Source organism: Ornithodoros turicata, chromosome 3 (genome assembly GCF_037126465.1).
Source record: "Ornithodoros turicata isolate Travis chromosome 3, ASM3712646v1, whole genome shotgun sequence".
NCBI lineage: Eukaryota > Metazoa > Arthropoda > Arachnida > Ixodida > Argasidae > Ornithodoros > Ornithodoros turicata.
In genome coordinates, this window is record NC_088203.1 from 45,590,917 (window position 1) to 45,663,005 (window position 72,089).

The 72,089-nt window shown below is 46.0% G+C and overlaps 3 protein-coding genes and 1 non-coding gene across 5 annotated transcripts in view; 2 read left to right on the top strand and 2 right to left on the bottom strand.

Moving 5' to 3' along the window:
- The window catches only part of LOC135386986 (endoplasmic reticulum aminopeptidase 1-like), a 142,173-nt gene extending 133,793 nt beyond the window's left edge, over window positions 1–8,380 (top strand). The window contains exons 19-22 of the mRNA XM_064616440.1: window positions 1–108; window positions 166–303; window positions 8,016–8,079; window positions 8,143–8,380. The exon at window positions 1–108 is cut by the window's left edge and continues 69 nt beyond it. Of these exons, the coding sequence (XP_064472510.1) occupies window positions 1–108; window positions 166–303; window positions 8,016–8,079; window positions 8,143–8,286 (454 nt within the window). The 3' untranslated portion in view covers window positions 8,287–8,380. The remainder of the gene's footprint in view (window positions 109–165; window positions 304–8,015; window positions 8,080–8,142) is intronic.
- Window positions 8,381–22,731: 14,351 nt separating this feature from the next.
- Window positions 22,732–24,694, top strand: LOC135389418 (uncharacterized). Its single transcript, XM_064619468.1, has 3 exons — window positions 22,732–22,884; window positions 22,999–23,079; window positions 23,384–24,694. The coding sequence occupies exons 1-3, from the start codon at window positions 22,732–22,734 to the stop codon at window positions 24,692–24,694; spliced, it is 1,545 nt and encodes a 514-aa protein (XP_064475538.1).
- Window positions 24,690–27,538, bottom strand: LOC135386987 (uncharacterized). Of its 2 annotated transcripts, none has more exons than XM_064616441.1 (3): window positions 27,455–27,538; window positions 26,777–26,949; window positions 24,690–26,094 (listed from the first exon to the last, which is right to left on the bottom strand). In XM_064616441.1, the coding sequence occupies exon 3, from the start codon at window positions 25,967–25,969 to the stop codon at window positions 24,932–24,934; it is 1,038 nt and encodes a 345-aa protein (XP_064472511.1). In that variant the 5' UTR covers window positions 25,970–26,094; window positions 26,777–26,949; window positions 27,455–27,538; the 3' UTR covers window positions 24,690–24,931. The 2 variants fall into 2 exon arrangements, with proteins under 2 accessions (XP_064472511.1, XP_064472512.1); XM_064616442.1 differs by having other exon boundaries at window positions 27,455–27,532.
- A 6,368-nt stretch (window positions 27,539–33,906) lies between these two features.
- On the bottom strand, window positions 33,907–33,979 carry Trnat-cgu (transfer RNA threonine (anticodon CGU)). Its single transcript has one exon. It is a non-coding gene; the product is annotated as a tRNA-Thr (tRNA).
- Window positions 33,980–72,089: the final 38,110 nt, after the last annotated feature.

Consider the following 72,089-nt stretch of genomic DNA (forward strand, 5'->3'; position numbering starts at 1 on the left):
AACTTGGACGAGGATTAAGTCATGGGTTAATACAACTGCTCCAACAGGCCAGGAGCCGTGGCAGGTCTTTGGCCTCATGTGCTCAAATGACGACGATACACTGAAGAGGTAAGCACATTTTCACCTTGGTGTGACGCTATTATGACTACAGGCATCAAAATGTAGAAGCCTGGATTTTGTCATGGCAAACGTACCTGGGTGGCCACCCGCTCAGGCTGTCCCCAGGTGGCCAATGAAGTTCCGTAGAGCCCTTCTTGATTATTTCTTGAACCTGGACTTCGCTAAGGGGGTTGCAGCAGCAGGGTAAGTTGCACGCAGCCTCACTCGACTATTTCTTTATAGGAGCTATCCGATCCGGGAACGTGTGCATGATACCTTTACTGTGTTGTTTACAGTCCCCGTGAAAGTTTTTCGTTCGATAACAACGTACATATTAAATAAACGAGTTTTAAATGGGACTCCACAACGAAATCACCACAAGGATTGTCGTATTCCCGTAACCTTTAGGATGTCAGGAACGTGTGTACGAAATATCTCGTTCAACATCTTTTATACAAAGAATTTAATACGAAGCGAGCGCTTCGCCTCTGTCGAGCAAGATGGCACTGAAAGCAGCACACTGCTGACAACATCCGGCAAGGAATAATGCAGGTTTCCAAGCAGACGACAATGCTGAGTGACGTCATAGTATCCTCCTCCGGACGAACCACCGTAGTATGGAGCTCTTTTTTTCTGCTCTTAGCCTATCGGTTTCGGTTTGGTATTGTGGTCATTAATGAATTAATTAATTACACGCGCAAAATGAACGAGAATGTTGTAATCGGTAACGAGGGGGTTCGTGTTCGGTATGATGCTGACGTATATATATATATATATATTTTTTTTTTCGAATCCTCGCGAAGTCTCTCTTCAAAGGTTTCCACTACCACTGGAGCTAAGCGATGATAATAGAATAGTAGCTAAGCTAAGCCCCAGCGACAGTAGAATCATTAGAATAGAAACGGATGCGTAGCGCAGGCGATGTCCCCAAGCCCGTCCGCTTCGCGTTCGCGCAGCGATATACAATGACCGTTCAAGGCCGACGGGAACTTTTCCTCGAAGAAAATCACTGGGTAGAGGCCACATTGTCTGTACCAGCGCGCAAAACGTTGCGTGTGACGAAGAGTAAAAATTTCACCCACAGAATTCACTATCTGTATGTGAAACACAGCGTTAAGATGATTCTGAAGTTCACTCCGCGGATAACGGCATCCTAAGGCTGCAGTTCTTGCAACCATTTTTTGTAAACTTTCTTTTTTGTCGTATGCAATATTTTCTATAAAATACGCCTTTGTCTGGCAATTGTATGTTCCTCCTAGGTGGAGTGGAAGTAGCAAAGATCGCGATTGTTTACTTCTGCCGTCCGTGGCTGTGCTCCGTCTGGGGTTGTTGTATGAAGCGAACGTTATATTTTAAATTCAGAAGGGCAACCACTTTCTTGGAACGATGAGATGCCGGTCAGGAAAACCTAATAAAAATCGAAAATTTCCTGGCAACAAGTTCGTAACCACGAACAAGAGGGTCATTCCATGCAAAACGATCCAGAGGTGCCGCTGGGCTCCGCTAGAATTTTATGTGATTTTTTTGGCCGTTCCTTATCACTCGGAAAGCATCTGAACATCAGTAACTTCTAACGAAATTTAACTTTATTAAATGTAGAGCCCCTCAAAGATGCTGTGCTTGGTGAAAACTTATGTTGCCTTACGCAGACATTATAGCCAACGTATGGCACAGAGCACGTTAGAAAGTTCTTATTTCTAAGGTGACAGTTAATTTTACCGTATTTAAGCAACTTTCACCGTCGCACACGACAGGCTCGACGCTTGTGGCATGCACGAAATATGCAAAGTCTATGGAAAGTCTATGCAAAACATTCCTGAAGGAAAATTCCTGAAGGAATTTTTTGCAATAGGAAATTCTGGAATTACTTCCTCAAAATTCTTTGTCGAACAGCCCCCGTAAAATGCTTTAAGCCAAAAACATTCACTCCCGCGAGTGCAGTGTAAGCCGCTGTACAAACTCGGGAAGTTGTGAAAATTCGCCAAAATGCAAATTTTTTTTACCGTAAATTCCGTATTTTCGAGATAGAAGAGTGACCAAGGTGTCATTCGATGCACCATCTTCCTAGCAAGATGTACCAAAAATGTGTGAGGTAGTTTTTTGTTCAAGGTGACTTGGCAAACTTGTATGAGCGCTCGGCGCACTGTAGCGAAGGAACAACTGAGCGGGTGACTCACAGAACACTAGTTTGAAAGAAAACATTATGCAGTCGCATTATTGAACAAAAAATAACGATTGCAAACATATGTTTCTTTCCTTCGACACCCGACGGTTATGCAGTGAGCGCTCATCAATCTGGCCATCTTCTGCACCAATGTCAGCTATTCGCCTCGAGATCGAACAGCGTCGCCACCATGCGGATGCTCCGTGAACTGCCTTTAGTGGGGATTCGCGGCTTGAGCCGGTGCTTTCACTGTGGTCATCGCGCTCGAAAACGTGCTTGGAAGGCTCAATTTCTGGACATTTGAGCTTTTAAAATCGCTTCAAAATGAATGAAAATTACCTGGTGGAAAACTTTGTTGAACTTTTCTAGTTCTCTGCACCAGCGTGCTTAGCAGGGAAGAAAACTACAGAACGTGCATATGTTCCTGTATGCGGATTCCAATCGGCATGTGCTATATTATATTTGTAACTGCGGTTCTGTGTATCAAACAAAATGTACCAAGAGCTAAGGTCAATGTTGTAACAGTATTTTATTATAAGTATAAAACTATGTCACAGTTATTTATAGAATGGTTTCTGTGCTAGCTGTTCTAAGTTACTTCACAATGCTCAGTTAGGATATTTCTGCACGCGCTAGACACAAGTTGTATCGAATGTATTAATATATGGAATATATGAATGCATGAATATATATATTTATGACACGGGTGTTTTAAATGTGTGAATTTCAAGCTTTCATCTCATTTCATCTAACCGTATGACAGACTAGGCTTTTATTTTTCACATACGTAATCATTGGAACGCACGCATTCAAGGTAAAATGCTATCACCACCCCTGAACGTAATATGTAAAACACGCGTGTTTTTTGGGGTATGAAGCACGTGTGCAACAGCGTGTTTCAGAATATATACCTGCCGCTGGAACCAAAAACTTAGTTTATATGTAGTTATTACCTGACCGGTAGCACCCCAAAGTCAAGTCCACCACAAAGGTGTGGTCATCTCGTAACATATTTTAGCACCATTTAGTGAATGCCCGCCCAGGAGACGAGTAAAACCTCGAACCTCTCCCGTACTCGCTCGACGCAAAATTGCAAAAATTGTAGCGAGGGGCTTCAATACTTACTGGGCTGTTCTGCCCTTATGTTACATTCTTGCGCATTTGTACATTTAGATTCATTGTTATTGTTGATTAGTACATTGTACATTTAGATCAGTGGAGACAGGAATTTGGAGTGAGTCTTTTTTTAAAATCCTTGTTGTCTCTACGTAAGCTAAAAAGGTACCGGGAAAGACAGCAATACACAAGCGACGAATAAATATTCGAGCGAGAGCAGCAAAAGACAAACAAAATCACGTTTGTAACAAAGGAGGCAGTGTTTCCCTTCAAAAGCACACAGGATATTTTCTTTTCACAACTTCGCGACTTGAGCGTTTCGTAGTGCAGCAATATTTGTCAACTTTCACACCTTATCAGCGTTCTAAGTATCGCATTTCAACACATCCGCAATATATGTGAGGCACTGACAGCAGCATTTTATCCAGAAACACTGCGATATCTGCGTAGAAAAGCCAGAGCCTGCTGCGTCCGATCATGCCGTATCCCCACTACGGCATCCGTCGCAGCGCCACCTACAGTTCGATCTCGAGGCGAATAGGAAGCATCTCAGAAAGCAAATAAATGCCTGCCGTTGCGACTGTCTCCTCTCTGCACAGCAGTCGGGATCTATAAGATATTACTGCCCTCCGCTGTGAAATCCCTGACAGACTCGTGCAAGGAGCTACCGGATAAGAATGCAGTGCAACACACTTGATGCCGTATGCAGTGTGCTAACTTGTGTTGACATATCACGGTTCATTGCATTTACATGCGTCCGACTTCTGTATGCATACTGCTGCACTTCAAGAAAAAGGCCATGTCGTGTCAGTCACTGAGGTGAAAAACAAATGAATCTAACATCTGGATTCTAAACAAGATGCACGAATAAATTGTTATGCAGGACAAGCAGAACAGCAACCACCTGTAAATATGCATGTCTGGGCCACATTACGAGGCAAGGATCGATAGAATATTGTCAAAATTGGCAGCATGACACTAGCATGGTGACGCAGTTTCAGCTTGGAGCACTTTGATGACATGCATGAGGTTTTATACGAAAAGCTCAAAGCTGGGCAGTCGCATTATTGACGCAACCAAAGAACTCCACCAGGAACAGGAACTATTCTGCAGTAGCCTGCTGGTTTATGCGAAAACCTGTGAGCTAGATCACACTCGACAAACAGTCATGTTCGTGGTCAGATTAAACGCACATTTCTTTCTCGTTCCAAGTGCAACTGAGAAGTACTTCATCCCGATCGCCATCTCAGGCGAGGGGGAAAAATTAGGCTGCACGAAACAGAAACGTACGAAGAGTCGCTTAGTCATCCATTGTCGCTGTCCTGTCGGCTGCGAACTGCAGGATCAATTCCAAACAAGACAGCTGCTTTTCTTGTAATCCTTTATTTTAGTTCCCAACAGCGCGTATGCCAGCAAAATGGATTATTTGACCCTTTTAGTCGTTCCCGCTCCTTAACACTCGTTTGCCCGCCGTAATCACGCTTGTAAGCCGCGCCTCTCGACCCATTGCATCGTTCCAAAACCCAGTTACTCACTCGATCACATATGGTACAATCTGGTCATGTGACTACAACCTCCCGAGGATTTGTTTAGGACCGCACCCACTGCAAGTATGACCGCCACCAGAGAGCCATGTGTGTTATTTGTGTCACGTGGGCTACTCCGACCAGCGGCATCGCGGCTCATTTTTCCCCTAGTCTGGGGAACTTGGATCAAGGTGAAGAGCAGTGCGTGAGGGCGCTACGCTCCTGGTGAAACGCGTTTAACTTTGTTGGCGGTTCAACTACCCGTTTGTTGACCTTCGTTTAGCCTGTAGTTTGACGAACGTCGATGAAGGCGGCCTTAAGCATTTCAAATGTTTTTGTTTTTGTGTTTTTTTTTTTCACAAATCTGCATCTTTCTGTGCGCGGTAAACATACTTGTTTGAAAACTATTGGAGATAGCGTCTTTATATACCCCATGTGTATTACCGTATGACAGGAGCATGCATTGAACTAATAGCGTGTGTGTACACGATATTTGCATAAAAACACTTCACTTGCTTCTGAGCGACTCGAAATGGTTTGCATTTTCCATCCCATTAAACTTTCACCTAAAAATAACTATTTCATTCTGAAGTTTCCCTTGGTAGATGCATACAAGACACATGGGAAAACAACACGGCACAGTTGTTGTGCGGGAACAACAATTTCTACAACAAGATATGGTGTTTTCCGTGCTCCAGTTTTGCCCTGTACTAATCACAAAAATTCCCCATATTATATAATATTATATTCCCCGTGTCATATAGCGTGCAATATAAATTGCACTTTATACGACATAATAAATTCTCCGTCTGATGTGTTTTGAAGCTGCTACAGCCATAAAAAACAACGCTCAACAGACCAGGCTCCCAGACGAGAAGCTCAGCTTTTTTTTCTTTTTGAACTCGTATACAATGAAGACCACCCTGGAGGATAGACGTTCCATACAAATGAAGCCCCTCAGTAATGTATAGAGCAGTACCTATGACAACAGCCAACTTCTTTATACAGTAAAGGCATCAAAGAGCTCCCGCACTGGTGATAGCGGTGTCCAGATGCTTATAAAAAAGAAGAGAAACAAAAAGAAATGAAATGAAGTGGAAGAATCTGTCGTAGTTATGTGCTTCTTCGAATTATCCATTGTATTTAAAGCAATCAACGTCTCCGTCAACACTGAAGGACACTTATACTAAGTGAAAACTTGTTGGCTAGTACTTCGACTTTCCCTTGCCGATATTACGTCTCCTGCGACCGTGTCGCGTGGAAGATGGTGTTAAGCCTGGTCCGCACCATTGAGCTTCAGCACGTCCGTCCGTCAGCTTCTCTATGTGACGGACGCGCATGGGTTGTCAACTCACTGCTCTGCTCAACACTGCTTCCAGCCGATTACATAAAGTGAAGTAAAAGAAGAAAACAACGCGCGGCAGCACGTTTTCCAGGACAACGACCGGCATTTCTTCAATCGCTCTCTCCAAAAACAGAACTTGGTGAACCTATCCGTCCATCGCATTCGAAGGGGCCTGCATCGGTTCGCAGACGCAACGCTGACGGACGCGTTGACACACAATAGTTCAGACCAGGCTTTACGCTGCTGCCGGTACAAACATGTCTGATGCTAACGAGAAACAGCATTCCATAAGCCGATCAGTCCCTCCGCAGCCTGCAGACGCTATCCCTGCCGCCTGCCAGTCGGTCGCTGTAGGTCCTCTGGCCGCTCCCTAATTGAACTTGTCTTCGCCTGACGGCGCTCACTGATTGGGTCTAAGTTATGTGTCCTCCGATTTCCTGGGAGCGAATTCGGGCATACCACAACGTCCGTGGTCTGCTCTTGCCTTGCATTACATCAGGTTGCACGGAAACTACTCCCATAGTTCGCGTCGGATTTTCTGTGTCAGTCGTGAAGGCGGAATAAAACGAGGCTATAGTTTAATAACCGACTGCGGTGGATGTGACAGTCCCTTGAAAAGTGTTCACATAAAAAGGTCTGCAAATACGCCGTCATGGACTGCCCGATTCTCGTCCATCACCTGCAAAAGTACAATGTCTCGAATCCATGAGTGCCATCCGTTCCAGCACACGTGCTGACTTTCCCTGTCCTCGTAGAGAGATGCCTCGTTGAAATTCGTAAAACTAGAAAGTAGCGCACGAGCTAGTCCATACGGTGGCCCCAAACACGACGGCCGGCGACTTATGTCCCCGGCTGTTACAACCTGGAACGTGTTAACGCTTAAGTGCACTGCATTAAATACACAGTCAACTACACGCAATTGTCTGTCTGCAAGCATGCTTGAGCGAACTTGACTTGTTCTCTTGAGATTTCCTTGGGGTTTCTTGAGATTTCCTGCGCATGGACAAGGTGTTGAGTGCTATCTCCAAGCCAGCAGCATAAACCTCTGTTCTCTCCGTACTTATTTATGTGATAGTCAGTGACCTAGATGTTAGCGTTTAAGATGCTGTGTTCTTTGACTAAACTTCAGTTGAGAGTCTGCAGTCGTCCTCTCTACTTCAACCCTGTCCTTGTCTTCTTGCTGCTATTCGTCATCATGAACCTATAACGACTACCCCAGATTGTTCCTATTGTGCAGTATATTTCTCGTGCTCAGAACCACAAACGCCATCCCTTACGTACGCAAAGGCGTACGGTATACTAAGACTCGCTATTGACGTATGCTACGGAAACGCAGGCTATCCGCCAGATCGAATCGGACAAATGCGTTGTACATAAAAGTAGAACGCAAGCGAGCTAGTGGTAATATGAAGACGATGATATTCCATTCATTGTTGGTCATTCATCTCAAGTGATGTTATCATCTCCAGAAAAATGCGTGCCTACGAATTTCTAAGCTAGCGGTGCTCTGCTGCTCTCCTTCGAGGAGAGAATGGAATGGGAGTTTATTGCCGGTACACAACGGTCAGAACGCAAAACATCTGAACGAGCCGATGTGTGCGGAAGCATCAGCATCGGACCGAGAAATGGCCTCGGTCATTCTGTGGTTTTGCACTCTGATCTAGAGTCATCCGGTTTGCCGGTGCTGCCAGTAGTTACATGTGTTATCTGATGTCGATATTCTGTAGAACCCCGAAATGCTCACGAAAATTGCTCATTGCCGCAGGTTTGGTAACCGTACAGTGCACCTCGTCCAGGACTTCGTTGAAAATGATAATGACCTTAACAAGGTAAGGCTTTATGAGAAGCGAGTTAAATGGTGATGATTAATGACCCCCTGTGCCCTTGTGCAGTTGAAGCAACAGCTGCAGGTGCTTTATCCTTCGGGCGACGAAGCTTCTGCCCATATTGAAGCTGCGACTGCAAAGCTGCGGAAAAAACAGCGGGATCTCCCACACATTAAGCGGTGGTTAATGCGCCAGCTGCCACTACTGTAGTGAATATATTATGCACGAAAGGTCACGCGAAGGTCACGAGACAGTTCAGGTTGTTCAACATGTATAATATATCTATGAACGTATATACCAATGATTCCTGGAGTCATTACTGTTTCATATAATGGAACATGGACCAAACAATGCAAAACATCCAAAGAGAAATGCAAAGAATGCACGTGTTTTGAAGTTAATAACACAGTATTCACTAATATTGAGGCGTTCTTTGCATGCAGCGTTCGAGACCACACTGTAAATTAATAATCACCGGATGATAATCTGAGCAGAACCTGCTGTCTTCGTCCTAGTTCCCTTTACGCTATTCAACCATTCCACACGTGTTTGCTTGATTTATGTGTCTTACAACCCCACGGTGTGTCATCCTTTCCTGCGTCCTTCAATCCGAAGTTTTCTCGTAGCAATCCGATTGCGAAAACAACAAAAGGAACAACAACAAAAAAAAAAAAAAAACACATCAAAATAAGCATTATTCTTGTACTTTGTAGTCTTCCCGGAGTTAACACTAAACTCTCCTGGTGTTTGTACTGCGCACATCAAAATTGTCTGGGGAGACACCTGGGCCATTCCGGTTCTGTCGTGTTCCCCTGATCTGCACACCAGAGTGGCATGATGTTTTTGATGTCCCCATCAGAGTGGCCTACTACGACCCCAGAATGATTGTGATGCCTACTATGCTTGGTGTGCGCACCTGACTAACGTAGTGCCTTAGAGGGACTCTGAAATTTTCCGAACCCCATATCTTTTTTTTGCTCGAAACGGAACTTGCTCCATTATATAAAAAGAGCGCGCTTCAAGCTTCTCTTCTCATCTTTCTGTGTCTTGAACAACGGCTCGCACTGCTGTCACCAGTTACGTCACCGATGTTGCACAATGCCGAGCAATGCACGCCGGCCTTAGTGTGGTTGCGTCGTGCCTGTGGCACCGCCACCAAGGACGCACCGACGCAGGCAGCGTTCGGTGACACGAAATAATGAACTGCTTTTTGTGTGTGAATCGTTTGCCGCGTTGGCGCTGACAGGTGTAACATGTCGATTGTACTTCGTGGCCAAACGTAACTGTCTTCTGCTCGGCGGCCGATCACAACGTGCAACGCAAGCTCCCATCTCCAGGGCAACGAGGTTTTTGCTACCGAGAGACGCGAACCTCTAGCGATTCACCGCAACGTTGTATCGCCACCGCCGATGGAAAGTGCCTGCCAGTTTCCTCGAGTTGCATATTATATTTACGTTTTCGCAATTGTGCAACAAAGCAATCGCTTTGTGAATTGCGGCTGTGGTCTTTGCAACCTGCCCTCCTTTCCCCGGCACACAGTATTGAACACGTATCGGCTGGACATTGGCGATACGGGTCCAATATGGGACCCCCTTTGCTAGGATTTCCCCCATTTTGGCAAACTTGGCAACATGGGGTCCATATTGCCAAGTTTGAAACAATATGGGGAAGTCCTGGCAATATGAGCCCCGTATTGCCGGTGTACATCCCCCACTGACTGAAAGTGAAGAAAATATTACGTACCCGGGTGTTGGTATAATTGTACCAAATGCCCAAGCATCGCGGCAAGATTGGAAGTTGAAGCTTTTGAAATGCCCAATGCAATACGTCGTTATATCCAACAACTCCCCGCAGATGATACCAGATGATAAACATTGTTCGAAACTGAAAACATACATGGTAATCCCACTGTAGCATTCACTGTAACTCAAGAACTCAAGTTTCCACTTGCTCCAGGCAACCACCATCTTACTTCACGATGCCAATGCCAATGGGTCGAACCGACTGAAAGCGTGGTCGCTTGAGCGAAGCCACTCGTCCTACAACTAATGCGCGTGGACGGCACTGAGATCAAATGTGTCATTCGGGCTAAAATATCGTTTCCTCTAATGACAACGGAATTGCGGCACACGTCAAGTAAAAAAGTTCGATAGGAAGGGATCTCTTCTGTAATCCTGAATGCTTTCAAGTTACTGCAAGCAATGTAAGATGAGGCGTATTTCCGTCACCGTTACGAAAATGTTTCGCTCCTTTGTACTCTAGGAGGCAAATTTTTGGCACATACAGTGTTGCGATTCCAATGAAGACTTCTGAGGGCTGTTTGGCATTGGCGGTTCTGTGTTCTGTGGGGCAGTTCTAATCCATCAGACTCCAGTACAACACAAGCCGCTCCTAAGCAATCTGATTGGTCGCTCGTAGCTCCGCCCACTACACGTTCACATTGATTGGCCCATGCTAAGCCCACTGATCGTTGATTGGTTGGCATAGCTCCGCCCCTTTATGCTAATTAGTTGTCTTGGCTCCGCCAACTTCACTTTGATTGGTGCATGGTAAGCCTGCTGATCGCAGATTGGTGAGCGGAGCCCCGCCCCTTTATGTTTAGCTGGCTCCGCCCTCCGCTTCCATTCTCAACCAACTGATCCTGATTGCTCCTCCTTCTCCTAGACCTCTAAGCCCTCTGATTCGTCGAACCCAGTTCTGTCCCCCCATTATAAGCCTGCTGACCAACGATTGGCCCTTCACGTTGATTGACCCATTCTAAGCCTACACTCTTAGAAATGGATCTTCTATCGTGTCTTCCACAGACACCCGAAAACCGGTAATTTTGAGGTTTCTACGTAGGGACCACGCGAAAGCGCGGGGAATGACGTCGCATCACGTGGTTTCCCTCGTAGAAGCCACAAAAGTGGCGTCTGTTTTATGCTTCGCAGTTTCCTCCTTTCCCGGTCGTTTCCCCCTCCCCGCGTGCTCCTGCTTCCCCTCTCCCCCGGTGCAGGCTTGGCAGGCAGGCTTGCAGTCAACAGAATTTGTTTTAAAGGGGGGATTGAATACTTTATTTCGGCAAAGTTCTGAAATTGTGGCAGTGATACAGTGAATATTGACTAGACTTGCAAACTATGCAAAATACCCTGTTCACAGAGAAATGACTCAGAGAAAATAAAAATGAATAAGAACCACACATAGTCAAAATATCACAGATTGCGCAAAACGGCGCGGCTCCACGCCGCTGCTACGAAACTATTTGCAAGCTTGAAGCTCGCTACGAAGTTTCGCTGGGTTGCAGACCTGTTTGTTGCTCAGGGCATATGATCACCATATTTCAGCGGCTCTACATCTCTTTGTGGGGTCTGTTGATGTGGCAGTTGTCACCAGTTGTGCAGCGTTTCCTCCATGCTTCCCGTCCTGGCCTCGATTCGGAATTCTGCTTCAAGGCGCAACTGTGACAAAGTAAATGACGGCAAAGACGCATTACATAGTGGATAGGAACAACATTAAGTGTAATAAAAGTCACTATCGACAACAGTGAAAGGGTGCGAACTATAGCTTATACTAAAACGATGATAGGTGAGGCAGCGAGGAGGGAAAAATGGTGCATTGGTACCACAGCAGTACCAAGTATGTAGGAGGAGAGATCAAAGAGGTATCTTACTGAAAGCGGCTGAGATCAACACGCCAGTCAGGCCGAGCTATCCATGACGAACGAATAACTACAATCAACTCGTCTCGCATGCAAGGCGAACAACGCGGCCACTTGTATTACCTTGCACATGGTCGACAGGTGAGTGTCAGCATTGGACGCATGTTCCGGGTAATACTTGTGCCGTGTACCGGCTAATGTCTGTCAGTCTTCGGTATGAATCGCATGCACATTTCCTCCAGGCGGCCCGTTGAACACCAGTGAAGTCTTTGTTGGTGACGTCCATACCCACTGCGGCCAGCTGAGACAGAGAATGGTTACTCAAACCACGGTCGAAACGAGCCCCCGAAAGACAAACATCCAGCGCCATACACAAACGTTAGCGCTCGTGAAGTCCACGTTTAGAGGCAATTCTAACAAAGCTACAAACCGGCTACAGCTGATAACGCATTAGCGTCTCTCGAACTTCTCAAGCATCACCACATGACTTTCGTTGACGTTCTGTTACGACCACCATGGCACTTCCATTCGCACCTGCACCTTCCAAATGCTCGTTAGAAGCGTGGGGAAGTAACAGGTAGCCACTACAATAGTAGTGCTGCTAGCATAGTCATCGCAATAAAATTTATTAAATGGAGGTGTTTTACCTGTCAAAGAATCCCAGAATCAGCAAAGTCACAAAACGCTGGCGGCAAGGCATCGGAGAAGAGGTGTGACCAGTGCCGCGCCACCAAGGGGATGAAACTCGCGAGTTCGTTTGCGGACTAAAGTGAGGCGCTGCGAGCCTTTCGCGTCATCAAACGTCATGAAACGTCAAAATCTTTACGTCGAAGCGCGAGTTCTCTACAGAGAGCATCCCATTGGCTCCTGCGGCCGCTCCCCCGGTATGCGAGCGCTCATTGGTCGGTTTGAAATTATAACCTTTTCGTGGCGCTTTTCACCGCCGTGTCTGGGGTGCCGGAGCAGCTCGCCGTAAAGTTTCGAAATATGGTGCAGCAGGGACGCACGCAAAGCATCTTTGCCGTTACCGCTTTGGATGGTTTTTAGTGCCCGTCGATACCGACTCTGGAAAACTCGAATCCTCTTGGATACTTCTAAGTAAATTCAGTGATAGATAAGTGGAAGGCAGGTCTGCTTCGCTTGCTTGGTGCGACAACGATTCAAGAAGGATCAATACTGTGTTTTTCCACACGATGGCAGGTAAGTCAGTTCCTATTCCATTCTGCCGCTTAGAGTAGCATAGCATAGCACCACACTTGTGGCATATACGCAACATTTCGGACGGTAGAATTTTTAGTTTTCACTATTTCACTATTTCAAATGTTCACGTTTTCTGATCCCTGTTCTTGCTCAGGTATCAACTGGGTGCTGCTCAACTCATATCTGCTTCAAAAAAGCATCTGCATGCATGCAGTAGAATGGATAAGCCACTCTGAGTGGTTGGAACATGATCTTTCGGCTTAGCAGCTTCACAGGTTCCTTTAGTGACGGGTCAGCGTTGACATGTGACGCTACACAAGCAGCAAAGGGATGTGGACATATTTCCTGTCATGCTGGATTTGTGAATGTGTGTGCCTGTGCAGTGAATTTACTGATCTACTGTGGCATCTTCCACGTGAGACATCAGCTAACAGTGAATGTGAAGTTGCTTCGGCATATTACTCGAACGTCAGAAACAATGTTCATGTCAAGTTCGTGTTTGGCGCAGATACAGAAGACTGCATAGGTGTGATTTGGAAATACCAATCACGAAAAATAAAGCACCTTGTGCAACAGAAAGAGCCAACGCTTACGCGTTTTATTTGTTTCACTGGATGCGAACGAAAATCCAGTCAGAACCGCCAAAGCGGAAGAGAGAACAGAGGGGAAAGGGAAAAAGAACGCCTCGCCAGCGTCGCTTTACGTCACCCGTCACCCAGGTAGACAAAATAAGACAAAGCGAAAAACTACTCTACCGAGGCCCAACGATTGGCACGACGTCAGAGGTCACGTGAGTTTTTCCCAACAATAGAAATATACTACACGTTCATTCCCCTGGCGCCACCAGCATGTCTGGCCCCGTCGCATAGTTCACGTGACTCCGGTCGCCGGTCAGGTGATCACTCCGAGCGCATACAAACCACCACAAAAATTTAGACAACACGAAATAGACGTCACGACGTCCGATTCCTGGCCACGTGATAAACGTGTCTTCTACACGGCGTACGCGCCAAAAAACAAGAAATTTTTTATGGATTTTCTTTTCTCCCGGGTCAGGTGGGCATCTGTCGTCTAAAGCTTCGGCCTTGAGCGTAAATCTAGGAGACACGGTAGCTCACGATAGAAGACCTATTTCTAAGAGTGTATCGATCACTGATTCGCTGGCATAGCTCCGCCCGCTGTATGATAATTGGCTCCGCTCCTGATTCGTCTATTCTAAGGACGCTGAGTGACCGACTTCATTCTCAACCCTGCCTATTTGGCCCTGCCAAATGGTGGGCGGATCGCTCAACTGTGGCTTTAGATTCTCTAACTCAATTGGCTCCAATGCTGCTCTTTCTCAGAGGGCTCTACGCGATTAGACAGCCACGAAAAATACACTTCAATGCCTATTGAGTACATGATTGACAAAAATTGTTGCAGTCTGGTGACGGTCCGGTACCGGTTCTGCTCATGAGCACAGAAATAACGGTTCATACACGGTTTTAAGCGGTTCCGCTTCTGGTGGGCATATTCATTCCCAGAAAAAAAAAATGTTGCAAAATGTAAACCCGTGTATTCCGCATACGTGGTATTTATTATTAAAGGCAGCTGTGAAATTGGTAGCTCCTGGTTCCTGTAGGTGACTGCCTGTTCAAATAGGCTTTCTCCTTTCTTGAAGCGCATGATACAAACGGACTTGTTTCTCGTCATACGTAAAGCACTTTCTTGCTGGATTGGTGCGATCGCGTCACATCCGAATGTCTGTTGCTGCTTCCTAGCCAGCAGGCTCCACCGCACGAGTACGGCGCAAATCGAGGAACACCTTCACTCACAAACGCGCTCTACGGCTCCGTTTTCTTTTCTTCGTGTCATGTCCGTAAAAAGCCGCCACTCCGCACGCGCTTGCCCTCGCGGATACGTAACGCGGGACGCGGGGCGTAAACAAAGGACGCGTTGCGCGACATTACCGATAGAGAAGCCGTTATGCAGCACCCCTTGTGGGCTGTTTAGTTGAGGAGAGTTTGGGCGCATGAAATTAAACCGAACGCTACGGCGCATTGGTAGAGAGTCACAACCGGTCATATGTACCGTTAAGTCTGTGTGCGCGAACGTAACCGTAACCTTCGTAAAGTATCCATGGCATGGCTTCGGAACACACGACGTCAGATTCATTCGTCTATTCGTAGTCGGAACCGTCGAAGTTTTTTCTTAGACCGCAAATCGTTTAATTTTTTTTTCCCTCCTGAGCGAAAATAGCGTATACGGTTTCGATTCCGTTCCGGATCACACCAAAATACCGTTTTTCTTTTTCGGTTTTCGGTTCACTCCGACACCCTGGTTGCTCACGCCAAGCGATTGAAAGCACGTGCGCAGCGATCCTGTAATTCCACACGACGTACCACTCTCTAATATCCAAAATGTCACCCAGGCACGATACGAACGCCTGGGCGACATTTTGTCTATCAGGGAGTAGTACGTGGTACCTATGTGGTGTCGACGTCCAGCACCAACGTGCACGAGAGAAGCAAAAAATAATAAGGTACTTCATCCTTCCAGTGACGCAGTCCAAATGACGCCACTCCTTCTCATCCTCTGTATTACGAGAGGGGAGAAAGAACACCTTCTAAAATCCTGCTATCTATGTCATCCACTCAAGTTCACCGTATTCGCAGATTTCGAACGAGTAGGAGTCCACGTCATTGTAGAGGCATCACTTGTCATCGTACGCCATCAGATTTCTTTTCACATTTCCGGTGGTGTGCGTGCACTGTTTCTCTCCCACTATTGACACCTCTTTGTGCGATACGCTAGTGTGGTTGAATAGAGTACCGCGGTACATATCATGGAGTTTCAACACAATGTGATTTTTGACCCCTTTAGCTCTTGCAATTTTCCCCCGGCTAATTTGATGAAGTGCATTTCGGCTTCCAAGCGTATTACTTCATCTATGGGTACGCTACTCGTTTCACCTCCGAACGCGCCAAGCCTACACTCTAAATCAGGTAACGCATATGTAACGGTTAAGTACCGCTTGGCCAAGAGGTACATTTTTTAAAAAATGTACCTCTTAAAATTAAGAGGTACATGCGCCCTCACATGCGGTACATGTAACGGATAGCGCGCAGCGATTTAGGCCTACCCGTCGGGGTGGTTCCCCTCCTCCACGATATATTAACAGCCCCAGGAAGCTCCGCTACACAATAAATATAACAAACAAATACCTTTATTCGAAAGTTCTATCCATTTCAGGATTGATGCTTGTCCATCGCGAGCGTGCATTGTCATGATGCACAAACGCCGAACACACGGGGCACAACGTATATGGATGAACGATGACCACTGCGTCTCTCCTTCACCACTGCAGCTGCTCTTCCACACCTTTGGATAGCTGTTCTTCCCCAACTTCCGTTTCTTCCGCAGAACGTAACAACAACCACAGTAGACGACATCACCCATTTACGACATCGCTTGACGTAACCTAGGAGAAAATAAAATGTAAAAAAAAATCCAACAACCGAAATAGCTTGCCTGAAAAACATGCCTACTTGCTTGTGCAATCCAGGTGTAAAATGCACTCTCGGCTCCTCTAATTCACGCATCAACGTTCGTGCATGAAGCACAAAGTTCGTTGTCTCCGTCCCTCAGTCGTTGTGTCCAGCCTGCCGGTGATCAGGACCACTGGGAATCAGAGCGAAGATGAACGAAAATGCGTCGTGAAGACGAATAATTACTTCAGAGATATAATACGCACCTTAAATGACTTCAATCTTGAACGCGTCGAACGAATTTCTTCGAAGACCGAGCAGACTCGTCCTCGCTCCCCGACGTTTCAAAACAAACTGATTTGCAGCGGTTGCAAGAAACGAATTCTTCCCAAACATGCGATCCCTCACGGTCATGGGTTCTAGTTATTGCACTTCTTTGACAGAATGATAGTGCTCATCGATTACGGCACTGCTGCATAAGGGAATTTATAGACTGGTATTCGGAATCACACGAAATATTTTTGCAGCGCATGGATATCGTGAGAAGGCGTTCGTACTCATGCGCCGGAAACACGCTGTACACATGAGGTACAGCTGCTATAGATCGCGCTTAAAAGGTACCTAGCCGGTACGGATGGGTCTCGGAGCCCTTGTACCGTTTGAATTTCGCAGTGGTCGCGGACTGTACCTGCTGGTTGAGGACTGCACCTCATGTGTACCGCCTGGCCCAGGTGCGGGTCCTCTTTCATGCGGTACATATCGGGTGTCGGATTTAGAGTGTACCGCGATTCCTCTCGTCATATAGTGGATGCTCCCGATCGAAGAAGGCGTATCTAAATTGTCGTCGGCGATCGCACGTAACTGATCTTCGTAGTCCTTGCAGAATAAGCCGAGGATCAGAGAATCCGTGTCAAACTAGCAGGTAATCACCGGACAAGTGAGCTTATGGAGAAGGGTTTCGTGTTGGAACGACTACATGGTTAATTTACTCAGTTCTACAATCGTAAAGCTAATCTGAACGGGGAATCGCGAGGCACTTTTCTTTTGCGCGTTTCGTACATCACACAATCAGGGGACAAAATTTTCATTCTCACGCATTCCGTCCGACTCCCGAGACGCCCAATGACCTAAAAAGGCAGGATGAGCCGGGAATCACAGAAGTTCGCAGTTCGTAAGCTCGTCATACGGCAACCATTAACCGGTTACGGTTACCATTAACCATTAACTAACCGGATACGGAACAATATGGAACGCCGTACACAGATTGAAAAGAAAATCGTAGAACCTACTGCAGGTGTCACACGCAGGGTATATTTTGCTTTTTGAGACTCTGTAACAAAAATATATTAACATATAAATGCCATTTCATGAAGGAAATTGACAGGGTATTGCGTGACCCCGTGACGCGTTTGAGCCAATTGTGGGTGTTGCCAGTAGCCCTCATGTCGACGTCACTTTGATGGTGGGCCAGGGGATATATAAACGATAGTTTTCTCGGTTTTACGCTAGGCGTGCTGCACTCAGATGAAGTCGAATGTTTAAAATTCGAGTTTAGAGAAACCGTTGGGTTTCAATGCATGAATTTTCGCATGGCCTTGTCGCATCGCCTTGTCGGGTGCTTTATTGACTGCAAGTACGAAAGAGCTCCCACAGCTTCTGCTCAGAGTCCCTTGAAAATTCAAATTTAGAGAAACCGTGTCGTTTTAATGCATGACTTTTGGCATGGCGAGTCCTTTTTGGGTGTTTTACCGAGGGCGTGTACGAAAAACCGCCCACGGGTTCTGGTCAGAGTCCCTTTAACTTAGATTAAATAATGTAATGGACAGGCTGCTGTGCTTTATCCGTGCTCTGCTGTGCTCTTTAATTGATAGCCTTCGAATATCACTAGTGTGTTATAATACATTCTTTGTTTATTTGAATTCTCATCACCGAATCTTTATTCAACTAAAAGTTGTGTCCTTGACGTAGAATAGTTATTGCTGGCCTTGCCTGCTGCTAATGGTCCTTAGACCTATGTGTATTCATTGACGTTAATAAACTATTTTCACATGTTGAACTAAACCAATTCTTATTCGGCGATGGTTGTCTTTAATGGCAATGAATCATATTCATATGGAAGTTGTAAAATCGGTATGTTCTTCAATATTTTTTTTTTTTTTTCTGAAATGCGCCTTCTTTCTCCTCTCTTTTTCAAGTGTGAAAGTTTTTCGGTTTATCTCCTCCTCCTGTTTTGCAACGCAATTGGCACAATTCCAAGCGCCATTGGCATATAATTTGAGTTATCAAATACATTTCTACTTGTGTATGTCTATTTTCGCGTGTGCATGTTGGCGCGTAATCTATCGCGCGCAGAAATAATGGCGCGCTGGGTTATCGCGCAGCTAGCTTGGGTCAGGAGCCGGGTCACTAACACGGGTAGTCTACCTAGTCTGCATTGGTTTGCCACTAGAAGAGGTATCCGCCTAGACTAGCCTACCCGTACTACTCACACCGATAAAGATTACAGTGTGTAAAATCACTTCAGAGGTAAGTGGCCTTATCTCGTACGGGTTATGTGATGGTACCAGGTACAAACCGCGTTCAGAGGGCAAAATGAGCAGCATCTCCTGTTTACCTCACGAATCCGAAGTTTTCTTTCCAGAATGGTTATGTACCCTTGTTGTTTTCGCCTCGGTGCGGCGGCCTTGTTCCTTGTCCAGCGCCCCCCCCCCCCCCCGCCCCCTCGTTTGGAGCGGTGCACAAGAGGTACGCTGTGGTTATCAGATTCCGAGTGCAGCTCCGTCAGTAAGGCGTTGGCTTTGTTCAGCTCAGAATCAAAGGTTCGATCCAGGACGAGGACGGTAGCAATCCCGGGAAGGAAAATATAGCTTTCAGCACCGTGTGTCGGAGATTTCTACCGCACTTCGCATGAACTCAAATCACACAATGGCCCGCATTCCTACTTTGCGGCACGTGGAGTATATAAGCACACAAATAGACTGGCACGCCTACGTGTGGACGTTCTACAATACTCGCAATTAATAGACTAATGATTTTGCACTGAACTCTTATTATCTTGTATAAGGGCTGCCTGCTGATATAATTCTTACAGACCAGGCCAGACCCATCATGGTGCTATTCAAAATGCGCACTTCAGAGGACCAAGAAATGATTTTCGCGAATTCCGAGTACCCTGCAGGAAACAGTTCTCATGATCCTTCATTATCATACACATATCGACTTTTGACCGTATTCAGTATAACGGGGTGTAGTTACCAAGCAAAAATAGCGGGATGCATGCCTTAGAAGCGGGCTTACGTCATTGCCATCCAATCCTGGCAGCCAACTGTGAGCTACGAGGAGGACACACTCCGCGGGACCACGTGGGTGCATGATTTCGGTTTGGACAGCGCCGACATCGTATATTTGCCGTCGAAAGCATTTGAAATACGGCAACAGACAAATTGCCAGCGATGGAGGAAGACATTATGCGACACACACAGCATTTAGGAATCTATCGGTACGCAGCAGCTCGTAAAATGTCACCGACAGACACACATTCTGACGAAGTTCAGAGAGGAAAACGTGCTCCGGTAACCATGCTGACATTCGACGGCTATACTGCATTTCTCCTAAGATTATGTGTAAACGGTTAGATACAATCTTGTCTCCAGTTGAAATTAAAACATATTTCATGGCGAAGTATGCAAGCTTGCTCGCAAAAGCCCGTCCTCGAATCGGCAGCATGCGTTGTGTATGATGTCACGGCCAGTTCGCATCGGATCCACGGCCGTGGTTAATATAGAATAGTTTCACTATTTGAACCATTTTCAACTTCATATTTAACAGAGTGAATGCTTTACTACAGAGGAACTAATGATGAGGAAAATGATAATTGGCTTGTTAGATACCATTTCATGGTCCCTTTAAGGAATGACTCGCGGGCTACGAGTAAATGTTGCCATGATGAAATGTCTCGTGATTAACTCCTGATTCATCGTCTCCAACTAAAGTTGTTGTCATTCTCGTGATGAAAACCATTCATATAGAGCCCTCTTGCCGTGGTATACAAAGCAATGCTTGCTTTCCTTTGTTGTCTAGCAGTCATGCAGTGTTTCCTCGCGTGACAGTGAGCAGTGTCCTGACGTGCCCAGCATGTTCTGTATGCTTTTCCGTTGATGCTCTATATTTTTTTTCTTTTTGGACACGAAAGATTCTTGTTGATCATTCTTGTCTTGACGATGACGATAGCGCCCACCCTTGATCTGGACGTGAGTAGCACTGGCATAATTTTGAAATTAAATTAGTTCGGAAAGTAACCGCAAGGGGGATAGACGTGTGACTGTATTCAGGAGGAAGAAAGCAGGCCTCCACAGCTCCCCGCATTTGCGGCAGTAGAAAAATAAAATCACGTCACAGTCACGTGGTATTACATCGTCAGGCATCATGACGGATGCCCATTGGCCAAAGGAGGATGCGCGCTCCGGGATTGGTTGATAAAGTTTCGAAATATGTGACAGCTCACTTTTCGCGGGCAGTCGGCCAGGCGGGCAGCTCCAGCTCCCAAGCAAGGTCGCTGTGTCTCCGCGGCTCGCCGATGTCGGTTGACCACAACGACCGAAGAGGAAGTGTACGCGCGGGTTTGTTCGTGAGCTATAGTGACTCTGGCCATGTACTGATCTCCGATAAAGTGTCAACCTACGGACATTCTTGCCGGGTCGGAACTGGAATGCTTGGTGAGCTGACGCCTGAGGAACACTTTCGAGCGCTGTCGCATTTTCAAATACAGTGACTAAGAAGAGGGTGTTCGTAACGACAAAAGTATTTCCCGTGACTGTGTGACCTACGGTGCATCGCCAGAATGAGAAGAAGATGCTCATCTGTGAAACACACGCACTCGTGGACTTCGCTCGCCTCCAGAAGTATACTGTATGTGTGCTTTACAAGTTCGAACTTTGTTTGGTTGCTGTCTATTCAAGGAACGAAACGTCCTGTACGCACGGTGAATATATGAGTCAAGCATTTGAGTTTATATGTTGCATCAATAAATATGTATTTCGCCTATCAAAAATGTCTCAGTTATTTTGGAATAACGGGCGCCATGCATGGCGCCATGTATGAAAACCAGTAGAAGTCAATGGCAGCCAGGGCCGGCCGAAAGCCGAGCCAAACTGAGAGGTTGCTGATTGGTTGGCTGCTAGGCATCACGACGCATTTTCATTGGTCGTATGTCCAGTGTTGCCTGAATTCTCTCAAACTATGGGCTCTATGGGGAGCTGTGGGCGCCTGGAAGAAAGCATCATTATTCAGTTCTCTGCCTGACTCTCGGATGGAACGGACGCATGGTTCTGCGCTCCTTGTTAGCCATGCTTTGTGTTGATCTGTTGTGTACATAGTCCTCGTTATTCACTGATGGTGTTCCTTGTTGGGTTATTTTGTTCTTTCTTGATTTTGCTAAGTCACATTTACTAAGTCATTGGGATCAGAATGCTTGCGGTTATCAGGTTTCACGCATGGTGCTCTTCCGTTTTTTTATGCAATCATTACAGTTGTATAAAGGAAATAACCTTGCGATAGTGATTCAATAGCGCAGCCATACGCGTCCTTGAATCATGCAGCAGCATGCCTGAGTGATGACGTCATGCCATGGCTTTAAAAAAGGCTTTGGACAATGGAATGACGTCGCAACTGAACAACGCCTGCAGGGGGCGGTTCACTTCTCTGTTAGCCTCTCGCAGGTATGGTCGTGTTACCAGTCCTCCTCAGGTACCCGCGGACGCGGCTGTGCAGCATGTACCACTGCGCCCATACACCATGTTGCAAGCCCATTGGCCTAGACTGATCACGCGCTCCGATTGGTCGAGAACGTTTTGAAATCGCATTTTGTACGCGCGCATATGCGTACAGCGTCTCGGCCATTTCAGCATAGTTTCGAAATAGCATGGCCGGCATGTCGTCCTCCTGTGAAAGATGAAAGTCACTGAAAAGGTTAGCCAGCTGTAGGACTCGAACCCATATCTTCTGGATTACCGACCCAGGGCTCTACCAATTGAGCTAAGCTAAAACGCCTTCTCAGCGACTTCACTGTTAGAAAGAAAAAGGTATAAATAAGGTATAGACCAGGATTTCGTACTCTCGTCTTTCGAGGCCGCATAATCTCCGACCCAGACGCGTAAAAGCGAGGGGGCTGCGGTTTGTGAAGGCGCGGAGTTGGGAAACGTTTTGTGTCCATCGGTTGTTCTACGGTGGGTCTTTTATGAAGCTTATCGCGACATGCCTGTACCGCTCCGGAGTGTGTATAAAAGTTATTCATCCGGGAAACACTGTAATGTTGTTGGCTGCAAGAACAACCAACGAAAACGGAAGATAATCATGGAAACTCCGTGTGCTGAACACGGATCCCTTCGCAGCGAATGCCGCTGTGGTGTTTACAGCTTACACAAGTTCCCCTGTGATCCCGATCTTCGGCTGCAGTGGACGGCATCGATTCGAAGGAAGGACTTCGTCGTGACGAAGAATTCAAGGGTAAGCAACTTGTCTGAGGCAAGAAGTGTTTGAGCTTTGTAGCATTGATAAACGATTGAAAACGGTTTGCGCACCGTGCAATGCTGTTTTCCCTTTTTTCTTTTGTCAATCTAGGTATGCTCCGTGCATTTCGTCGATGGCCGGCCCACAAAGCTCAATCCAACGCCTATGCTGTCCATGGGATACCAGAAAAAGGCAATTATTCTTCGGTTCACACTAGTAGTTGAGAGCCATCCAGTGTGAGCTGCAACAGACGTGGAACTGAAGCAAACTGTGTTTGTCTGTTGCAGTTTTGCGATAGGCTAAACCTTGTGCAGGGTGTTTTAACTATGGTAACACAGCGCTTCACAAATAGAGCAATAAAAGCTAAACCAGCTCTGCTTTTGTGCTGCTTGAGTTACAAATAGGTGCTACGTAATTGCATGATGTATATTTTGCTTCCTTGTTTTTTTTGTTGAGAGGTGACCACTATGTGTAACCGAACTGCCCACTTTTGCAGGTTACGCAGGGTCGAAGGGAGATAACGAAGCACCCATTGCCAAGCTCTTCAAGGTGCGTGGATGGAGAAAATGACAGCATCGTTGAAGTAGGCACAAGTGACACCGAATACAAACAGCCTGAAGCAATGCAGCTCGGTGAAGAAACGAACGTGAAGCTCAGTATCATCACGTTAGTGGAAGCAGCACACAACCTGGAGAAGTTTCGCGCTCCTGCATCGCAGTGCCTTGCTACAACGGTGCCAGTAGCACAAGACACACCTCTGGCATCGAACAAAGCTGTGCAGACAATGGACCCAATGGACTCTGTTCGAATAGATCATTCGTATCACAAGAAAGGCATCGAGATGACCTCAGTTGAAACTCAAACCGTGGCATCATCCGTGTCTGTTTACCAAGGACTAACAGAGTCTGACTGTCACTTCTACACGGGCATCAGTTTGGAGGCTTTTACAAACCTTGTGACAGCAGTGGAATCTTTACATCATCCGCCATGCTCAATGTGCACTGCAGATCAGGTGCTGCTGACCCTCATGAGGCTACGCCTTGGCCTCCTATATGATGACTTGACACGGCGTTTCAGCATTTCCCGACCTCAGTGTGGAAAGATATTCCGCTACATGGTTGTTGTTCTTGGTCGGATCCTCAGCGAGGTCATTGTGTGGTTACCGAGAGAGACCATACAAGCAAACATGCCTGTTCAATTCATTGAAGGCGGCTACCAGGGCACTACATGCATTATTGATTGTAGCGAGGTCTACATGCAGAGACCGAAAGTTTTATATTCTAGAGGACAGACATTCAGTCATTATAAGCATTGCAATACCATGAAGTTCCTAATTGCTGTTGCACCAGACGGATACATAATGTTTGTGTCAGGGGCCTATGGAGGGCGTGCATCCGACAAATTTATTGTTGAGGATTCTGACTTTTGTGCCTACTTGTCGCCCTATGACGAGATCATGGCTGACAGGGGATTTGGCTTAACGGAAGACATGAAAGTCAAGGGAGTGAAGTTGAACGTTCCAGCATTTTGTCGTGGAAAGAGCCAATTCTCTGAAGAGGAGGCGACACGATCTCGACGGATTTCGACGTTGAGGATTCATGTGGAACGGGCCATAAATCGCATCAAAACATACAGAATCTTTAAGCAGCCCTTACCGATACACCACAAGAAGCTGATGAACAGCATTCTCATGGCATGTGCAGGACTTTGCAACCTCAAGGGGCCTTTAATCGCTGACCGGCATGCACCTGAAGAGGAAGAAGAAAGAAGTGGGGACGAGCTTGAGGAGGACATGTGTTTATTCTAAATGTGTGGGACAATTTTATTGTTTGTTTTAGATGATTATGCTGCCTCAATTTCGTGTCTAGTTTTCTTGATGTTGCCATGCATACAACAGCTCTTTCCTGCATAGCACACGACATCATGACCACAACTGCTAGTTGACTAGAAGTTTTACGAAAATAAATATCAGGTTTCACTTTCGAAGTATGGCCCGCATAATCCCTCTAGCGCTACACACACACACATAGTGATGCAAGAGATTTCAGCTAATTGTAAGCCTAATAAGCCTATTTTGCTGTTCCTTCAGAGCGATGTAATCTTGAGAAAGAAGTAACTTTCCTTCATGCACAGCACTTGTGAGTCGTGGCAGAAAATTGTGAAAATAAAAGCTTATAAGTCTATGAATATGTTCACATATAAATGAAGCATCATAGAGGACATCAACAAGCACGTTTGCTGCTGCAGACCACACAAAGAAGTAGCAGTGACTTTTTTCAGTACAGAACATTGCAAATTGTACTTGGAAGTAATACCCATTCTTCCCATTTTTTGCCAAATAGTATCTGCCCTCTTCACTTTCTTTCACATCATAATTTGTCGTCCTGATGAGCTCCATGCAGTTCTCTGTCAGAGGGCACTTGATCTCCAAGATGCTGTGATCCCCAACAAGCCCATCTGGGCTCGCAGAAAGGAAGTGATGCGTTTCGCTTACCACTGCACCACAGGTTGTTACATGCTTGCCCGTGCGTGCCTCAAACGCAGCTCTTGCCCGAGGCTCACAACGTAGCCCATGCTGTGTAGCTCGGTTGCCACTAAAGCGCGGAAATAGAACACTGTTCAAGAAACTGTCTGGTGACGTTGTACTTCGTTTTGGCACTTTCGCAATCACAGAAGATGTTAAGCGGAGCTTCCTGCTGGTGTTCCAGAGCTCGCTGTCTTGACACGCTGTTAGCTGCGCCAGCTTCTTCCTAAAAGGTTCTGGCGTATGTACCCACTTGAGATAAAAGTCCCTGCAGGGCAGACATGAAAGGTCCTGCTCGCCTTTGTGTGAGCCATGCTCAAGGAGAACCAAATTTTGATTAGGACGTTGAAAGGGACGATGCGTTGCTGCATGCACACATTTACGCACATTTGCATTCACTTCTGCATGTAGAAGGCTTCCTTTTGTAGACAAGAGCGGTGACACAAGAGACGATTTCATATGGCTCACAAATTCTGCGTGCGTCTTGAACTTTTTAAAAGCAATCTTCTCAGATGCTGGCATTGGTTTCCCCATTTCCTTTTCTAGTTTAAAGGTCATGTCCTGTATGAGACCAGGCACCAAGTTCCTTTTGGTGCCTTGATTCCATGTTGCACTAGCGTCTGTACACACTTTGCCTGTGAGGCCGTGGCGATTCGCGAACTCCACCTTCCAAAGGATGGCACCTGTGAAGTAAAAGCACCATGTAAATAATCCCACATTTGCTGGTTGTCTATTACTGGCAATGTCAGTTACGAATCAAGCTCAAGGCCTTTGAAAATATTGGAAATAATTATAGGCACACATATCCGCCGTGCATGTAGCAGTGTTGGTGTAATGTCTGCTGTACTGTATGTGGCACCCCTATCTGTAACTCGGAGTTCATGCCTTCATGCTTCCCTACAGTCCCTGGGAAGTGTGTGGCTGAGAAGGGTGCAGCATACATGAGCGTGAGGCCCTACTGCACCTGTTCACTGCAAAGGGCCCTCCTTTGACGGAACGGTCAGCAGGGATAAGGGAAGAAACCCAAGGTACAGACATGTGTTGAGCACAGTGCCGCTGCACATCAGACTAACGAATACGTCATGAGCCTTACGTAATGACCATTGATGCGAGGAAGAATGAGCTGGTGGCATTCCTAGATAAGGCTTAAAGAATTGCTCCCCACCTACCTATGCGGCTACACACTCGTGTTTTGCCAACCTTGCAAGTGCACGATTCTGTGTGTATTCTGCAGTCAGTCCCAATGCAAGCCCATGGTTCGTGGGGCTTGCTGCTCTCGGACTGTGATGGTGTAACAGTGCCTCTTATGAAGCACACATTTGTGGATGGGTGGTGTACAAGAAGTGTGCCAACCTTTCCACTCACAAGGTAATTGTATGCTTCCAAACTTTTTAAGGCCTGCACGTCCTCAAGGTCACAAGCCTTAGTCTTCAGCAGATAATACGTGATATGGTTTTCTTGTAATGGGGGCCACATCTTCATGTCATCCTTCCATTCACTGTCCGGGATCGTAGACGGGTGCGGAAACGTCCATTCCCCTGTAAGAAAAAAAGTTATTCAACAGTACTTTCACAAGACAAGTTTACCGCGGTAAACCTATACCCTACACTATCAATGAGGCTACTTCTGATACGATATCACGAAATGTAAATATGCCGCTTTTTATGCACATTGTGACATTCGCAGCGGTGGTCGTACAATGGAATGAATATTAGCGTTCATCCTTACGCACATTGAGTGTTTCTCCTTCTCCTTTTTCGGACACGTTAACTGAACATGGCTGTGGAACTTCCAACTGACAACACAGAATGACGAGCAACAACATTCAGCTCACAACAGACAACGTGTAAAGTAACCTGACGCCGCCAAAACAGCACTATCATACCGTTTAATTTTGCGTGACAAGGACTATCATGCTTGTCGAACCAGCCACCAGCATCCGTTATACCTTTTCAGTTTCACAATGTGCGAGTAGCTTGTCACTTGACTGAACACAAAAACATCGGCGCAGAAACACTTACTACACACAAAAGTTACACTTACCAACGGTCAGACCTTGTGATGAATCTTCCATCTCCGACGCCAAAACGTGCAAAAGCAGTAAAGGTAGCTGACAAAAGAATGAACAACCTGCACACGCGAAAATAACCTGTTGAAGAAACAGCGCACATGTGCCAGCGAGGAAGGCCGCTCAGCTGTTCACAAAACCGCAGCCCCCAGGTTTTCAAACGCTTGGTGGCGCCACCATCAACGTCAAGATGGCGAAATGCGCGAACGCGCGGAAATCCTGGTCTATAATAATGTGCTCTTATACCTCTTTTATACCATCTGCTTGAGATATACATAACATATCATGCATCATCACATAAATCATGCAACAGCAAATCGACGCCAAATCTAACGCCGGCTGAGCAGCGCAGCCTTCCTGACCTTCGGGACCGCAGTGACATAGTCATTAAAAAAGCTGATAAAGGTGGTGCAATCGTAGTAATGGACAAAGAAAATTACATTACCGAAGGGGTCCGGCAATTATCGTGCGCATCGTTCTACAAACTCCTCGAGGCTGACCCTACAGAGGAAATTACGGCTCATGTTATCCGCAGTCTAAAAGATCTAAAAGCAAGTAAAAAGATAGATTCCACCCTATACGATTATCTACTCCCCAAAGACCCTGCAGCGGGCAGGTTCTATGTGCTCCCTAAAATTCATAAACCTGGAAATCCAGGGCGCCCAATAGTTTCATGCAACGGTACAGCTACCGAGAACATTTCAAGCTTTGTTGACCACCTTCTTAAAGATATACCTCCTAAACTACCATCCTACATTAAGGACACCAATCACTTTCTTCAAGTTTTAAGTGAATGTCAGCCTCCTCCTTCCAGTTTGCTGGTCACGCTAGACGTTTCCTCGCTATATACTAACATCCCCCACGAGGCATTGCTGCAGCTGAAAGGGCATTTTCAAAATATTCTGATACCACATCGATCCTTGTGTCCTATGCACATTTCTCAATCTTATTCTGAAAAATAACAACTTCGAATCTGACGGTAAGCACTACTTGCAAGTTCATGGCACGGCTATGGGTACAAAAATGGTACCTAACTATGCAAATATTTTTATGGGAGCTCTAGAGGAGGAATTTCTGTCTAAGCGCCTAAAGAAGCCCACGCTTTACACGCGGTTCCTCGACGACATCCACATGGTGTGGCCACACTCAGAAGATGACCTAATCACATTTATCAACGACTTTAACAAAGCACATCCGGCCATCAAGTTCACGCATTCTTATTCCCCTCTAACTGTTAACTTTCTCGATGTCCAAGTAAAGTTAACCAACGGGGTCTTGTCCACAAACCTGTTTCGTAAACCTACGGACTCTCAACAGTATCTAGCATTTAACAGTTGTCACCCGCGTCATACTAAACTTGCCATCCCTTACAGCCAAGCACTTCGATACAGGCGCATCTGTTCCAGTGACGATGACTTGGACAGAAATCTAGCTCAACTTAGGGAAACATTCATCGGTCGTCAATTTCCACCTAGCCTGGTTGACGACGCTCTAAACAAAGCCCGCAAAGCAGATCGCAAAGCCCTGTTCCAAGACCACAAACGCGTGTTAGATAATGGTTCCGTAAACCTCATCTTAACATTTAGCAGCAATATTCCAAGCGTTAACAATATACTAAACCGTCACCATAGTATCCTTCTCCAATCGGAGCGCATGGGACAAATTTTTCCTCAGCCACCGCGGGTAACCTACAGGCGCGCGCGCAACCTGCACGATAATCTAGTTAGCTCTAAGGTTAGCAAAGCAGCGGATCCAGGGAACGGCTGTCACCCATGCGATGGTCGCAGGTGTCAAATATGCAAATTAATGCAAAGCACCCAAGTACTTAAAAGTACTAATTCCAATTTCTCCGTCAAAATTAATGGTGACATCGACTGTAATTCATCTAACGTCATTTATGCCATTCAGTGCGGCATGTGCCAAGCACAATATGTTGGTCAGACTAAAACATCATTTCGGATCAGGTTCAACAACCACCGATCTGACGTTACAAAAAAGCCAAACCTCCCGGTCTCTCGCCATTTCAAGCAACCGGGTCATTCACTAAATAATGTGTCACTTTTTATTCTCCAGTCAAATTTTAGCTCAGATCGGTGCAGGGAACAACGCGAATCTTATCTCATTAACAAATTCCAATCAACCATTAACGAAGATCTGGGAGCACTTTCAACGGTAAGAAATCTGGCCGCCTAGATGAGCTACACTTTCTTCCTTTTCGTTTCCTTTCTGTTTTTCTTCTCTTCTTTTTTTTTTTTTTTTTCAGCAAAGTTTGAAGCAGCGCTCATCCTGCCCGGAATTTTCCCCAAAGCGGACAGTGACCTACGGCGAATGACATCACCACCCGGACTTGACCTTCTGGAATATTCCCGAATCTCACTCATTGACAAACGCCTGTGGCGTGCCCGTACCGATTATGACGTCATGTAAAAAAAAAACCTATTGAAGTAATGTGTAACTACGCATCTTTTGTCCTGACGAAGACAGTGCCACTGTCGAAACGTCGACCCCTTGCCCTTTTTAACGTCTCCCTATGTAATAAACTAGTGTTTGTAACTTCCCTAAAATCTGTTTCCGCGTCTTTTTTTGAACTTCTGTAAAACTTCGTGGCCGTTTGATAATCCTTTTACCTCACCCTATATATATATATATATTTATAAGTCCCAAACGTCGCCACACCAGCATTGGACAGCTGTTTCGGCCTTATTGGGCCTTCATCAGCAATGCGTAGGTGGGCGACGTTTGAGCGAGTGGCGTCGGAAGGTCACGTGGAACGTGATGTCCTCCCGTCAGGGTGAGTGACTGAGTGACTCTTGGTGAGTCACTCACCCTGAGGGGAGGACATCACGTTCCACGTGACCTTCCGACGCCACTCGCCCAAACGTCGCCCACCTACGCATTGCTGATGAAGGCCCAATAAGGCCGAAACAGCTGTCCAATGCTGGTGTGGCGACGTTTGGGACTTATAAACATATGTTCAACGTGCAGCCAAAGAGCGTATGCTATTTTTCTTCATTTTATATATATATATATATATACTCATGGAACGATGCGGCAGTACCAGAGGACACGTGTTTCGCCGTGTTTGCGGCTCGTCGGCCCTGGGTAGCTGCGCATCGTTCCGAATTGGCAAACCAGGGGTCACTCAGCGAGCGATATACACCTGGGAGGGTGACTGAGCACTCCTCAATGCCACAGTGCAAGCCAGTGAATTATAAAGAGGGGGGAAAGCCATTGAAAAATAAGAAAATGACGCTTGACGTGTTTGTAATTCAAACTTACAGATTAACATGGCTTCTATGGCTGCACGCAGAAAAACAGATACTCATGGAACGATGCGGCAGCACCAGAGGACACGTGTTTCGCCGTGTTTGCGGCTCGTCGGCCCTGGGTAGCTGCGCATCGTTCCGAATTGGCAAACCAGGGGTCACTCAGCGAGCGATATACACCTGGGAGGGTGACTGAGCACTCCTCAATGCCACAGTGCAAGCCAGTGAATTATAATGCAGGGGGGAAAGCCATTAAAGGAACAAATAAATGATGCTAGACGTGTTTGTAATTCAAACTTACAGATTAACATGGCTTCTATGGCTGCACGCAGAAAAACAGATACTCATGGAACGATGCGGCAGCACCAGAGGACACGTGTTTCGCCGTGTTTGCGCCTCGTCGGCCCTGGGTAGCTGCGCATCGTTCCGAATTATAATTCACTGGCTTGCACTGTGGCATTGAGGAGTGCTCAGTCACCCTCCCAGGTGTATATCGCTCGCTGAGTGACCCCTGGTTTGCCAATTCGGAACGATGCGCAGCTACCCAGGGCCGACGAGCCGCAAACACGGCGAAACACGTGTCCTCTGGTGCTGCCGCATCGTTCCATGAGTATCTGTTTTTCTGCGTGCAGCCATAGAAGCCATGTTAATCTGTAAGATTGAATTACAAACACGTCTAGCATCATTTATTTGTTCCTTTAATGGCTTTCCCCCTGCATTATATATATATATATATAAAATTTTGTGAGTACTTAGAAGTACCTCGGCGTACATCTTTCAGCGGATTTAACATGGAATAACCATATTGACAAAATAATCTCAAATGCTAATCACACCCTAGCCTTCATCCGACGTAATCTTAAATCGGTCCCACCTAACTTAAAACGACTCAAGTACCTAACATTAGTTCGTCCTAAACTAGAATATGCATCATCAATATGGGATCCTCACCAGAGGTACTTAATATCTAACATAGAATCCATTCAAAACAGAGCAGCACGATTCATCTGTAACGATTTTTCTCCTAATACATCAGTCACTGCTTTGAAACGCGAACTTAACCTGTCGTCGTTAGAACAGCGCCGTCTTATCTCACGTCTATCTCTCTTTCATAAATTCTTGCATAACATTCCCTCACAACAGTGTCCGATTCGCCGATCCACTGCCATATTTCCCAGCCTTGATCACCCAAATAAAGTCGACCGCTTTTTATGTCATTCTAATGTTTTTCGAAATCGTTCTTATGTCGCACCGTCCTAAAATGGAATGAACTTCCGAGCAACATCGCTACAATAACACAAACTCAAGAATTTCGTAATGCCATCTCTGTTCTGTTCTCATAGTTATTATTCGGTTACCTTTCTACGTGTTTTGCTTGCGTACAGTACAATCTCTTAACATACTATTAACGTATATCACATGATCCATTTTTCATTGTAGCTTATGATGTTGTTGTTTCTTCATGCATAAACTTCGTTGTATGTCATATTATTATCTCACATTACCGCGGCGTTGTATTTTCGCTATTTTTCTGTACTAAATGTGACTTACATATACTCGTGATGCTGCTCATTATTGTAACCCACTCCCCCATGTAATGTCCCTAAGAGACCTTTGAGGTATTCTGAAATAAATAAATAAATATATATACCTTTGGAGGGTATAGAAGAGGTACAAATTTCCTATTTATACCTCCAACCCTTCTCAAGGGTATGAAAGAGGTATAATGGAGGGCTAACGTACCATATTTATACCTCATCACCACGGGTTTATATCCGGTACCAGGAATATAGAGCACCAGACTATGCCTTTCACGGTATAGATGAGGCTGCCATACCTTCTGTTTCTTTATACCTTTACTTCCGCAACGTGCTGCATCATATTATTATTTTTTCTTGAGACGGTATCAGCTGAGTTAAACGGATATTTAATTAAGAAACACAGACATCAGTACAGTACTATCTGAATCCACATGGTTAGTTTATGGCTGTATAATATCTGAATTGCTGGAGTGTTGAATCTAGATGTCCTCACCCTTAGGGTTGCGTACCAGACGAAAGTTGCTCCACAGGTTGTCAAGTCGCCACCGGTATATCAGTACTTGTTGCTCTGTAAATGTTGATCTCGCGCGATGCATCGTGATACACACTTGATGACTGCGCAGAGCGATCTTGCTCCTTGAAAATTTCCTCTAGCTTTTAACTCCATATTTTCTTTTGTTTTTCTTTTTTTTGCATGGGGAGTAATGTGCACGAGCTTTGCTTTCTACTTCACAATCATATGCGTTTGTGTGTACGTGTTTGCAGTACGTGTGTGTGTGTATATGTCAAAAGCTTTCTTCCCTTCAAAAGTGACTTTCCTAGTTCCCTCCTCTAAAAATGCCTATGCCTAGGTGTGATTTAATACCATGATGGTACTCGTGCAGACTCTCACAGGGGTATAGAGCTGTACCCCTAAAGGTATGGCATATAGCCCTTTGTTGAGGACTATTTTTTTATACCTGTAAGCGGGGTATAAAATAATACCTAAGAAGGGCTAAGTTATTGAGCAGGCGATCTATACCTCTGAAGGTATAGATTTTCCTCTGAGTGTTCCAGGGTGCGTCATCTGAAGGGACAAACCAGTCTCTCTCTCACTCATCCTCCTTTCACTCTTGCATTTTTGCACACGGATACACACATTCATACGACAGGGATCGACGCAAGCGGCAAATGTTGAACATGAGAGAACTGATGTTCTGAGGCTGGAACAACATAGAAGGGACAATCACAAACAAGGCCTCAAGTTGCCTAAGAAATTAACGAAGAAACATGAAAGTCACTGAAAAGATTAGCCAGCTGTAGCACTCGAACCCATATCTTCTGGATTACCGACCCAGGGCTCTACCAATTGAGCTAAGCTAACACGCCTTCTCAGCGACTTCCAGGGTGCGTCATCTGAAGGGACAAACCAGTCACTCTCTCTCACTTACCTCCTTTCACTCTTGCATTTTTGCGCACGCATACACACATTCATACGACAGGGATCGACGCAAGCGGCAAATGTTGAACATGAGAGAACTGATGTTCTGAGACTGGAACAACATAGAAGGGACAATCACGAACAAGGCCTCAAGTTGCCTAAGAAATTAACGAAGAAACATGAAAGTCACTAGAAAGGTTAGCCAGCTGTAGGACTCGAACCCACATCTTCTGGATTACGGGTCCAGGGCTCTACCAATTGAGCTAAGCTAACACGCCGGTAATCCAGAAGATGTGGGTCCGAGTCCTACAGCTGCAGGGCTAACCTTTTCAGTGACTTTCATCTCTAGTAATTGTAGAGGCATTTTTCATTACAAAACACGATGATGATCAATGCGTAAGCGCTCCGTCACTGAGCCTCTCCCCCGCGGAGATAAGCTATCTCGGGAACACGTTGCAGTGTAACCCGATGGTGTCATGTGACTAGAAGCAGGCTCCCCCCCCTTTCTTTTGTGTATATAAACATGTTTTGTTTAGTAAAAACTGCCAGTTGAGAGTTAGCAGTCGTCCTGTCTTCCTTCTTTGTCCGCGTCTTTGTGCTGCTTTATCACGATGATAGGATTGTGGTCACGCAGGCAGGGGTGATAAGAATCATTGAGCGTTTGAAGTTATCCTCGTGCGGGCTCGACCTCATCAATTCTAAAGTTCTTAAAAACACTAACCCAAGCAGCACAATGTACTGAAAGTCGAGTGCAATAGGGGTGGACGGCATGTGTCTTATCTATGCTCTTTAGTTTCACAAGTCTGTTCAAGGCCTTCCACCTACCCGTCCACCCCTATTGCACTTGACTTTCAGTACATTGTGCTGCCTGGGAAAGGTGCGTCCTCATTATACCTATGTGCCCTTTTTTTCGCAATCCCTCGAGCTTGGGGAAGTCCCGAGCGACTGGCGGCAGGCAAAGGTCATTCCGGTTTTTAAGTGCGGAGACAGCTCATCACCCCTGAATTACCGACCCATTTCATTAACAAGCATATGCTGCAGGATACTCGAACATATTATTTATTCTGCGCTCTCACATCATTTGGAATCTAACAACTAGTTCTTCCCATGTCAACGCGGGTTTCGTAAAGGTTTTTCCTGTGAAACACAGTTAGCCTCATTTATCTTTGATATCACATCTGAGATGGATAACTCTACGCAGCGGACTCCATCTTTCTTGATTTCCGAAAAGCTTTCGATTCTGTGTCTCATGCGGGTCTCATTCATAAGCTTTCTCTCCTTAATATCTACCCTGATGTCTTTTTTCTGGATCCAGAGTTACCTACCTATCCAACCGGTCCCAGGCTACACTTGTTAGCCATACCCTTTCTCCTTTCATTCCTGTTTCTTCCGGCGTCCCGCAGGGTTCAGTTCTTGGACCTCTGTTGTTTCTCATCTTTATCAATGATCTACCAAATACATTAACATCCTCTATCAGGCTCTTTGCTGATGACTGTGTCCTTTATCGTCCCATACGTTCTCCTTCTGACCAGATGGCTCTTCAGCAGGATCTTAACTCAATCTACGACTGGTGTCCTGTCTGGCTGCTACCACTTCTAAATGTTGCTACCTGCCATTTTCTCGGTCCAGGTCGACTATAACCCATCAGTATCACATTGCTCCCTCCCCTATCACTTTTTCTACCTCCTATAAATACTTGGGTCTTACTCTTTCCACTAACCTTCCTTGGTCCGACCACATTCATGGCATCGTCAGTGAAGCAAATCGTGTCCTGGGTTTCCTTCGCCGGACTCTAAGACTGGCACCGTCCTCTGTTAGACGTCTTGCATACCATACCTTGGTCCGGCCCAAACTTGAGTATGCTTCCAGCATCTGGGACCCACACCACGCTAATCATGTCGATCTCCTTGAATCTGTTCAGAATCGCGCCACCAGATTTATAGCCTCTAATTACACTTATCCATCCAGTATCACCTTACTTAAAACGTCTCTTGATCTGCCTGCACTCAAGCAGCGTAGGAAACTTTCTCGCCTGTGCCTCTTCCATAAACTATATTACGTATCGTCGATTCGCCCTTCGTTCATGTGTCCAGCCAGTTACATCTCATCTAGATTAGACCATTCTTGTAAAACATACAGCCTATTACTTGTAACAACTCCTACTTTACGTACTCATTTTTCCCCAACCAATCTCCGACTGGAACGACTTGCCTCAGTCACTCGTATCCATCTCTGATCACTCATCATTTCGAGACACATTGGCTACTTACCTTTTTTGTTAAAGGGATAGTCGCATCCGGACGCGTGTTCCGGAACTGTTATGGTCATGTTCCCTGTCGTTCATAATGCACGCCGGCGAATTTTCTCCGCACTAATCCACTTGGTTGACTCAGAAACGATTTTTAAATGTTCGCGCTTCCGGCGCGCACGGCAATCCCCGCAAGGCGCCGACAGTGGATGCCGTCACCCGGATAAACCAACAATCAGGAGGCGCTCCTTCCCGCCGGAGTTGTGTGTGTGTCTGAGCGCGCGTCTGACCCTTTTTCTTGTTGTCTTGTCGCGTTTGCTTTGAAGTACTTTGAACCACAGCGTGTGCCCTAGGATTTCACGCCGTTGACGTGCGATTTCACAGCCAGGAAACCGGTGCTACGTGCCCGGGTGCACAAAGACTTATAACGCGAATCCCGAGCTTACATTTCACCGACCTCGCAATGGCGAGACGGAACGAAAGTGGGAGGCAGCGACCGCCAGCCACTACTCTGGTGTGGCCCAAGGATTGAATGTTTCACGCGTCTGTTCCCGTCATTTCGCCGACGACACCTATTTTGATGAAGATATATTGCAAGTTCGGCTCGGGCTACGGCAGAAACGGAAGCGGCTGAAGATTGACGCCGTGCCTACCATATTCGATCAGGAACAAGGGCAGGAAACAGTAACGGAGGTAAGTGACAATCCTGCGTGGTCACAGCTACGCTGCGATGAAAACTATCAGTTGTCACAGTAAACATCATCGCGAACACCTGGCCTCGCCGCCGATTGTAACGTCACAGTCACACCGCCTACTAATGTACACAAATTATTACAATGATTGCAGCATCCTGATGCAATAGTACGCGTACTCTCGAGAAAAAAGATTGGTGTGTTGTTGCTGTGCTAATTGTCTCCTGTATTATGCAGGAGTAACGTAACACTCCCACATGACAGCGTTGTTCTAATGTTATTGCAGCTAGTGGATGTTTCTACAGTTCATAGTGTAAGCCTGATGGCAGCATTCAGGGATGTGGAAACATCGCAATCTGTGTTTGGCTACGTCCGAGACACTTCACGTTGCATCAGTATTCTACTGCAGCCTTGTTGCTAATTTCCTGCTCTATTTCAGGCGGCAGCAAGCACGTCAACGGAATCAGCTGGATTTGGTATGTTTTGTCAAGCCACGAAAATATTGCAATTCTTTTTGCACGTCCCACAACATAATGGATATGTACGAGCCCTGAAAATTGTCGAATCCTGTGAAAGGAATCTTGTGTGATGCGGCTGCCATAACGTAATGTCGACAGGAAAATAACTGTGCCAGTGAAATAGGGACCACAAAGGGGAAGATTTATTTGCATAGTCATTTTTATGTTCGTTATTGTACCTGCTAGGCCCTCAACGTATTCTTTTCAGTGTTAACACTCAATGCCATATTTCAGATGTGGAGGTCATGGCTGAAGCAAGTGCTGGGGACCCACTTCCCACTTCATGGCGCATCTCACAAGGGGGTTGTTATCCCCTGATTCCAGGAAGAGGAAAACAAAGGACACACACTTGCATAGCATATTAGTACACCAGATATGGATCTGCCAACATGAACCCTCCTAACATCCCTGTGGCAGCATACCTGTAACCACCCAGACTTCGCACCACATTAATTTAGAACCACAGCACAACATAATAAAATAGCTTATGTTTATTTGCCTGCCATACATAATGGGAGGCAAATAAGCCTAAGCTATTTTGTTATTCCCACTCCGCCATACTCCACTGTACAATAAATCGATACAATTATAGGGTTATTCTTTATTCCCGTCACTACACCGCATTGACAATCTGCACAGAGTTCGAAATATTCCCACCTCGGCACTAACTTAGTGCAGTACAGTCTGGATTTGATGCAAGAGCTAATACTGGCCAGGTGTAATAGTTTTTGCTGTACAGACGGGTAGACAATCTGTTGACTGCAACTGGAGATACAGAGTGACAAGACAAAACATCCCCCACACTGCAATGACGAAAAGACGAAAATTGCTGCAAGACGAAAATTTTGCTGACATAGGCACACTTCGTGCAAGTGAGCCCTTGTTCATCCCCCTTGCCTCCCACCACAGGTTTTCGAGAACACCACACACCTATAGTATTCTCGAAAACCTCTGATGGGACGCAAGGGGGACGACCAAGGGCTTACTTGCACGAAGTGTGCCTATGTCAGCAAAATTTTCATCTTGCCACTACATGTCTCCAGTTCCAGCCATCAGTATGCACCAGCTTGTCTCTCTTGTCAAGACACCCTTGTTTCGATGGTCCTAACGCTGATAGCCTTGGTAAGACGTAGATGGGAACTTCCTCCTGATTGCTTGGACAACGCATCCAGGCCATCTTGTGAATGACGAGTATGCCGTGAACCTCGGGCAGCTGGAAAAGACAACTCCACATGACATTTCTTTTTGTTGAGCATCATATCTTGTGGGCATTTGCACACCTGCCAAATCTTCCACAGTGTTGGGAAGACAATGGCCAGAACAGAAGAACAGACACTATCCGAACCTTGGAGTTCAAAGCCTGCGATTTCCTTCCTTAGTTCCAGGGTCTACCGCATTTTGAATGTGGAAGGTTGGCAGATGTGCAACATAGTACAACAAAAAAATGTCCGCCTCTTTCAGGATGAGACCGATTCCAACTGCTAACTCCCTCCCAAACCAGCTTATCTCCAATTTCGGCGAAATCCAATTTCTCCCAAAATACGTTACTCTTACATTCTTCAGTAACATGCTTCCCCCCTTCATTGGCACCTCAAATGCTTCTGTTTTCAGACTTGTAAGACTTTCCTTCAGAGTTTAAAATTCCCACTGGATATCTGCCAATCAATCGGTTTTGTGCTGCCCATCAGGCCATGGCTAACTGGCGTAATTGAGAGCATGTCGAGACTAGCTGAGGCGGCTGTGTTGCTTCACGTTTCCTGATGGAATTGTTGGACCAGGATTCTCTGGATTTTTCCAAGGCTGTCGTCCACGCTTACGATTTATGGGGGACAAACTCGTGTAGGCCAAAAGGTGCTAAAAATAGTCGCCCTTTTGTATACAGCCCTTGTCCACTTTAGGTGCGACAATTTGCATAACCAACAACACCCGACTAGCACCCGAGTTTACCCTTCCGAATCTTGATGGGGGGTCATTTAAACCGAAAAATTCATTACGGTCGTAATCATATGGCAAACGGGAGAGCACTGCAGCAGGCTTACCTGTGGTCCTGGGGATTGAGTCGCCTAAAATGTTGATCATAGCGGCAGAATTGAGGCGCGTACACCACTAGAAGCTCTCTACGAGTCAGATGTCCCTGAGTAATGGGTGTTGTGTTATGCACTGCACGGCGGCACTGTTGCACATTTCTACCACCCTGGCAACAGAATGGCAACATTTCAACATTCTAAACTGTTTCGCACATCCGACGGCAACCATGCAAAGAGATACGTCACCTAAAAATGTCATCCCGCGGGTTACCCGCAGCCACATCTCGTGGATGGTCGGCGGCTTCCAGAGGCATTGGGTCCGTAGAGTATGGGTCATCATCCAGCATTAACTCGTCGCCGCTACCGCTAACATGTTCGTCAGAATCTCCCCCAGACAGAGAAACATCACTCTCGTTTTCCGACTCCATGTTTGCTTCCTTCGCTTCGCGATCGCCAAACAGGCGCGCGGCTCGCATTTGCCCAGGGCGCGCGCTGATTGGCCTTATCCGGGTGACGTTTTCTCCCACTTTTAGAGAGCGAGGGCGCAAGGATTCCGGTTTCTTTTTCATCGGATTGCGCGAAAAGTACGCCGCGGATCGAAATGGTGTTTTCGGGCCCACTTCAGTGGTCGGCAAGGAATTAGAATTCGCATTAGTTTCGAAATTGACCTCGGAGAATGCGACTGTCCCTTTAAATAGTGCAATATTGTCAATTTGTTTCAAGTGTTGTAAGGATGCTTTCCCCCCTCATGTATCGCCCCAGGAGGGCATTTGAGGTATTGACAATAAATAAATAAATAAATAAATAATGGATGCACCACAGGCAGCGAAAGAAGATGCTCATCATGAATGGTACGCACTCATGAGACTGGCTCGGTATTAGGAGTTGCACGGTGTGTTTGTTCTGCTTTATGTTCGAACTTTGTCCCAGTGTGTCAGCAACGCACTGGGCTTTGTACGCACAGTGCATCAATGTATCAGATCTTTGAATTAGTGCTTTGTATCAAAGAAATCTTTATTTTACCCCAAAATCGCTTTAGTTATTTTGAATACCGAGTAACGGCGGCAAGCCTGAAATCCAGTAGAAGTCGATGGTAGCCAGGACCGACCGAAAAGCCAGCCAGACATGGAGGCTCCCGATTGACCGACTGGTTGTGCATAATATCCACCACGTCGCAATTTAATTGGTTGTGTGCCCAGTGTTGTGTGAATTATCTCAAACTATGGGCTCTATGGGGAGCTGTTGGAGCCTGGTGTTACTTCTCACTGGTGGTCGCCGCAGGTGGCGCTAGGAGCGCGCGTCGGCGCAGAGGGCGCTAGGAGCGCTCGCGCATGCGTAGCACCCGTAGAGTGGCGCTTACCAGTGTTGCCACACCTACAGATTTATCATGAGATCTACCTACTTTTTGAAAAATCTACAGAGATTTGTGAAAATCTCAGGATTTTTTTGCTCTAATGAATGAGTCAGTCGACCCAGTGTTTCGCATCAGTGCACAAACCGACAACGATGAAAAACGTCATCAGAACGCGGGAATGAAGTGTTTTACTGACTATGTTTAGAATATTTTCCACAGTTAATTTGATTAAAACGAAGCAAAGAAACAGCCTCTCAACGACCACCATAACTGTCCTCCTGCACACTAAACGCATGCTGTTGGGTCAAACTGCTTCGCCGTCGCCGTCGACAAGGATTTGACCAGTCGATCACGAAACTGGCGGGGCTCGCTGAAGGAGAAGGACGTCTACTGTGTCTGAATTATTGGCGAGCCTCAACGCTAAATCAGCTTTCTTGAGTGTTTGTGTGCGCGTTACAGCAGTTTGCCTCACAGACTTGACTGGCGTTGAAGCGAAACAACAACGTTTATAATTCACGTCACGCATGTACGCTTTCATTATGTCGGTGGAAATAATATACCGACCTTTATTGTTTTTGTGGTCCATTGTGATGGTGAGACGAGCGAGCGAATTGTTCCTACTATATACACGCGATGCGTTATTCTTGCATTGGAGCGCCACAGCTCATGTGGATACACATGTCAAAGTATTAAAATCTACGTGCAGTGACACCGTTTTGTGATTGTAGCAGACTTGATTACGCGACATCGCAAACCGAAAGTTCCAATGCCTAATGCCAGTGCACCGCAGCAAAAAATTCCTGCTGTGGTCTTCAGCAGTGGAACGAAATAAGCCCTTGCTCTTCCACTAATTTAGAGACGCAGGCAGGCATTCCAGATTTGAAGCAAAACGTTCAAGAAACTGAGTTTTGAGTGGCTACAGATTTTTAGCTCTACCTACAGATTTTTCGGGCTCCGATCTACAGATAAATTTGTTTTACGTGTGGCAACACTGCCGATTATATCAGTCGAGCTCTGGCTCTCGTGGGGAGAAGACGTGCGGTCGGTCGCTCCGCTGTGGGCGCGCAGCGTCAGTTGAGCCCTCGCTGTCGACGGAAGCGGACGCTCCGTCGCCGCGGGGGAAAGGTGAGTGATTTGCCGTGCTCGATGTTTGCGCTCCTTTTCTCGCATGTTTGCCGTAACGGATATTCCCTGAACGCATGTTTAGGGACTCCACCAACTAACCGACGAAGCGCCCCTCCTGTGCATGTAACTTCAGTCAAAATTTCTGGCGCTGTCAATGAAAGACCAAAGAGATAGAGACGAACTTCCGCGAACGGACATATGTTTTGGCTCGTGAATCGTAACGTGGAAGTCTGCCCTGCATATCACAAAGGCAGCTCCACCTCGAATGATCTAGATTTCGAGCTGACGTGCGAGCCATTTCACGATGCAGCTACACAGTCTTACGCAGAATTTATTTATTAGATGCTCCGCCCCTGGGGTGTCTGGTATGTGCAAAACCAAACACCCCGAAGCGGAAATGGGTGTGAGCAGAAGCCGATAGAAGCTAGCTGGCCGTCAAGGATTTTGTGATGATGATGACGATTTGAGTTTTAATGGCGCATCGACAACACAAGTCAGAAGGCAAGGATTTTGAGCATTAAACGGAGCCTTCGCAAGGACTCAAAAAAAAGGAGAGAGACAGAGAAAGATATGAGCATCGTACCGAACACGAACCACCCACTCGATACCGAATAGAACAATCGCATTCATCTTCCGGGAATAATTCATTCGTAAATGATAACAATAGCAAACCGAAACGCGAGGAGCGGAAAACAGAGCTCCATACTACAGCGGTAGGCCGAGATGAGGATGCCGCGACGTCACCCAGCGTTGTCGTCTGCTCCGAAACCTGCATTCTCCCTTGCGTTTTGAACGAAAGCAAAAAGACGGCCCATGTAGCTGCCGCTTCCTTCGTGTAGCGAATCTCTTGCCAGAAACACTCATGCAACATACTGAGCCGACCATTATGGCGTTGATGCGACGCGAAAGAAGCGAGTAGAGGTGTGCGCCGATGCGCTCAGCGCAGATCGACGGCGTGCTCACTAGAGTCGCGGTTTTCGAATCATTTTTTGCGAAATACCCAAAATATCTACGTGCCTCATGACACTATCGGTTTCAGTTTGTCTTTTTTCTCGGTATATGCTAAACTGCTCATAAGTGACATAATGCGAAGAAGGCAACACCGTTGGTATCATAATCCAGGGAAAAAATTCAATATTGGGAGCGATAAAGAAGCACGAGCAAGACCTATTGTTTGTGTGAGACTTCTTGTCTTGATGTGCGTTCTCACGATGGGAGTTCCGTAAATTCAACGTGAGTATTGTCGAGACTGAACCAGCACGTTGGACAACCTTTTCTGCAGCTATCAAATTTACGGTTTTGTTACGCAAGCACGACAGTTGGCTGTAGCTGATGAACATTTGTCGACCAAAGGGGTAGTAGAAATAAAGGCAATATACAGAGTGTTTTCATAATCGTATTAAAAATAACAAATGCTGGGGGGGTGGGGGATACGGGGGAAACGTAGCAATATACAGCTATATAGGAAACTTTCGCTACGTACCCTATTGAAAATAATTCCTGAGGTTATTTCAGAGTATGAGGTCTTGAGGTTGCCTCAGAGCTTGAGGTTCTGGGGTTATCTCAGAGCTTGGGGTTCTGGGGTTGCCTCAGAGCTTGAGGCATGAACAACACAGAGCGCCCTTAGGACGACTTCGTGTTCAAATACTTTTTATTGGTATTGAGGTCATCAAGTCCTAAATACTTTTTCAGACACTTTAATTTGTCGTTGAGTGTCGTGACTCTCTTCATTTTCTTTCTGGTTTCTTCGCCTTGCTCAGCTCTGCTCTTGAAGCACTGGACGTATGCACCTAGCAATAAAATTAAGTTCAGGTACGATAACCAAAGAGGTCATACAAAATAGCACACGAAATACCGAATAGTCATTACCAAAGTGAGTGACATCCTCAGTGCCTACAACGTGACATGCAATCTGTCCGAATTGCATCGCTGCGAATCTGTAAATACGGTGTCACAAATATTAGAATTTGAAAGTTACATCTACTTCCAAAGTGTCACTTTCCATTCACAAGATATTGAAGCATATTTTTTCCGTTGAAATAAGACACGCACGCACACACACATACAGCAAAAGCAATATACAATAAAATTCTCTTCACGTACCTTCCAGAAAGTAACTTCCACTGATCTTCTCACCATCCTTTCGGAAATTAGCGTGCACTGTATATTCTGTGTTCCGACTGAAAATCTCTGCCATCGTTTCTTCACGTCGCTGCCAAATTCTTCACGTCGTCCACAGAAGCATTCAGTATAAATTTAATGAAGTAAGCATGACTAAAATAAAAGTCACCAAACTACATTCTACTCCCAAAACCTTGCGAAACTCTCCAACCGAAAGAGTCTCTGAGAAATGGCCACCGAAATCCGAAAGCTGTAAGGTGTATGAAAGTGTGAGGCCCTATATGTTGATACTAAAGATGCGCTGAGGTAACCCTACGAGAGGTATGGTCTCGTCTGAGGTCTTGAGGCGGAGCCTTAAAAGAACCACAGTCAGGCATGGTGTTTTGAGGTTGACAGGTTTTGAGGTTACGTCAGGCTATCTTGAGGTTCTGTGAGTACCCTGAGGCCCTACCTTAGGACTTCAGAGCCGGCTGTGGGTCCTCAAGGTTTCCCCAAGAAATTCTGAGGTTGTGCCTCAGGACCTCAGACTTCGCTCTTTTGAGGTAACCTCAAGCAATTGTACACTTACCTGGCGGGACGCAACACTGCAGCCGCTGCTCCAAACAAACAACAAAAGCCAACAGTCATGGTGTGAATACAAGTGAAGCTTAATCACACACTTCGATCACACAGCTTACCCCATACGACGCAAAATCACGGCCTCCTTTGTTCACAAATGGACGAGCGGGCGCGGAGACCGTTCAAACGTCTTGCAACGGTTCCAACGACATTACGATGATGCTAATGGCGATGACTCCTTCGTGACGAGGCGAGGGGCGAGGGTGAAGCACGGCGGCGCAGAGTCAAAATGTGGAGCAAACGTGTCGCATGCGCATGATCTTCATGTGGTCGTATAAGTTGGAAATATATTGCATAATAAACTGAAATATAAATAATACGAGGAAGCGCCTTCCCAAAGCCAACGAAAATGTACTTAGAGCTTTAGTGTGCAGCTAAAATGTGGCAAAGTGTCATTTAAGCTACATTTGATCATAAGTTCAGATTCAAATACCGCTTTGTTTAGTAGAAAGACGGTAACACTGATCTGTCTACCTCCCGGGAGGGTTTTTTTTTTTTTTGAACTCACCCTGAAATTGCTAATATTACCCATACAGCCTGTCTCCCAATGAATAGATTCACAAATATGCCTCTATACATATATACTGCCACCCCCCACCCCGTTAGGAAATGCTCGGTACCCCCAGAGGTCGACCTCTGGGACATTACTGGCCGATAATGCAGTAATTAATAATACAAAATACATCTATAAAATAAAACGGTCGAAATAAATACTCATTACACAGGTGCACAGAAAGTCCACAAAGCGTCAACAACGACACCTATGTACATTGTCCACACAAGGTACACATAAGGTATTTCAAAAGACTGTCAACATGATGTCAACAGCAATTCCTGTTGACTTGATCAACAAGAAGTCGAAGTCAACACACTGTCAAGACAGGAAACAAACAAGAAGTCCACAAGAAGTCTGCAGAAAGACAAAATGCATTTTCATAAGCGAAGAAGATGGTGAATTCAGAGGGCAAGGGTAACATCCCCTCTTTCTTTTTTTCTGCCAATAAATTCAACCCCCCCCCCCCCCCCCGCAACGAACATCTGTTTCCAAAGTCCAGAACGTACACAATCATCCTCGTCTCCTTTATTGTTCTCTATGATTAGTCCTTCAAACAGCCATATTTGCGTATGGATGTCTTTTTGTTTGCGCTACCTGGCTATACGAGCGTTTCGGATCGTTTTTCCTCCGTTTGGTTGGTAACTTGTGTCATGGTAACATCTGTTTGTTTCGTTTGTCATCCATTGTCCCGTCTCATTTTGTACAAGCCTGACATTCTGCTGCTGCACGAAAAAGAAAAGAAAGAAGAAAACCTTTTTCAGACATAGTATGCGCAAGCGGAATTGGTACAAGCGGAAGAGCACCGGATCAAAATCCGTAAAAGTGAAGCACAATTCCCTTTGTTGAGTATGCGGTCATCGTAGTGCAGCGCGCACTTCAAGCAATTTCAAACAGTTCTAGCAATTCGTCGAAACATTTATCTACATAGAGGTGACATCAGGTGCTTTTACAGCACCCTGCTGTGTGTGATCAAGAAACTCCAAGAGCGTATACTACGTGTTGTGATAGAACCATGTCATATCAATAAGAAAACATACAACGCCCTCGTACAGTTACCGCTTATCTGTGCTTCAGAGACAGGGAAATAACGCTGTCTCTGAGAGCCCCCAAAGCGCATAATATCTTCTCTTTTTATCTTCAGATTGATCGAACCACAGTTAAAGCACACGGGTATCAAGCAATGGAAGTTATGTGAGCACCTGCTGTACAAAGCCTGCCCAAGCAGCAAAATGTACTGAAATTTGGGTGCAATAGGGGTGGACGGGTAGGTGGAAGGCCTTGAACAGACTCGTGGAACTAAGGAACATCGATAAGACACATACCGTCCACCTCTATTGCACTCGACTTTCACTACATTGTGCTGCTTGGGTTTGGTCTGTTTATCAGCATCTTGATAACACCATGTAAAGGTTTATTTTAAGCTCTGTACGAAGAGCGGCTGGAATTTCAGAGCATATCGCATGATAAGCCAATCGCCCTGTTTCTTTGAAGCGGGTGAGATTACATTGCTAAGCTGAGTATTTGATAACTTCCTTTATCGTATCGTTTTCGTAGAGTTCTTCCGATGTACTAAAACTCGCTATTAGCGAGGTTTAGCGAGAATTCTTCCGGTGTACTAAAACACATAATAGAGAGTTTTAGCAGACCGTTGATAACGTGGCTTGCGTCGAACCGTATCAACCGGAACCAATCAGTGGATAAGATTCTGAGTCACGCACCACTGCGATTAGTTCTGATAGGCACGATAACCTTATCAACGGTATACTAAAACCCACTAATAACAGGAGTTGTAGTGCATCGTACGCTATCGCCTTTGCGTACATAAGGGATAGCGTGGTGGTCCTGCGCAATGCGCGAAGCTCTCAATGTTTTGCTCGTGCGCAGAACCAACAATGCTATCTTTTATGTGCGCAAAGGACATCGCGTACGATGCGCTAAAGCTCACTATCAGATAGTTTTAGTGCATCGTCGCTATCGCCTTCGCGTATGTACGTGATAGTGTTGTTGGTTCTGCTCACGCGTAAAACATAAAGCGAGCTACAGAAGGTACGCAGCCAGAGCCAAGGGACGACAGACACGAAACAACTGCATACTTACTAGCAGTTGACATAATTTAATGCAACAGAAAACAAGGAAAACACAAGCGGAAGTGATAGGGAAAACTGGCTTGTTAGTCACTATCTTCCTCCTCGGTGGTCTAACAGCGCGTGTCGTACCGGTAGCTAGTCTCTTACGGCGATAAGTCAATTCACCACCGAACAAGAAGATAATGACTATGTCACTTGACTCAATGACTTGTCACTTCTCTTTGTGTTTTACATGTTTTCTGTTGCATTAAATGCTGTTAGTAAGCAGTTCTTGCGTGAAGTCTGTCGTCCCTTGTCTCTGGGTGCGTATCTTCTATAGCGAATGTGTACCTACATGAACCCATTAATAAAGAGAGCTTCGCGCAGTGCGCATAACCACCACGCTATCCTTTTGCACTAAAACTCGCTGTTGGAGACTCCGGTAAATAAGGTACTTTTTCATTGACGCTTGAATGAATGATAGCGAAAAGTAAAGGCAGCAAAAGGAAAAAAGAGCATGTAGTGCTGTTTTTGACACTCGGAGAAGTTGGCTAATTCGATTACAAACAGTAAAGATGACATGGTTCTATCACAACACGTTGTATACACTCGAGGAGCTTCTTCATCGCATGCAGCAGGATGCTGTAAAAGCGTCATGAAATGTTACCTCTATGTACGGAAATGTTTAAACGAAAATTGCTGGAACTGTGCGGCTACAGTACGATGACCGTATACTCAACAAAGGGAATTGTGGTTCATTTTTACGAATTATGTTCCGCTGCTGGACAGTTGGTTTTCCGCTTGATATGCAGCTTGGGACAAAAGTTCACGGCACACCGTGGTGTTGCATTTCTCCATTGGAGCGACAGCCCAGCAACAAACGAGAGCGGACGCGCACACACACTCAGAGAATAGCTGGTCACTGGTCACCCGTTTCTTATTCGATCTCTTCCTGATAGTTAGCAGAGGGCCGCTCCGATGAAGAAATACGTCAGCGCCGTGTTCCGTAAATGTTTATCCCAAGCTGTACCAATAGACCCCCGCAGCGGCACGAAATATCAAGATTTCATGAAACTGGGAAAGAGTGGATCTTTGGCAAAACAAGCACACGTGGTTATCGCCTCGTTTAACGTCGTGGTTTTCGCGTTTTGTGAGGTGAGGTCAGGGTAGTTCTGCCTCGCACATGAAGTTTTCCTTGGTATCTCCTTCGTGCAATGACGTCCATAATCGGAAACAACTCATGTGGTCGGCGGCTGCCAACCCACGTCGCTTTATTTTGCCAACGACGGGTCGCAACATTTAGCAGTGTGACGTAGACTGTTCGCAAACAGCGGGTAGTCTATTGTGCACATTCTATGTACGAAATGCTTTGCTTCTTTCTTCTCTTTTGCGGGCAGCAGCAGAATGCCTGCCTTGTACAAAGCGAGACGCGATGATAAACACTGGACGACAAAGGACACATACACAATTGCTTTTTTTAAGTTCAGTGTTAGCGTCGCGAAGCAAATGTAGATATGAGCGGCGTTCATACATGGACAGATAGAGAGAGGACAGCAGGAAGGACAGGGGGGGGGGGTTAGTATGCATCCTCGGAAGATTTCAGCGAGAACTGTGCAGACATTCGTCTGGAAAATCTGCCCATAAAGTCAGGGAGAACCTCAGACAACACAGCTGGTGCCAGGATTTGAACCCGCGACTATTCTCTAGGGAGCTGGCCTGAGATTTTCCCTCTCCGTCGCGCGCCCCGCCCACCCGGAGCGCGCCAATGGGAGGACGCGTGGACGGTGTCGGCTGAGTGACATCTGGGGGCAGAGGTTCGAACGTAGACAGGGACGTACTTTTGGCGATGCTACATCCACTGGGTCGTTCCATCCACCACGGCCCTGAGTTGGCCCGTGAGATGGCGCTGCTCAATCTGTGTGAACCTAGGGACGCGCGTTCCTTGGGACCGCGAAAATGGTCGGCGATAAGTACTGAGTCATGATCACATTTCTGTCTCTCTTTTTTTCTTCTTCTTTTCTGTTTTCGTGGAATAAATTGACGGATTTTGACGGCTCCTGTGCTCGCTTGTTTTTGCTTTTAATCATTTCATGATCGGCGTCCTTGAGCGATGCGCGCGTTTGTTTGTTCGTTTGTTTTTGCTTTTAATGAACGTTTTATGATGGCTTGATTCATTGCCTGTTAGGCGCGGACTTCGAATGGCGCGTTTGCGGCGTCCTTTGGGGGATGCCCGCGTTTGTTTGTTTTATTAAATATACGGAACACGCGTTGTTAGAGTGATCTTGATAAGACGTCTACAGAATCATTGCGCCCGCGTTTGGGTGATAGTAGGGCGGTGAGAGAGGGCGGTGAGAGGTATACCCTGTTTTTGTTTCTTTGTCGTTTCGCGGGAGAATGCGTCATTATGGACTGTTTCCCTCTGCGTTTTTTTCGCCTCTGTTTCATACCCCCTTTTTCTCTTCACTGCGTCATGCGACACGTGTTGTTACGAAATGAATTTGATGAGATGCCATGCCCGTGCCGGTTTTGTGCGTATGTTTAGATAATGCCGACAGAAGGCTCTGGTTCTTTTCCCCCTTTTACTGAACATGATGCCACACATGTTGTTACAGAAGGACTTTGACGAGACGCCCAGGCCGTTTTTGTGCGTATGTTTGGTAATGCTGGCTAATGACGAAAGAAGACTACTTTTTTGGTGGTTCCTTTCATTAAACTTTTGGTGGCATCGTACCGCTGTCAATCGACTGGGCACTCAAATCGGACAACAACGATACTCTTTGCTGGAGTACACTTGATGTACGTGCTAGACCGTAAGGACGCTGGACTGATGTCTGTTATGATTTCGTTAGCTTGAGATGCGCCTATTTGCCTAAGGACTCTTGGGTACCACGGCGCACTGAGAAAAGCAATGCATATCGGGAGTCCACCCATTTCATCGAACGCCGGTTCGTCGAACGACGTTTCATCGACACCATTTCATCGAATGCCGTTTCATGGAACGCCACCGGACAGTTGCTCACCAGACAATTGCCCGTCGGACAACTGCTCACCGTTAGAATCAATTTGCCACCATTTTAGATGTTAGGTCAGATTAGAATTAGTCTGCAGGCATTTTAGATGTTAGGTCATGTTAGAATTATAGTGTGGGTATTATAGACGTTAAAATTGGCGTATTAGCATTTTAGACGTCATTATTGTTGTTGTTATGCTAGAATCAGTTTATCGGCACTTTAGGTTCTTGGCGAAGGCATGTTTTGCAGTTCTTCGCAATCGCAACAATGCAAATATTCGCAACAATCGTGCAATCATATCCTGAATGTAGCAAAGCACATGCGTTAGCAGTGTGCCAACCTATATATAGCTGTGGCTGACGCTGATACATGATCCCAAAGCTGTTTGCGCGCGGGGAAGTTAACTGAATTAAATTTCACGTTTTATCTCTGATGCTTCGTCCTCTGTCACTCACTTATCCGCCGACAAAGCACTGATTTCCAACATCGTGATATCGGCACTAGGCCGGTGGTTATAAAACGGTTGGGGGGTTCGGCTTACGGGATATCGGCATGCGACACGTGATCCATATCGAGCCATTCCGTATATTCACTCCGGTGTCCGCCCATTTGTTCGAACGCCGCTTGGTCGAAAGCCGGTTGATCGAAAGCCGGTTGGTCGACGCCGTTTGTTCGAAAGACATTAGTTCGAAGGCAGTTCAAAGCTCGCAGCGTGTCGTTAGCACCTCTTTTCTGTAACTTTTGACTCGAGCATGCGGAAGCAGCCAATAAGTGTCCTCTGCTTCTTTTTCTTTTCTTTTTTCTTTTTAGCTAAACAGGCGAGACCTCTGGTTATTTGCAGACCTTTGTCATTCACGAACAGCACAGCTGAACAGAACAATGCGGAAGAATCCTGCGAACCGTAGGACACATATTGAAGCAAATGGCCTCAGGTTGCGAGCAGCCGATAGTCTGTGCCTCTTCTGGGCACCCTTTTCATTGCTGGCGACAAATTTAAAGGGAACCATCTGAAATGGGATAGCCATATGTGCGCGAAAGCCACTCGAAGTCTGTGGATGCTAAGAAGGAAGTTTCGTCATGGTACAAAATAATGATATTAAATTAACAGCCATATAAAACCTTAGTTCAACCTTGGTTAGAGTATGCATCTGCAGTCTGGGATCCCTACACACGCACGCAATAAAAGAAATGAAAAAGAAGAAGAAGGAAAAAGTAGACAAAGTACAAAGATCAGCTCCCCGGCTTATATTGTCAGGGTTTCGAGGGACCTCTTCGGTTCCATGTATGTTGCAAGAACCAAATTTAGATTCACTTGCACATAGGCGCAAAGTAAATAAACTAAAACTGTTCTTTCTCCTATACAATGTCAGTTATTAACTATCAACATTAATAATACATTGTTAAATTTTGTCCACGTTCGACGCGAATAAACCATTCAAGAATGTCATTTATTTATTTATTTGTCAAAGTTGTTTGTTATTTGACAATTGACGTCAATTATTATTTGACAAAGTGTTGGGGGACTAGGGCTGAAAGGCATGTAGTCACTATCTGTCAGAGAGGAAAAACCTATCAAATTGTCGAACGGGAGAGGGTGAACAACCCAGGCCCTTGGACCGCTTTCTGGATGCGAAGAAGTGGGTTAGGATGAGGAATGTGTCTATGGACAAGCGTATTACACAGAGTTAAATATTCCTTAGGATAACAGCATCTAGGACTGACGCTTCTTTTATTTTCTTCTTGTTTTTTGTTACATCAACGCTACAAGCGAACCAATAAAAAAAATCGATCAAACGACCGCTGCCGTTTCGATCAAACGGCTTTCGACCAAATGTCCATGATATGCTACAACATATAAAAACAACAGTGTACTCCACTACCGAGGCATTACGGCACGGGTTTCAGAGGACCGCCCTCGACCACATGTACTGTTGTCGGAAGCCTATCAGAAGAGCGAAAATCATAACGCCGAACTATCAGAAGGCCGAATGCCAAAAGGCCGAAAAATCATAGCGTTAAACAATCATAAGGCCGAAACATCATCACGCCGTACTGTCAGAAGCCCGAAAGGCAAAAGGCCGAAAAATCATAAGGCCGAGAATCAGAAGGCCAAAAATGGAAAGGCCAAAGAGACAGAAGACCCTGAATGGGGCTGTTCTTGTCATAAGATTATAAAAAAGTTTGACTCTTGTATCAGAAATCGAATAACTGGAATGCGTAGCATTTGGTGCTCAGATATAGACTGGCTAGAGAAAACAAAATCTACAGCATGTTTACTACCAAAAGAAAGTGCCTCGTGGGCGAATACCAGTGAATGCCTAGAGGAGATGGTGTTTCTCTACATTTGGTGACCCGAACGTGATTTGAACAAGCAACCGTCTGAATTGTTTGCTATACAGAAATAACTAACTATGGGTCATAAACCCAGTTAATGACCAATGAATTTACCCCTACATAGGAGATCTATGACAAGATCTGTAGGATTTTTTTTTTCTTTTTGCTTCGCCTGCAACTTTCTGTACCGTTCTATTTCAAGAACTGTATAATGACCGCGCTTGTCCCCTGACACAGGAGCACAGTATATGATTTCTTCCATAATAGTCATCAGTTGTCCCAGGTCATTCACTCGGCTACTCATCCTACTTATCGAAAGGCCGAACAATTAGGTGCGGTTTTGAGTCAGAGCTGATGATAGGGAAGTGGTTTTAGGAATGGCCGAGGTTGAAGCCGTTGTTGAAAATGGGATGAGAATGGCAAATGTCATCCCGCATAGCTCGCAATTTTTCATTTTAATTTATTGCCATTGTGTAAAATAAACACATAGAATAACACAGTGGTTCATATGTCTACTTTTCCTTTTTGTTTTCCCTTAAGTGATCGAAAGTACGTTATTAACGCGAAGTTCGGTGAAATAATTTGTTTGGTGTATTAATTCACAACAAGTCTATCCTACTTAATTTGTAGAGCTAATGTTTTATCGCAGTTGGAATAAAAGTTTTCGTATCCTGGGTTCCTTATATTTCGGCCTTTCAATAATTCGGTTTTCTGACTTTTCGGCCTTGTGATTGTTCGGTGTTTTGATTTTTCGGCCTTTTGATTTTTGGCCTTCTGATAATTCCGCCTTATGAGTTTCGGCCTTATGATTGCCACCCACTGTTGTCATCGCCAACAAAACCCTGTCCATGCAGTTCCTTGCAACAAATGTCATCTGCATTAATTTCGCAGCCTGCTGTGGTCAGTTGCATGCGTCTCCTGGTTTCACATAGAAAGATGATGCGCGCCCAGTCGACTGACAGCGGTACGGTGCCACCAAAAGTTTAATGAAAGAAACCACTAAAAAAGTAGTCTTCTTTCGTCATTAGCCAGCATTGCCAAACATACGCACAAAAACGGCCTGGGAGTATCGTCAAAGTCCTTCTGTAGCAACATGTGTGGCATCATGCTCAGTAAAAGGGGGAAGAAGACAGCGTCTTCTGTCGGCATTATCTAAACATACGCACAAAAACGGCACGGGCATGGCATCTCATCAAATTCCTTTCGTAACAACACATGTCGCATGACGCAGTGAAGACAAAAAGGGTGTATGAAACGGAGAAAAAAAAAAACGCAGAGGGAAACAGTCCATAATGACGCATTGTCCCGCGAAACGACAAAGAAACAAAAACGGGGTGTACTTCTCACCGCCCGTGTCCCGGTCCACAGCGCATCGCACACGAATCGCATGAAATGCTCAATAAAAGGGAAGGCACACACACGGCAAAGAACGCCCTACTATCACCCAAACACCGGCGCAACGATTCCGCGGACGTCTTATCAAGATCACTCTAACAACGCGTGTTCCGTGTATTTAATAAAACAAACAAACGCGGGCATCGCCCAAGGACTCCGCAAACGCGCCATTCGAAGTCTGCGCCTAACAGGCACTGAATCAAGCCATCATAAAACGTTCATTAAAAGCAAAAACAAACAAACGCGGGCATCGCTCAAGGACGCCTGTCATAAAACGTTCATTAAAAGCAAAAACAAACAAGCAAACGCGGACATCGCTCAAGGACGCCGATCATGAAACGTTTATTAAAAGCAAAAACAAGCGAACACAGGAGCCGTCAAAATCCGTCAATTCATTCCACGAAAACAGAAAAGAAGAAAAAAAGAGAAAGAGAGAGAGAAATGGGATCATGACTCAGTACTTATCGCCGACCATTTTCGCGGTCCCAAGGAACGCGCGTCCCTAGGTTCACAGATCGAGCAGCGCCATCTCACGGGCCAACTCAGGGCCGTGGTGGATGGAACGACCCAGTGGACGTAGCATCGCCAAAACCACGTCCCCGTCTCCGTTCGAACCTGTGCCCCCAGATGGCACTCAGCCGACACCGTCCACGCGTCCTCCCATTGGCGCGCTCCGGGTGGGCAGGGCACGCGAGGGAGAGGGAAAATCTCAGGCCAGCTCTCTAGAGAATAGTCGAAATGAATATTGGGTAATATGATAAGGTGGGGCAAGATGAGACAAATTTGCAATTGAACTTGAAATTTTTATTTTTCGTGTTCTTCAAGACAACTAGCCATAGACACATTCTCCGGGTTCTACAACTTCTGACCTGTAAATGCAGAACGAATGTAGCCGATCTAATATAGTTACAGAACAAGAAATAAAAAAAAAACGCAGACTGTCTCATCTTGCCCCAACCCTCGGGGCAAGACGAGGCATCGCATAGGGTAAGATGTGACACGCCGTGGTAATGTACTACACAAATTAGTTTTTGCAATCCAAGCAGTCAAAGTGAAGCCCGTAGACCCCTAGACAACCTCCTGAGCCCACCGCACACATAATGTCCAAAAGCTCGCCTTTGTGTGCGCTTCTGCTTTAGTGGAATATCCTAGGAAACAAGAAAATTTGCTGGAAAATACTACACAGTATGCAAAAAAAGAAATCTCTGAGGAACAAGCATAAAGCCACCTAATAGTTGACTTATCAGTTTTTAAATTACATGATATTTAAATTGCATTAAATTAAAATTACATGAAACCCGTGCATGTCATCGGACGCATTAGTTTTTTCTGTTCAGCAGTGAATAACCAAGAGTGCCCATATTTTGCATATATCTAGAAGAATGAATAAAAAAAAAAAAACGGGATGTGAACTTACATTGAGAAAATATCCTGCGAAACGCTGCTGCACTGATTGCAAGAGAACGGGCTACATAAAATAGCGCCTTTTTGTCGGGCCTTTACATTCCAGGCAGAAGTAACCGACATTTTTCTCCTAAACGCATACACCAGTACGTACAATTCTCACGTGCAATAAAGCGGACACGTAGAGCCGCCCATGAGTAAAGTTTCAAGAGCATACAGCAACGCGTCTCTGAGACAGGCGGCGTCGAGTAAAGAATCTCGCGTCTTGCCCCGTGTCTCATCTTGCCCCACCTTACTCTACATGTTACCAACCAAAGAGAGGAAAAACGATCCGCAACGCGCGTAGTCAAATAGCGCAAACAAAAAATCATCTATATGCAACTATGGCTGCATAAATCAGCTGTTTCAAGGACGAATCATAAAGAACGAAGATGGCAAATTCTGTACTCTCGAGACTTTCGAATCCGATGTTCGTAAGTGGGATGTTACCATTACCGTTTGAATATCTTACATTATTTTTGCATTAACATTATTAGCGGTATTTGGAGCACGCGAAGTTATGCGGAATTGCGCAGAGGAACCACCCACATTGGGGCTCCCAAGTGAAGCTCCCTCAACAAGCCGAACTGGAAAGTTTAGAACGTCAAGGGACAACAACAACAACAACAATAAATGATGACGATGACGTGGGGTGTTTCACCGCGGCGGTGCGGTACCCCACCACATTGCACGTGAAACATTATATGATGAGGTTGAATGAAAATACGAGAAAGAATAGAGCGTCTCGAGCAATCCAGTGGACGACAGGAAGTCCACGAACAAGTTAAGAACCCGACAATGGAGCACAGGATCTTCATGGGGACAATGAATGCAGCTAAATTGAGTGGTCTCTTGTGGATAGAGGCAACCTCATCACACAGTATCCGCCTTTGCGGGCAGTAGAGTGCATATTCCACATTAATGTGCTCAGAGTTCACAACGACACCGCAGGTTGAGCAGAGGCTTGTATTACAGCATCTGATCATGCACTGGAATTGTGGGGTGAAAGCCAGATTGAGGAGTTGACGCAGGAGAGACTCCAAAGGAATCTGACAATATTCACCACAAATATGCATTTACAAGCATCACTATAAGAAAAACAACGCACTACATGCGCTCTTTGATTTTCAATACGCGCATCCCGCGGTGGTAGGTAGGTGATCCATGCTTTACCAGACGAAAGGAACGAACTTCGTGCTCTAATGTCGGCCCCTGTGCTTGTTTACCACCGCTCATACCACGATATTCCTTGCCTGCGCGCCACTGGCCTCAGACCTCCTCACAAGCTCCGTGCATTGAAGGAAGAGTCTGGTGACAGCAAGATATTTTTTCGCTTGTTTGCATGCGCAACAAATTATGCGAGCTCATCTGTCTTGTAGCGTGTTTGAGATGCCGTACAGAGGATTCCACTCCTCACGCGTTTCTTGCGAAGTACATGGTGTATTTGCGCTAACTCACCAGGCAGAGGGCTTCAACCAGCGCTTCAGTGCATCTCGTGAAGCCTACTTTACAGTCAGAAATTTGGAACCAAAATGGAACCTCGAAAACCCCAATATTCTTTTAACGAAACTTGCACCATATGTTTCGCTATGACACAGACAACGTCCCACTAGAGAACGAATGCAAAGCGGTAAGAACGGAACGTGCTGCACGCGCTTTTCTATTCCTAATACATGGCTTCTATGTGAGCAGTATCAGGTTAAGCCTGCTTTACGTTTTGTCCCGAGTTGCTGGGCATGTGAGTAAGGAACAGAGACATTACCTCTACGCCGACTCAATACGCCAAACAATTTCTCATTTTACCGTTGTTTGTGCACGCAATCGAATTAATCTTAGACATCTCACCCTTCATTTCGACTCACAGGTGAACAGGGCTCTCGAATGTGGAAGTGTGCATTGGAAGTGAATGCAACCTCACTTCCAAAGCTTTTTGCTGGATGGTCCAATCTCTTGTTGGTGTTTTTTCTTCTTTATTTCATTTTACTTTTTTTGCTTTTTGAAAAGTCGCGCTGATTTTCTCTCATGTGAAGCAAAGCGAACCAACAGAAAGTAAAACGACCGGCAACGGTGGCAGATGTTAAGAAAATGTCGGAAACACGCTTTATATTTTACTACAAAGCGTATAGTGACTTCTGACAAATCAAAAAGTAACACTCGCTCGAGATACACGCTACATCCCAGAAAGCTCCTGTTTACGTCTGTATCTCCAAAGTGGACGTTCGTAGGAAGTTCCAAGCCCGGCCAAGTGGGTCTAGGTACTACATCCGCTGGAGGAATTTCATTATTCTGCGGATATCCGTATCTCCGTGAAAGTATATCATGTTACGTGTGTGAAAGTATATCCGATGGACATCCGTAGGACAGAATTTTCTGACTGGAATGTATTGGCATCGAAGTGGAGCCTTTCAAAACATTATTTACCGGCAACGATAAGGTATGCGCAGGAGATGTCACAACGGCATATTTTATTTCCCCACATCTTTCTTGTTATTTGCGAAGGCACTTCATGGTCGCTGGCCTTCCATTTTTGAGCCTAACCAGTGATCCCACCATTATCGCAAAATACGTATGACAGCCGAAGCTACAGTTTGTTGCAGACAACGCACGATTCGAATATTGCCACAGAAATAAGAAGAAAAAAAAAACACATTATCATGGTGGATTTAAGTTTTCTCGTAGCAGTTTTCAAAAAATACGAACGGAAAAGTTAAAAGTTCCTTGCCCGACAGCGACACGCCTATCGGCAGAATCAGCGACGGCGCACATCTCTAGAAGCGAGTACGCTTTGGAAAAAGGCTGTATCATTCCAAAACACGAGCAGGTCAAACGAAGCAGCGCCGGGAAAATATGCCACAGAGGCGAAGCGCCCTCTTCGTTAGAAATTCGTCTGAATAAAATATGCAAGGTTTTGGAACAAGATTGTCGTTCACGTGTTGCAGACATCCCAAAGGTTACGAATATACCGCAACCTTTGTGGTCATTTTGATGCGTTGTCCCACTTTAAGGAGAGGCCCCTTGTGGGATTAGACAGAATCACTCCACACAGATTTGAAGTGCAAGAGTCGCTGCCTAACGCGCATGTTTGTATGTTCAAGTAACGTTGCTTCCCCCATGCTCTCTTCAAAGGTCGCTTGCCCTCCACGCGGATGTCTGTTGGAGCTCCTCCTTAGTTTCTTATCTCCATAATCTCCGTAATTTCTACTTCTCACGTGATATTTTATTCCGATCATTTCCATGCTCCTTTAAGAGACCCATAGAATGTGGTTCGGGAAGGTTGGTAGTGTGGGCAATAAAGAAGAACGTGCTCTAGATCTTCGATGGCACGGCAATGACAGCATCTGGGAGAGTCAACTTGTCTCAGGTGGTAACGCCACTGAGCTGTAAAAGGCATATTGAGTCGCATTCGACGAATTAATGCAGCATCTTGACGAGAGGGCTTTCGTGGCATGCGGAAAGCGAGTGTTGGATCAACTCTGCGGAGCACAGATGGAGTGAGGTCAGTTCTCCGCCGCCGGGAAGTCAGGGCTGTCACGAGGCGTCGAAGAGTGGAACGACAACCTCCTCTCAGCAGAGAAATACTCATCCGTGTCCGAGACGTGAGAGCGACTTTTGCTGGGCTGTTGGCCTATTCACTCTCCACGACACCATAATGAGCTGCAACCCACTGGGGAGCCGACCTGTGCCCTGCTTTGTACACAATGGGTACGCCATTAGAGGGGCATTAAAATTCAAAAACAAGATCACTTCAAATTACGGTGCACGCTATGTTAATTTCGTACTTATTATCATAATTCAAAAATTGTGCCATTACGAAGCAACAATGACAATTATATTGGCTAAACTGCGAACGTCGTTTCAGCTCGTACATGGCTGTTTTATTTTCAGTCCGTATTGCGTGTGCACGAGCGTGCCGCGCCGTGGAGCAGTACCGGTGAAAAACAGTGCCCGTTGCGAAGCCGACTGGCTTCGGCTCTGTTTTCATTGCGTTTTTCTTCTAAAGGGCGCCTGACACTAGACGAACAAAACACGAAGCAGCAGCAAGGCACGAGCAAAACACGAAAGCAAAACTGCTGGCGAACAATGTTTCCAGAGCACGTTCGCCGAACATCCTCGCACACTGCAGAAGCAGACAAAAAACATCGGAGGACAGCAAATGTTTTGCCAGTGTGATTAAAATCGCGAACAAAAACATGCACGAAGAACATGTGCGCCGAACCAAAAGCTGTGTTTCCGACATTGCTCGATTTTCGAGATGGAAAACACGGCTGTCCACAGTACAGCGTTGCGAACCCAAGGGAATTTTCTTAGTATCCATAGAATTTGAAGTTCCATCGACAAAAAATAATAATAATAATAGTAATAAAATTCTTGCTCAAAATCTAGGGAGTTATATATCGTCGAATATACATATGTAGGAGCTATGACATTTTTTTAAGACGAAAAATTTGTGGGTTGAGCTCGTAGAGAAATTAAATATGGCAGGTCTATTGCCACTGTCGTCTCCAGGAGAAAACTTCAGTCATGTCATGCCATGTCACATATCGTATGTGGTGTATGTGCACGTTCAACTGAGTCACTCTCTCAGAAGAGCTGTTTCAGACAATTTATTTGCACCTGTTTTTGCGGCTGCAGCTTGTAACTTGTCTTGCAGCAAAGCCTCGACCACTCACTACATTTTCATTAAAGAAATGTGGCTTGAATGTGCTTGAACGCGGTTGCATCAGATGAACATTCGCAACTAACTTTGATAAGTGGCCAGAGAGCCTCCTGTGCCATCTCAGTTTTGTGCGATGTCCTCTGGACTGTTTCACCTTAGTATGAAGATTGTACATGGGTAGCATGAAGCATTTCGCCTAGCAAAGTCGTTGTACTCGGCCTTCCTGTAGCGAGGTACCTGAACGTGATGGGCAGCCTTTCTCTGGGTTCAGTCACGAGACGGAAGGGCGTGACCTGCTTCAACAGTATCACGGAATGGAGAAGCTCCTCACATGTGTGCCCAGGTTCATCGCCAATAGTTATCATGGTCTTCTCGAGGTTCTCACAGCATCCCTGCACCACACGGTAGTCATGACCTGACCCACCATCTTCGTTGTCGTTGTTTCTCGTCGTTGTCGTCCCTGGTTTCTGATTTGTACATCGCAAGTGCTGCCAAAATGTCACCATCGTCGTTGCCCATGATCAGCCAGACAGCACAGCAGTATCGCCGCATCGCCAAAGCGTCGTCCATGATGGATTGTTTTCCTAGCGCGTTTTCACGAGAGCTCGTGCAGTGTGCGTGCATTGCGAAGCACGGGCAGAACATGAAATGTTTTGCAAAGCAATGTTCGCCAGCACTGTTGTGGCTCTCTGTTTTTTGTCTTCCCAGTGTGATAAGGCCCCGAACAAATGCAAAACATCTGCGAGCACGTGCTTTTCATCGCGTTTTCTGCTGTTGTTCGCCTAGTGTGAGTAGGCTATAAACGGCAGCCTTATGTGAACCAATTTTGTTTGAATTGTATTAAATAAAGCACGAACCTTCATTTGAGAGCAAGTTGTTTTTGCACTTTAGTACCCCGTTCACAGATCCGTCACTATGGGTGTGGATGAGCCTCGTATGCCACAATTTTCAGTAGCTGCAGTACCGATTTTCAGTCAGTGAAGACTGCCCATTCCTTCGGGGTAAAATCAACAATGCGCTGCAGAACGAAAATGATGGCATAGTGTTCCGCAGCTGTTGATCAGGTTGGACGCGACAGGCGTCGTCCTGGCACTGCGGCTTCGGATGGTAAGAAGAATGCCTAGGCCGACATGCCATTTCTGGATGCGCGATATGTGTATGCTGCTATACACGTAGAAAACTTCTCGTCTACCACAGCATAAAACTGGGCACGAAGGACTTGCGGGGACACCTGATCACTTCGTTCCAGAATGTTCGCAAGACTTACGAAGATGGGTGGTACTTGCACAGACCAGGGGGATTCCGGCGGTGTTACGTCCTTAGCTACGAAGCTCGTGAGACTCTGGCGTGTCCTTTGTGCTACTCAATAGAAGTCGCTGGGGCGTTATAGAAACGTTCCTGAGGAGCGAGTGAAGGGGAAAGTACGCACGCAAACGGAGGAATTACCGTGCCGTTTCACGTTCACGTAGAGCCTCAACCAGGAGTTCACCAGCATCATCACTTGCATCATCACTTGTCACGTTTCAGCTATTCTTGGAACTACAAGGCAGCGACGAAGGTGGGAATTGGAAGGTGGGAATGTTGTGGGAATCCTGTGCGGGATTGGAAGGCTGTACAGAACAGTCGCCTTTACCAAAAATCATGTGAACTGCTAGAAGGGAGCGCTAATCACTTCCTCATCCTGAGTCAGAAAGAAGTTGAATTGCAGGGAGCCATCGCTGCACTTTGGTTTCAAGGTACCTAAAAAGGTGTTTTGAATCCAATCTCAAATATTACAAAAATTGTGGTTGAAATTTATATTTATGGGTGCTAAACATCTCTGTGGAAAATCCGTCACGCTGCGCTCCCGCGCCATGGATTTATGGCACTTTGAATATGAGGAGATGCTTCACTCTTGGCTCGCCTCCTCCTCGCCCGATCTCGGTATGACGTAGTACCAGGCGCGCAACGAAAATAAGAAGTTCCCGTCCTCATGACGACGCTTGTCAACGGGGACGCTGCGATCGCTGGGATGGAGCGCTGCGCAGTGAAATGAGTCGAAGGGCTACGACGTAGAGCCAGTAGAGCAACTGGTCAAAGCGTCACTTCCCGCCTCCTTGGTACTGTCTCCATGGAGCTGTCCGGCACCGCTTTGCGCTACGGTCGGCGGTTGCCTCAAAAATGGGAGATTTTCAAAATTCGGTAGCATAAAAAATAATTGGACGCGGGAGGTTTGACTTTGCGTACGAAGTGCGTGGAGTGAGGCGTAAAGACTCTGCCAGAGACAAGGTTCCATCCGTGTGGTTTCTCAATGTTGCAAGCCCAGCGCAGGCCCAAGTCCATGACCACGCCAAGGAAGCGATGGAAACGTACAGACTCAAGCTTCGTGGCACCAAACCAAAGAGCGAGATTTGACATAGCTTTGCGTGTGAACGTAAGCTCGACGCACTTTTTGGGCGAAAGCTCTGTAGCGAGCCGCACTATCTGCAATGCCATCAGCGCTCGTTTGCTTTGTCGCGCTAATAAGTGAATGGCACACAGGGCCGCTCAGTCAGTTGTTCCCGTGGATTATTCTGAACCCAGTCTCTTTCCTGGAGCACGCTACCTAAAAACTGATGATCCAGACCTGCGCTTCACTGGCTTTCAAGATCCTCATAACATCAGCCATCCTGGGATTCCCTGCCACGCAGCGGCTGTTGTGACGTTGCTTCGTGTGGCCGGGAATGAACACGGACGACCAGTGGTTTATCCAGAATCCCAAGCAAGGACGGGTCTTGGAAAGAATTGGGGGGGACGTCATTATTATAGTTACGTCATTACAGCTTAATGACATATCATTACCGACATGTGTTTAAATCTGAAATCGCAAGGGCACCCCCTGCAGGAGGTACTGTGGATAAATCAGTGACGCGGACGTTCGGTGTTGGACGAGGGCTTGAATTGCTTGCCAAAAGGCCAAAGTCACGCGTCACAACAAGGCACTCGTTCATCTCTTTACCTTGCTTGAAGTACGGTTTCAGCACCTTCATGTCGACCTCGTCGGTCCATTACCCCAGTGCCACGCCCATCGCTACCTTCTTACTATCGTGGACTGCTACGCGCGATAGCCGGAACGTTTCCCCTTCCCGCTGCGACTGCCGATACCGTGGCGCACGCCCTCCTCTCCCCCTGGATCGCACGGTACGGTTGCACCGCTCGCATTACCACTGACCAGGTTCGGCAGTTCCAGAGTCCCCCTTTCAATCGACTCGTGGTACTCCCCGGCGTTCGCCATCTGCGGACCACAGTCTACCGCCCTGCTGCAAACGATCTGGTTGAGCGTTTTCCCCGTCAGCTGAAGACCGCTCTCATCGCTGACCAGGTCGGGACTCATTGGGTGGACCATCTGCCCGTAGTCTTGCTGGGCATTCGCTCCAGCTCTGCTCTGCTCCAGAGTTGGTTTTCGGCACGACCCTGCGTTTGCCCGCTGACTTCTGGTCCCCTGGACAACCTTCTTCTTCTGGACAACCTGAGCAGCCTGTTCCCCCGGTCAACTATGTCCACGGCCTCCGACGCTTTTTCCGTCAGCTCGCTCCGACTCTTCCGCGCCAGCCCACTTCCGTCACGGATTTCATTCCCCAAGACCTCAAGTCCTGCACGCATGTCTTCCTCCGTCGTGACGCTGTTCGCCGTCCCCTGTCACCTGACTACGACGGCCCCTTCCGTGTGCTGTCTGACAAGGCCATTACCCTCGACATTGCGGTGGTGCATTGCGGATCAGGTGGTGTCGTTAGACCGTGTGAAGCCCGCTAACGTGGAGTACGACACTCCGGCACCACTTCCTTGCTCCACTGTACGACCTCTGCCCCCGGAGACCAAGCTCCATCGTACTGTCTCTTGGGCCAGTCCCCTAAACCTGTCTTGAACTCCCGCTTCAGGCAGTCGAAGAGGAGGGGGAACCTAGTAGACAGCCATCAGCAATGCCATCAGCGCTCGTTCGCTTTGCCGCGCTAATAAATGCACGGCGCGCGGGCCGCTCGGCCAGTCGTTCCCGTGCATTGTTCTAAAGACTCTTTCCTGGAACACGCTTCCTACAGGTCCATCCCAAGTTGCGCGAGTCACATATGCACAATGTTTAAAGGGTCGCTGACCAGAACCTGGTAAATACCTCTGTTTGTATGGATAACGAACCTAGATGGTGCCTAAAAGATACAATCGAAACATTTCGTCTCTGCGGAGCCGCGAACTATTCTAAACGTTCTCGTCCGATCAGCGCAGCGCCTAGTTTTCCCTAGTGTATGACGTAACACGTCCGCGACGTTTATTGGTGGAAAGTCCACACCGGAAGTTCGGGTGGGTTTCGCAACTTCCGTATCGCTGGATGATTTTTCAATATGGACGTCGAAGGAGGAAACACAGCGGAGTCAACAAGTCAGCTTTTCAGCTACCTTTCAGCAGCTGGGAGGCACGTTCCGCTACGTGCAGCAGAGTTTGGAGGCCTTGCTTTTGAAATGTTAAGCCGCAAATCGACTTCAGCAGGAAGAGGAATTTCCAATGACAGACTGTTAGATGAGCTTTTAGCATTCATCATGATGAAGCACAGTTTGTGTAAATTTCGTGTTTGACGGCGCCGTCTAAAGGGGTCTGAGTGGTTCATGCATAATAATGCCCAAAGATTGCTTATGCTGCAAGGAGCTGCTCTTAAAGTAGAATATTGAGAACTTCGAATTCAGCACGAACCTAGCGCTTATATTCACAAGTAAGAAGCGTGTCTCATGCACAATCATGCTGGTTGGTTTCAAGACAAAATAGTTATTCTGAACTTTTCGTTATTGTTCGTCACTTATTCAGATAGAGTGCAGCTGAATTAATACTCGGCGTCCTACTAGCTTTAGCTTTGTTCAAAGTTTGCGTGTCTCATACGGGAAATAGATACACTACATACCAACAGTTCGTGAGATGGGTGTTGCACGAACTTGAAAAAAAAAAAAACAAGAGAATCCTTATACCAGTCTGCGCGGTGAACAGGATACGCAAGGCCTTTCCGATAGTAACTACTAGATCATTTAAATACCCAAGATACTTGGTGGAAGTATCCTCTACAGGGAGTGCCCTTGCAGTTTCAGGTGTAGACACATGTCGGTAATGATGTAACTACACTGTTAATTTTTTATACCTTTTAAGGTATAAATCGCTTGTCCCAGGACGCATCCCTTATAAGGTATAAAACATATACCTTGCTAAGGGTATAAAAAGTATATACCTTAGGTGTGGTGCAAATTTTATCCCTTGAGAGGTATAAAGCGAAAGATCTCGTATACCTCTTTCGAGGTATAACTGTTGCACTCGCTGGTATAATTTTTAGCCCTTAAGGTGTAGCTCGTATACCTCTTTAGGGGTATAACTTTTGCGCTCGCTGGTATAATTTTTAGCCCTTAAGGTGTAGCTCGTATACCTCTTTAGGGGTATAACTTTTGTGCTCGCTGGTATAATTTTTAGCACTTAAGGTGTAGCTCGTATACCTCTTTAGGGGTATAACTTTTGCACTCGCTGGTATAACTTTTATCCCATAAAGTGTGGGACATATACCTCCACGAAGGTGCAATCGTTGCACCCCCTGCGATCATTTTTAGCCCTTAAGGGATGGCACATATACCTCCACGATGGTATAATCTACAAGCCCCGTGCTATAATTTTTAAACCTTAATGTATGCAAATTACACCTCCACACAGGTGTAATGTTTACACCCCCTGGGATCATTTTTTGAGCCTTTAATGGCACTCACGCCTCCACGATGATGTAACTTTTATGCCGCCTCGGACCATTTTCAGCCCTAAGGTGGAAGCTGCTGTGTGGCATACAACTATTGTGATAAATCACACAGGAAGTCACTGAAACAAATTTATTTGGAATAGAATTCAAAAAACGACAGAACATCCAAACATTTTGCTCTGGGCTTTGTCACAGACAGCCCCAAGAGTCTCCTTTCAATGAACGTAAGCAGGTTACATGCCTTCCTTGTGTATCGGATATTGAATATCCAATAAGCCACAAAAATGAGTGCCACACTCTTCAAAAGTGTACCGCAGCTGCACACCCTTTCGTTGTCAACGAAGAGATCGTACTCTCCATCAGACAGTCGAACTATTGGACCAAGGGGAAGCACTTCACCCTGGAATATGAAGGGAAAAAAAACGCATTATAATGGAAACACTCGTGCAAAATGTCTGGACCTAGCGTCGACTCACGTCAGTGACAAGACTTTCCAGTTTTTCGCCACACCGTCCTGCAAGAAGTTGTAGGGCGCAAAGCCAGGTATCATCTGCAAAAGTACGCGCGATGTACAACATGTATTTTACTTGTATTATCTGCTTGGGCTAAGCTGAACATACAGCAGGTCAATACTATACACAGGCAAGCTGCTGCACATTATTTGGTGCTTCCTTTCTGAACTATACGTTCCAGTGAGTCACTGCTTTTGCTCCATATAACTAAAATGTTATAGCAAACAAGTGCTAAAAGTAACCACGAAGCATTACCCAGCATTCCTGTAGTTGCGATGACCTCCTCTTCGGTGCCACGTTTGCTTAGCACATCGAAAACTTCAGTGAGGCCCCTCTCCATCATCAGCACTGCTTCTCTTTGATAGAGTATATCAAACTCCAACAGCAACTGTAAGACATACAAGAAATTATGAAACTTCATTGCATCAGCAATCGTGCCCCTGGTCCTCATCCTTTGTTCCTGCAAGTTTAGAAGTGACAATGGTGGTAACCACAAACGAAAACAGTTTCTTATGTGACGCTGCTACTCACCGCTGTGCAATCTTTAAGGAAGGGATATACTCTGAGTACTTCGGCCATGCTTATTTGCTTTATGTGCTCGTGCCGAGCTTTGGCTGTAACAGCTAACCTATCATGATAAGCCCCTGTATCAGACGGGGAACCAACCTCCCGAAGCCAGATACAGTGTTCCGCGAGGCTCGCCTCTGTCTCGCCCTGCGGGACGAGATGCCCTGCGTCCTACAATACAGAATATAAACATTGTAAGGATGCGAACAGTGATGCTAACCAGTGATGGGTACTAACCTGGCTAACAGTAGTGCATTATTGCAAGCTATGCCCCCCCCCCCCTCACGAATGACAGGACCGGGACCGGTCTCAAATGCTTCAGATGTTACATCGCTTTAAATATTGTAAAATACATACAAGGAGCCGTATCACTTTAGACTGGCTTGCATCTGCAGGAGTAGCAGCAGGCATCCTCTTCGCACTGTGCCCAAGGGCCCGAAACTCGCCAGTTCCTTTGCGGGATAAAGTGAGGCGCTTCATGCGTTTCACGTCATCGGACGTCAGAAAACGTCACAAATTGAACGTCATGGAGACATCCGGTGGCTAGTGATTACTGATTGGTTCCCATGAGGATGAATTCGTTTTCTGAGCGATGATTGGCTGTTTTCAAATTTGTTCGCGAGCGCTCGAACAGGCGACAGCGCGACGGCTGTGCCGGTTGGAACCGGCGTCCACGGAGTCGCCGGCGTCCGTTTCGGACGGCTCGTGTTGTGTAGCGGATGTGTTGGACTATGAGTTCTGATTTTTCCTGTTTAAAAACGCCAGCTGTATCATGTGAGCGTCCTCGAACAGTGCCAGGGAAGATGCCTGCGCAACATTTGTGCTCTGCTTCTTGGTGTAGAAACTATTCGAGCGTCCGACCGCCTCGTACCCGATACCTGGTCAACGACTGCCGAGAGGTAAGTCATTTGTCGTTGCTTGATGCCTTACAACACCGCATTCACTTCGTGTATTGTGAATAAGTTGCTTAACAGTTACCGGAATACGCGGTGACCGAGACAGACAGCGTAGCTTTGCAGATACGATGGTAGACTATATTTCTTTTCGTGAAACAATATCATGTAAATGTTATGATTAAATACCCGTTCACGTCGTACTGTATAAAGGTATGACGGTACTGTAAGTCTGATTCTTGGTGATTTCGCTCGACAAGTTTCGTCAGACGCGTTGACCTAGTCCCGGTTTCACCAACGCTGGTTAACTTTGAACCAAGATCAAGCGTTGCTAAAACTTGCAGTTAACGCTCAGTTCTTTTTTGCAGACACTAGTTAGTGACGTGATGAATGTTTCAGTAATAATAACTGCCCTTTGTGAAGCACAGTTAAGCGTTAAATTCAAGTTAAGGGACCGTTGATCTCGGTTCAAGTGTTAATCGGCGTTGGTGAAACCGGGTCTTAGTAGCTGTTCTGTACGTAGCGCCAAAGCCAGGATTGTCAGGCTAATCGGTCTGAATATATAATTGTGAAGTAGCGCAATAAAAGGTATTTTTCGTACTAAGGTCGCTCATCACACCCCATGACTGCGAGCTTCTCACAACCCTACCACCGTTCTTATTTTTGGCGTTCAGTAGCACCTTTATTCTTTCTATTTACATTGCAACTTTCACATGCATAACCGTATATCTGATACCAATTGTTTTCATCTTGCAGCCACTGAGCTCCAGTTCCCAGTAGCAGTCCTTGCCAGAGGCAGTCCGACATCATCAGGCTTCTTCAAGCAAATTCTGGAGCAATATTAATGTCATCCTGTGTACGTCTTGCATGCATAACCGTATGTCGCACAATAAAATACTTCATGTGACAAAAACAACCAAGGCTCAGTCGTATTCCTGTAACTCCCACTGCATTCCGACAAACGCGAACAAAAAAAAAAAAAACAGTGCATAGAAGAAAAAAAGGAACAACAAAAGAGGACGGGAAGCAGAGCAGAAAGGAGGAAAGTAGTAAGAGAGAAACGGATGACACTTCATTTACGTCATTGGCGACATAATAAAAAAAAAAAAAAATAGGGTGGCTAGTCCTCAGTCATTGGTCGAGCTCCGGAGGTCACGTGAGTTTTCAGCTACAATAGATTTCTACTACAGCTTCGCGCCCCTGCTGTGCCTCTCTCTGATTTCTACCACAGTGGGAGGGGGAGTATCAATCTTCCGGCGCTCATTTTTAAATTTTCGCTTGAGCGCCTCTTTCCACGATTCCTGCAAAGTGAGCTGTGCATATGACGCATGCTGCCTACTTCATGGATATGGTAAACTACATGAACAAAATCATAATACCATGCCAGTTTCTATCGGATCTTTAAGGTGCGGGTACTTGAGCAAGAGCGCATCGACGAGCTTGTGGTACAGCCTCTGCGACGGGTACCCAAGAACGTTACAAATGGGATATAAGAATCATTTCTGAATTGAAAACAAAAACCGTTAGAAAATAGTGCGCAAGGGAATTGCATATAAGCCATCGCCCTTACTGATCATTGACAAGAAACAGAAAAGACCTAGCCTATAATTCTTCGCCGACAAATAGAAGACCGTAAGTGTGCCTCCTTTCCTTTTCCTGTGACGTCAGCTATATGTTATTCGGCTGTCAATTGAAGCCATATTTATCTGATATTTATATATGAGATTAGGAACATAATCTACGGCACATCAACTTGCATCAAATTAAATTATCCACTAAACTTATGCAAGTAGGAACGTCGATAAGAACAATGCGTACAGTCATTTCCTCCATTTGCAATCGGTAGTTGAAGAAATGGGTAGATGCTATGCTGCCAGACAGCTTATACAGTCGTTAAATTATGTCAGCGCTCACCAAGTGACCTTCACCGACGCCTGGATGAGCGCACAGATAACGAATCTGCGCACCTTCCTGCTGATGGGTTCTCCCCTTTGCAGTGCGCCCTCCATTGCCCCGACTGCTGGCAGCTCCACTCGCCGGTAGTCATAAGGATCTTGCAATGGTATTTCCTCCGTTACGATGGACGGGTCAGGTAGTAGCGGACTGGAAGAATTACACATAATTGACATTAACACGGCTAACATTCTTAGCTCAGGGGTCATTATCAGACGAAGAAGGCGACAGCTCTACTCACCCTTCTTGGCATGATACCCTTTCTTCAAATTGCGACTGTTGATGTCCGCCATTACCGGGAATTGGCCGCTGCACGATAAAGTGGAGCAATTACGACCACCGTAGATATACAGCACAAATAATGCTGAATAGTTCGTCGTTGTACACTTGTCAGAACGAAAACACTGCTCCACCGCTTATATTTTTCATTTACTGGTCGTGTTCTAACACCACATCTGTTGTGCCGCGTCTTACCTGAGGAATCAGGATCTCCGGCTCCGGTTTTCTCAGCAGTATAATCTTCGCCGCTTCCGGAAGGGTCTCCTCCTCGTCGATATCGACGTAGTCCTTTACGCCTTCGTCGTACATCTAAATATAAAACGGGCATATAAAACTAAGCAACACAAAATCAACAGAAAGCGACGCTGTTACACTATTCACGATACCCCAGGGTAAAGTGACCATAATCTTCCAACCGTAAGGCGGAACATCGGGTTCAAGGAGAAGGCGATGCTGTCAGTCAACAAATTCTTCTTTTTTTTTTTTTTTTTGCATACACCCTGGACCGTTATTTCGATGCTTGCTTCACCCTTTTTGTTCCTTTTATTTTATATTTATTTTGCGTGCTACCTAGCGTGACTATTTTACTTGAATATATTCTCTTTAGAATATTTGACTTGAATGGTCCCCTCTTTAGTGTGTCCTCACACTTGCGAACATCAAGGCAAGCTATCGCATCGAACTATTTGCCGAATTATTTCATTTGCATATGAACTCTGAACACTTCCATTTCGCTATGATCGATCAAGCCACATGATTCCGCTAGGACTGATGAACAAGCCGTGGGCAAGCGAGCTTCGCTTTGAAATTGGCGCCTCTGCTGTTTATCCCAGTATTTCTTACTTTAGATGTTCATTACCGTCAAAACAGGACAAAAATGATGTCCCCAGGCCAGCTGGTCGGACAGGGGACAACAACAGAAAAAGCGGGACATGTCCCGCCTAAATCGAGACGTCTGGTCACTTTACGGTAGGGACACGATCAACCCAGAACGGTCCGGTCGCCAACTCCCTGTTGCAATTTCCCCGACCTCAAAGTGGATAAATATACGAACGTACAATTACCACGAACTCCTATTAATGTTGGTATGCTCCTGCTTTGCACCGAAAACAATGGTCATTACGTGTTACGGTCATTCCGGCTAAGACGCGCTTAACTTTGGCGTTGTCGGCCCGATACAAAGGGCATAGCCAATGTCATCATCATCGTCGGCATCCTATGATAGAATGCAACGACATAGGAACTAATCGCTTTTTTTGATGAATGCAACGTGCTAGCGACCGTTAGGCATAGCAGAACGCACGCGCCGGAACAGCAGAAATAAATTCAAAGTGGTTAGGGCAAGCCAACTGGTTTAGTTCTTCAGAGAGAACGGAAATAACTCTCCCACTTTGAGGCAGTGGAAATTGAGATCCAGAGTTACGGAAACTACGGTTGACATAAATTCATTATAAAAATGATCAGGAAAAAAACTATACTCACAAAGACGTTGCATGTGCGGACATCAACGTGACTGGACAGATGATCTCGGAGGCAGGAATATGTGGGCTGATCGAGCTTAAGTTTCTTCCTATTACCAGTGGGCAAAATTGCCATGCAAAATATCGCCATGGCGCTTGTGATGAGTTGATGGACACTGTGGTTTAGCGAGTGAGCAGCGCCTGGACCGAGGCCAGTGAGGGAAAGAATCACCTTGCTTTGTTCATTTCCCTGGCCGTTTCCGAATGTAGAACGAGGACACTACCATAGGGATCCCTTGCTAAGAAGCTTGACCCCATTAAGACCTCGTTCCCCAGAAGGGTTCTGCGTGCCTGACGGCGATATCTTTTTGTGTGCCTGCGTGTGGAATATGTGACTGAAACAGTCATGAATGTGCCCGTAATAAATATTTGTTGTCTTCAATATTCCGGGTTTTAATGGCCAGAAACTGTGTTCGTCATAGGAAGTGAAAACTTCTGGGCCGAAACACATACAGACAAATACAGCAGAGCCTCAAGGCACGTAAGAACATTCAATATGAAAATATGGCGGCGGTCGGAAAGAGATCTACGGTGTAAGCAAATGAAGAATGCTGATTATTCTAAATACTTCGGTGTCATTATTAGAAACGAGTACGCCAAAAAGTTAACTAAGAACGATTAGACTCGCTAGCATACGCCGGCGAGAAACAGACTAACAATAAAATTTATCATATTCATAAATGGTATGATATGTCCGGGTTCCGGAAAAAATTGGTCCCAGCCTGCATGGCAGGAAAAAATGTTTCCGTGCCCGCCGACGGTG

What these genes read in the sequence shown, in the direction of transcription:
- LOC135389418 (XM_064619468.1), top strand. Translation starts at nt 22,732, where the DNA reads ATGGAAACTCCGTGTGCTGAACACGGATCCCTTCGCAGCGAATGCCGC. An exon ending in TCGTGACGAAGAATTCAAGG is followed by an intron (nt 22,885 to 22,998) that starts GTAAGCAACTTG and finishes TTGTCAATCTAG; the next exon opens with GTATGCTCCGTGCATTTCGT. An exon ending in CCATGGGATACCAGAAAAAG is followed by an intron (nt 23,080 to 23,383) that starts GCAATTATTCTT and finishes CCACTTTTGCAG; the next exon opens with GTTACGCAGGGTCGAAGGGA.
- LOC135386987 (XM_064616441.1), bottom strand. Translation starts at nt 25,969, where the DNA reads ATGACCTTTAAACTAGAAAAGGAAATGGGGAAACCAATGCCAGCATCT.